We start from the raw sequence: 72,089 nt of genomic DNA on the forward strand, positions 1-72,089 counted from the left end.
GATAAAAGCATGGTACAAAATAGTATAGTCAATCTTGAAGCTGAGTCGCTACAATTTTCTACATTTAAAGATCACAATCCTGTATTTGGATCAATGCATACTATGGTGTAATACAAGAGATATGGGAGGTTGATTATACCATGTTTACTATTTCACTGTACAAATGTAACTGGGTTCACAATAAGAATGATGTCAAAATGGATGAATTATAAATTACTCTAGTTGATTTTTCGAAAGGTGGATTATCAAGACGAGCCATTTATCATGGCACAACAAGCATCTCAGGATTTATATGTTAAAGATCCTGCATTTGAACATTGGTTTGTCACTATTCATGGAAAAGATAACTTGAATGTTAATGAAGAGAATCTGAGTAATCTTAATATTGATGACACCCACCCATTTAAAAGAACGATAAATGTTGATGAAGTCCCTCTAGTTGATGTTGTACATGCAATTTGAGAAGATCATGATGAGGGAATATACATATGACCAATCCATAACTCTATGTATGAATTTCATGTTCTTGTAAAAATTTACGTGTTTTGTTAAATATTGTTTTATATGTTATTTTATATGTTGGTTATTAGTGTTTTTTTATGTTTTCATTTCATAGATATATAGCAGAACATCATAATTCATTGGAGGATAAAATACACACTAAGAGACCCACCAAAGGAGCCACTAGGTTGAAACAGTTCTTAATTAGAAGAGCTAATGGTCATAAAACAGTTGTCAATATTGACGTTAACACTGGTATAGCTACATGTCCTAATGTAGACGTCTTCAAAAGCTATTTAGGAATGTTAGCCCGAGAGAGAATATTAATCCTTACTCCATCTTTCAATCATGTCACTAAAGTTGATCAAAACATGATATGACAGGATTTATTGGTAATGTTAGAAAATAAAAAATATAGGCCCCGCCCTCTGAGGATGAAGATCTAGAGCCTCCTTCACCACCATCTCATCATGAAAAGTTGAAGTTAGCCTGTCTACGCACATCGAGAAACTACACTTCTAAAATTGCATGAGAAATCTCTAAGAAAATTGTAAGATATAAATTCTCTTTAAATAGCTCATTTTTCTTTTATATTGAATGATTTTCTGTAACTTTTCTTTGTTACATTCTAGAAGGTCGTGTGTGTGGTGCTAAATTAGGAGTCGGCATACGCCAATATTTTGGTTTTTCCTCTCGTCAGTCTTCATGCAGACACATTGTTGATTATGAGGAAAGACTGGCAGAAGGAATCACTAGGAAGGTGACTGAAAAGGTTATGCGCCAATTTTAGAGTTATGGCATCCATTCGCACTTGGATCCTCCACGGGAACTAGAACCATTTGTGCCTTCCATGGGTAAAATTAAAAATATTTTTTCTATAAGTTATGAATTGAATAAATTATATTTAATCAAATAATTGAATAACATTAATAAATCATTGACTCTGACATGAAAAAGCAGAAAGGGAAGTTGTCCAACTCCACACGTACTAGGGGATGACATGGATGACATTCATCCATGTCAGCTATATATTTGGGATGGTACAAGGAAGGCACTAATGTTTTCATATAGGGAAAAGAAATATATGTTGTCCCTTATGTTGTTGGGTAAGTCATCTTTGTTAATTTGTGAATATAATCTGTCATTTTAACTTATAACAATGAATTTATTTTCTTCTCAAACGTCATTGGCAACTACTTGTGGTTTCCCTGAGGGAGAACCTTGGTGTGTGATTTTTTTTCTTTGCACCGCCCTCCCCCCAACCATCTTAGATAAGTGATAGATGGTAAGAGCCTCAATGTCAATCTTATGAATATTCTTTGTTATATAAAAGTATTCTAACACATTCCCTTTTATCATAGTTGAATTGTTGGATATAACATGTTGTTAGGGAGATCAACGGCTAAGGCAAAATGTCTTTCATGGTGTTCCCTCCAATTTTGTATTCTTATCCATATATTTATAGTTGTTTGATTTGATTTTCTTCCTTAATTAATTTTAATGTTGTTGATATAATGTAGTGTAATAGACAAACCATCTCTTATGAGTGCAATTACTATGTAATGCAATGGATGACAACCATTGTGTTTGCTCATATTACAACTAATTGAGAAACGATAATATATATTTGAATTGAAACAAATACTTTGCAATATTGTTTTTCTATATACTAACTTAAGTTAATGTCTTATTTTGCGGACATTTAAGAGTCCTGCATCAATTCCCACGAAGTCCATAATGTTTGGTAGGATAGCATATGCCAAATTTATAATTCAGATGTACAATAATATTGATTAGGATATGTATTTGGATTGTGGATGATGTTATGTTTCATAAAATGTTATGTTCTGGATTGTTCTGGTTTGCTGAAAAAATATGCAGGTTAAAAATGTGGGAATAACCAAAAATAGAAAATTGATTTAAAAAAATAACAAGACATATTGTCTCAGTTCTTACCATAACCGAAGCACAAAGGTATGTATGGCCTCAATTCAAACCATAACCGAGGCCAAAAAGCACAACATATGGCTCCGGTTTAAGCTCCAACCGAAGCCAAAACCCCTTCACATTTTAAGATTAAAGCCAGAAATGGGGACTATATGGCTATGGTTCTATGTGGACACCTGAGGCCAAAAGCTGACCCTTTTCGGCCTCGATCTTATATGCCTCGGTTCTGAAACCGGGGCAGAATAGCAAAAACAATCATTGTCAAATCTCCTTTTTGTACTGGTGAGATATGGATAACATATTTACAAAGAGGACAATGTTAACCCACTCTATATTTAAGAAAGATGTGTTCAACAAAATTGACAATATCATTCAACAATTTCAAAACATGAAATCACGTAGGACAACTATAAGGCATTAATCTATTTGGATAGATACATTTGTATTTTGTAGGTGTACATTCTGAACATGACACATGTAATTAAAAAGTAGTTGTTTCTTTTGGCGTTGAAAAGGCATATTTTATGTATTATTAAAAGTATAGGGATGAATTTTATATTAACTTCGAGGGAGACAGACAAATTTCAATTTTGTATGTAAAATACAAAAACTAAAAACATATTTAGTTTTTTAAACTAATTATGTTATTTAAGTGTTAAATCATAACATTGAAATTTCAACATTTTTCTAAAATTAATACAAGTATTTATTGAAATCTTAAGTATTTTGTAAATTTTAAAAAAAAATATTATAAATTAATATTTTATTATATATAATTAATATATTACAAAAATTATGTGATAAATTCATTAATTTTCTATTAGTTTAGATTAAAATAAAAATAATATATATCAAAGTAAAATCATATCATTAAAGTATTTATTAGATAATTTATGATAAAACTGTAAATAAAAGTTAATTAACATGAATCCAAAGACGATATAAATATTTGTCATCTAATCACCCTTCTATTACAAAATAATAAAAAAAACAAAATAATAAATAATGTAGTAATTAAATTTGGGTTAAGTGTTTCTGTACCGTACCTAGCCAAACTCAACCAAGTAAACGATACACACATCAAAACCGTCTAGCATCTAGTGCCCGGCCACCACCGGTACAAGACATCTAGGCAGGTAGCCGGTCAATACCGACTACTTGCCTAGAAAGTTAATTAACATCGATGCCCCTCCTTCAATAGGTCCCCAGGGCCTGTTTTGGGGCACAGGCCCACTCATGGCCCAAGCTAGGGCCCAGGTCAAAACCCAGCCCATGCAATGGTCAAACGTCATTAATGTTCTATAAATACACGTGGACCCCATCATTTAAAGGTACGCATTCATTAATTGCTGATTTGACTCCTTGAGAACTTTGACTTACTTGAGCTTCGGAGATTCTTCTGCAGATAACCCCTCCTGGGTTCAAGCCGACATGTATCGAATGGGAAGAGGCCAACTAAAGAGATAGCGGACTACATGGTAAGGTGATACTCGTGCCTAACTTATCTTATTTGTCCCTCTGCAGGAACAATTGGCGCCCACCGTGGGGCACGAGACGAACACCCTTAGTACCCGCTTTTCTCTGAAGATGGTCTCTACCCGCAGCAAAGCTGGAGCTAGCAAGCAAGCTGACGCTGGTCCCTCTGGACCTTCTGGCGTCACCCCTGACTTGGCCGCCATCCTAGACGGCCAGATGAAGATGCAACAAGAACTCACAGACCTGAAGAAGCGCAACGCTGAAGAGATGGAAGCACTCAAACAAGAGAACTCCCGCCTCAGCAGGAGGATCGAGGCAGATGCCGACCTCAAAGGAAAAGCCAAAGAGACCTCTGAAGCTGTGAAGTCTCCGGCTTTCCAACCTACAGAGGAAGAAAGTGAATACAACCCCACCCCCCACACCTTCACCTCCACCCAACAAACCCCTCTCACTACCACACACCCCAACACTTCCCATCCGGTCACCCAGGACCTACAGCACCCTCAACAACCCACGTTCCCCACAACATACCCACTACGCTTCACACCGCATACGTTCCACCTACAACCCCCCATATCTTCCCACAACCCACATCCCCCCTCATAACATCACCTCCACCTTCCCTACCATGATCAACCACCCACTCCCACCCCACATTCTTCCCCCCCACCAGCCCAGACGCCGCCACCCGTTCACAAACTTTAACGCTAACACCCCTCTCCCAACCCAGTGGGAACCATTCAACCTCGATCGCTACACTGGCGAAACCGACCCCGATGAACACCTGAAAGTTTACATCACACACGTTGCTCTATATACATCCCAGGACGCAGTCTTCTGCAAAGCTTTCCCCACAACACTCAAAGGCCCCGCCCTAGAATGGTTCACCACCCTCCCACCCTACTTCATTGATAATTTCGACACCCTTTCCCACATGTTCTCCACACATTTCGCCGGCAGCCGCCCTCACCAAACCACCACCATGTCCTTACTGGGCATCAGACAGGAGCCCAATGAACCACTCAGAACATTCATCGACCGCTTCAGTAAAGCAGCCCTTCGCACACCACACCTTAACCAGGAAATGATACTCCAATGCATGACTCTCACCCTACAACCCGGACCCTTCGCTAACAACGTCTACCTTCACCCACCCACCTCCATGCACGAACTCAAGCTGCGTGCCGCCGACTACGTTCGCATGGAAGAAATGCAAACCCTTCACACCAAATTCTGCAACGACTACGCCGCCAACACCTCCACCCCCAATCCCAACCCCGTACCCAATCCCACCCCACAGCCTCACCCGTGCCCCGATACCCGTCCACGCGAACCCCGCCAACCACGTTTTACCAGATACGCCCCACTCACAGTAGCTCGCTCCCGCATCCTTGACGAAGCCCTCCAGGCTGACCTCCTCCCCCCACCACGCAAAACAACCACCCCTCTTAACGCTGACATGACCAAGTATTGTCGATACCACCGCAATCACGGTCATACTACAGAAGAGTGCAAAGCGCTACAGGATAAGATTGAAGAACTGGTACGCGCCGGCCACTTTCGCTGCTTCATCCGCAGAGATGACCACACCTCCTCCCGAACCCACCACCCTCCATGACACGACCACAGACGACAACCAAGCGACGCCAACCACAATAACCAACCTGCCCATCCCAATGACCAACACTCACAGCCCGCCCACACCAACATCACCCCTGCCGACCCCCCCTTGCGAGGCACTATTAACACCATCTCTGGTGGCTTCGCAAGCGGAGGCTCCACCTCATCTGCTAGAAAAAAACACCTCCGCCACATACAATCTATCAACCACATCACCCAATCCCATCACAGACGACGTATGCCCCCCATCGTATTCACAGATGATGACTTCCACGGCCTCGACCACCAACCAGACGACCCCATGGTCATCACAGTTGAAATCGAAAACTATGCCGTTAAAAAAGTACTGGTGGATCAAGGCAGCTCAGTTGACATCCTCTACTGGGCCACTTACCAAAAATTGCAACTCTCTGACACCGCTATGATCCCATATGACGAGCCCATATATGGCTTTTCTGGAGAACAAGTCTCTACCCGGGGCTACATAGACCTCCACACCGTCTTTCGGGAAGGAACCCAAACAAAAACAATCCCAATCCGCTTCCTAATAGTCGACGCACCCACATCCTACAACATACTCTTGGGCCGTCCTTCCCTCAACACCCTCGGAGCAGTTGTCTCCACTCCGCATTTGGCCATGAAGTTCCCAGCACCATCCGGTGACATCCTAACCATCCACTGTGACCAACGTTTGGCACGCGAATGCTACATGGCAAGCTTAAGGCCCCAACTCCCAATCCAACAGACAAACCACATCGCGCGACCACCTAATTCACGCATAGCCTTATCCGGCGAATGTAACATCCCGTCAGGATATTACTAATTTATAAATAAATTATTGGAATAAATAAGACAACATAATTAATAATACCTCATTTTCCCAAAACGCAGGAAAATTTAAAGCTTTATTTAATTGCTGATAAAAACTTAGAACGTTCATCACATAAATTAAAACCCAATGTTATTAAGTTACCCATCCGGGTTTACAATTATTTCAAAACAACGTAATACAAGTAAAAAGTTTCCCCAGATCAATCCCCTCTCCGCGCCTAAGCTGCACCTGAGCCACCTGCATCATCAGCATCTGCTCCCGTGTACCGCGTACACGATCATCGCCACACACACGCAGATAGGGTGAGCTTAGCAGATAAAGCACTTATATATAAATACAAAGCTATTACACATATATATAAATCAGTAATCATAAACATATCATCACTTTAAATTAACTGCCCACATTGCCCTATATTTTTTATTCTCTCAATTCAATCTCCAATACGTTTATTCGTGTTCTACTTCGTCTGCTAATTACTTCAAGGTGACTTGCTGCCATACCTATCGGCCACAACCGACAGAGCACGTGCGGGAATACATGCTACGGATCATACACCGCAACGCCAGGTAGAGTTCCCACATACGAACAAAGTTCGTATCGTCCCAAGACTACCAAACTCGTCAGCCAACAACTGAGGAGGGCAATCTATCTGGACCCATCCGTACTGGCCACAACCAGCACACTCATACCGGCCACACTCGCCAACCCGAGCCACAACTCAAGGGTTCCTCGTGTTCGTCCGCCATCCCGAGCCACAACTCAAGAGATGCTATTCCGAGCCACAACTCAAGGAATACCACGTGCTTAACCCCTATCCCGAGCCACAACTCAAGGGATACGTTCCGAGCCACAACTCAAGGAACTCCAGCAACCTTACCTCTGAAGCACTACCAGAAACCTTGTAGAACATCCTACGAAGTCCAACAACTAGGACTTACAGCAGCCAAATCGCCTAGCGGGGGACACGTACCGCTAGGCGCCACAGCTTCCAGACCGCTTGGAAGTTATGATGAGTCGAACCTTGGCTCACATTCAATAATTAACTGTTGGGGAATTTAATATTATTTTTGCGCTTACAAATTTGATATTAGTTGCATAAAATTCGTTATTAGATATCCTTGAGTTTAATAATGCAAGTGTAATTTAATTTAGGTCCTTAAGGGTGTAAATAATGAATCTTTTAATTCATAAATTAAGTCCCAAAATAGGAATTTTTGAGAGAAATAGTCCAAGTACTAAATGTACCCCCAATTCTCATGTTTACACCCTTTTTTTTTCAAATGGAATATCTATTATTAAAATAAAATATTTCTAGAGCTAGCCGCACCCCCTGGTTTCGGGTTTACACCCCCTTCTGTAATTTAACTTTAAATTTCTGCTTTGCACCCTTCCTTTTTACTAAGCAGCACCCCTAATGTCACTTAAGATCTAATCCATCAGATTTCGCCACATGGCAATCCTTCACTTAATAAAATAGCCACTCGCAGTTTGCCACATCATCAATCCTCCACTAACTCATATTACCAATCAAAACATGCCACATCATCACTCTCTCTCTCTCCTTCAAACAACCAAAACCCTAACCCTAACTCTTTCTCTCCTTCCATCTCCAATCCATTCCGCAGCCGCCACCTCCGTTACCGCCACTACCTGTCCGACCACCGTAGCTCACGCCGGAATGCAGCCACCCGTCGCGCTCCCACTGGACTGCTGCCACCACATCACGCTCACGCCGGAACGCCACCACCGTCACGCTCCAACATCTTGAACCTGCTACTCCCGCGCCGCCATGACTCCAGCCGCAGCGTCGTCTTCCTCGTGTCTCCATCGCACCTCCATCTTCTGCAACTCTCGGCCACCATCACGACACCATCGCGCCACCATCGCTGCACTTGTCCATCTCCGTCACGCATCAAGCTCGGACTTGAAACTCCCGTGCCCCCATGAACCAGCCACCATCTCCTTCATCGCGCCTCTGTCTAGTCTCCTTCCTCGTTCATCTCGCTGCCACCACCATGGCAACCCCACCAGAGCTCGCGGCCTGCTTATATCGAGCCCGCAACTCGCCAGGACCGCGGCCACAACCACCGGCAACACCCGCGCCAACTCTCATCCGCACCTGTGATCGCGCCTCACCCTCTTCCTCGCGACGTCAACCATGGAAACCACTATCTATTCCGTTCAGTTTCACCAACACAGATCTGCAGTGGAATCTGCGCCTCCATTAGTTGCGAGAATCAGAAGCACCATCGTGAAGACGAAGGTACCCGCGACAGAAACCACTGTGGAGAAAGGAGGAAGAACCCTAGTTCTGGGAAGAGTAAACGCACTGCCACGTGTCCGCTTCTTAGTGGACAGTCACAGAGTCAACTGGTCAACCAGTCAACTCTGGGCAAGGTTTCATCATCGTTGGTCAAACAGATTATATTTAGCATGTGGTTCCTCTTTAGGAACCCTAAATTGCCTAACAGAGGAAAGAATCATCTGGCGGCAGTCCATCGCCGACCAGACAATTTCTGGAAATATTCCCGAATCACCACTTTAATTGGGATCCAACAATTCATACAAAATCATACCAAATTCAGAATATCAATCATAATTAAATTGATCGACGTATGAAATTACCCTATTTAGCATGCCAATCAAATTAAAATTAAAGTTAACGCGTAAAGCTCCCCTAACCTGGTTCCTTAGCTTAAATTAGAGCAATTGATGAAGCTCTCCCTTGATCACCAATGGCCACTCTTGGTGTCCCTCAATTCTGCCTTCACTCCCTCACGTCAGCCCCTCTCACTCACCCTTGCCTCTGTCTTTTTCTAAGTCTAGGTTCAGCCTTGCCAAAACCTTGCCTAAACTCCAACTTTTTCCTTTTAAACTAGTATTTTAGGTTACTTAAAAATCTTAAAACGAATTTAATTGCATTTACCATTTCATAACCCTCATCTCTCACCATGAATGGAAATGCAGCCCCCCCTTGGTCGTACTGCTTCCCCTTGCCTCTGTTAACCTTTCCCATTTCCCTCCAAAGTCACCATTAGCAAAAATAAAAACACACAAAATTTCCATTTAGCCTTTCCAAGGTTTGAACCCATGACCCCTTTGTTACCACTCAAGTGCATCACCATTTCAACCAATCATGTTTCATGCTACTCATCACAATTCAAGTATCATAACATACAAGAACATATTTTCATAAATTTAAATAACAAAATCTTAACATCAAAAGTTAGCATACATAGGACTCGAACCCAAGTCCTCTCGCACAATCAAAGTGCTCTCAACCATATGAGCTAGCACCTTTCCACGTCATACCAACCAAAATTTAATGTCATAATTATTACCCCTCCCGTATTTATTAATTAATTATTTATTTAATTAATTAAATTCTACGGGTCTTACAATACTCCCCCCTTTTTAAATTTTTCGTCCTCGAAAAAGAGAACTTACCAGTGAAGAGATGAGGATAGGACCGCCTCATGACATCGTCCATCTCCCATGTCATTTCTTGAGTTGCCTCATCCCATAGGACTTTCACGGTTTTGATTTCCTTCCCTCTGAGCTGTTTCGTTTGAGAATCCAAGATTCTCACTGGTCCGGCTCCAATAGTCAAGTCCTCTCGTATCTGCACATCATCGTCCTCCAGAATGTGTGTAGGATCGGCTATATATTTTCTCAACTGTGACACATGGAAAACATTATGCAAGTTTCCCAAGTGTGGTGGCAATGCCATCTCGTACGCTGCAGGACCGATCCTCCTCATGATCTGATATGGTCCGATGAATCGAGGCGTCAGCTTCCTCGATTTAAGTGCCCTGCCAATTCCTACAGTAGGAGTGACTCTGAGAAATACGTGGTCCCCTGCCTCAAACTCAAGCGGCCTCCTCCTCTTGTCCGCGTACGACTTCTGCCTGCTCTGAGTCGCGCGCATCCGATCCTGAATCACCCTCACCTTCTCGGTGGTCTGCTGTAAGAACTCTGGCCCAAGAACCACTGCCTCCCCATCCTGTTGCCAACACAATGGCGTCCTACATCTCCTACCATACAGGGCCTCGTAGGGAGCCATTCCAATACTGGTATGATAACTGTTATTATACGTGAATTCTACCAATGGCAACACATCACTCCATGTACCCAGATGGTCTAAAACGCAGGTTCTCAACAGGTCCTCCAACGACTGTATGGTCCGCTCAGACTGTCCATCTGTCTGAGGATGATAGGCGGAGCTCATCCTGAGCTGAGTACCCAAAGCGTTCTGCAATGACTGCCAGAACCTCGATGTGAACCTCGGGTCTCTATCTGACACGATACTCGCTGGCACTCCATGTAACCTGACCACCTCTCGCACACACAAGTCCGCCAGCCTATCCATATTCATCTTCTGGTTAATCGGCAGAAAATGGGCACACTTCGTCAACCTGTCTATTATCACCCAGATTGAATCGTGTCCTCTCACTGATCTCGGCAGGTGAGTGATGAAATCCATGGAAATGCTGTCCCATTTCCACTGTGGAATGTCCAGAGGTTCTAACATGCCACCCGGTCGCTGGTGTTCTATCTTCGCTTTCTGACATACCAAGCAAGAAGCGACATAATCAGCCACATCCGTCTTCATACCCGTCCACCAGAAAGAGGCTTTCAAATCTTTGTACATCTTAGTCATACCCGGATGTATGCTAAGACGACTCTTATGCCCCTCATCTAGGAGCATCTTCCTCAAAACCTTGCTGTTTGGAACACACACCCTCTCCCTGAACCGTAGTATCCCGTCTCTGCCCATTCGGAAATCCTTCCTCTTCTCAGTGTCCAACTCACCAATTATCGTCTGCAGTTCCTGATCCTTCCCCTGTTCCACCCGGAGCTCATCTAGGAACTCATTCGTGATCCTCAACATGCTACATCGTATCTGTCCAGGCTCCATATCCAACCCCAAATTCATGTCCCTCAACTGTTCTATCAGCTCCCACTCCCTAATCATCATAGCCGATACATGAATTCTCTTCCTACTCAAGGCATCCGCTACGACATTAGCTTTACCAGGATGGTACAATAGCTCAAAATCGTAGTCCTTTAAGTACTCCATCCAACGCCTCTGTCTCATATTCAGCTCTTTCTGATCAAACAAGTATTTCAAGCTTTTATGATCGCTGAATACCTGGAACTACGCTCCGTACAGGTAATGTCTCCATGTTTTGAGGGCAAACACGACTGCCGCTAACTCCAAGTCGTGTGTCGGGTAATTCTTCTCATGCACCTTCAACTGTCTCGATGCATAAGCTACAGGCCGTTTATCCTGCATCAACACACAGCCTAACCCCTGATACGAGGCATCACAGTACACCTCAAATGTTTTATTCGTGTCAGGGATTGCCAATATCGGTGCGGTGGTCAGTCTCCTCTTCATATCCTCGAAGCAAGCTTCACACTCGTCCGTCCACGAGAAAGGCTGGTCCTTTCTCGTAAGCTGTGTAAGAGGACTCACCATCTTGGAGAAACCCTCCACAAACCGTCGGTAATACCCTGCCAAACCCAGAAAACTCCGCACCTCTGAAACTGTTTGAGGCCTCTCCCACTTCACCACAGTCTCTATCTTTGCCGGATCAACGGCTATTCCTTGGGCTGAGATCACATGGCCCAGGAATTGTACCTCTTCCAACCAGAATTCACATTTCGACAATTTCCCATATAGCTGGTGCCCTCTGAGAATCCCCAATACTACTCTCAGATGTTCTGCGTGTTCTTCCCTGCTCTCGGAGTAGATCAGTATATCATCAATAAACACTACTACAAACTGGTCCAGATACGGCCTGAAAATCCTATTCATGTAATCCATGAATATAGCCGGCGCATTGGTTACCCCAAATGGCATCACTACATACTCGTAGTGACCATACCGTGATCGAAAAGCTGTCTTCTGGACATCCTCTGGCCTGACAAGGATCTGATGATACCCCGATCTCAGGTCTATTTTTGAGAACACCGCAGCTCCCCTCAACTGATCCAACAGATCATCAATCCTCGGCAACGGGTACTTATTCTTTATCGTTAGCTTATTCAGCTGCCGATAATCAACACACAACCGGGAGCTACCATCTTTCTTTTTCACTAACAGAACTGGTGCTCCCCACGGTGATGCACTCGGTCGGATGAACTTCTTCTCAAGCAGATCCTCAATCTGTTTCTTTAGTTCAGCCAACTCAGCAGGCGCCATTCTGTACGGTGCCATAGAAACTGGCCCAGCGCCAGGGATGAGATCAATGGAGAAATCTACATCCCTGCTAGGCGGTAGTTCTAGAATCTCATCCGGAAATACATCTGCATATTCATCTACTACCGGAATCCTGCTGATCTTCTCGGCCGTGCTCATCTTCTCTGCCTGAGCCACAATCATGTAACATGTAGCTCCAGCCTCAATCTCCCTCACCGCCTGGTTAGACGAGATAAGTTCTAGCCCCACTGTCTCAGGAAACACTATCTGACGCTGTCCGCAGTCAATGACGACATGATTACTCGACAACCAATCCATGCCCAGAATCACGTCTAGACCCTCCATCGGCAAACAAATGAGGTTCAACCTGAACCTGCGGCCTGCCACCTCCATAGGGCACCTCACGCACATAGAAGTGGTGGATACCTCTCCAGATGCTGGCGTCGCAACTAATAGCTCGCACCCCAGCTCTCGCATCGTAAGCCCGAGCCTCCTCACACATTCATTAGACACAAACGAATGAGTGGCTCCTGAGTCGAACAACACCACCACCTCGTGGTCACACAACAAACATAGAAACTGCAAAAGATTACCTGACTGTTTCGCCTCTGTGGTCGTCAAGGCGAACACACGCCCCGGTGCTCTGGGCCGATCTCCTACTGGCCTCGTAGCTGGCGCACCACCAGCTTGTCTTCTGTTAGGACACTGACGTGCAAAGTGCCCTTTCTGCTGGCATGCGTAGCACCTACCAGTACTACTGCCTCCACCGGTACTGCTAGCAGGTTTAGTACAATCCCTCCTCAAGTGTTCCCCGCCACAGTTAAAACACCGCAATCTTCCTCCGGTAGTCGGCGGTCTGCTGTAAGGTTTCCTCTGAGGTCTGGCATCTGAGGTGGTCCTCTGCTGTTTCCCCCCACTACTCGATCCAGTCTCCAACTGCTCCACGGTTTTGGCCTGCTCGACCAAAATTGGAAACTCTCTAATCCGGAGCGGCACAATGAAGCGGCGTATCTCATGTTTCAATCCGCCCTCGAACCTCCTACACCTCCACTCCTCAGTAACATCTGGAGTGTAGAAACGAGCCAGGTATTCAAACCTCTCTATATATGCCGCCACAGTCATAGTCCCTTGCTGAAGAGTAAGGAACTCTGCCTCCCGTTCATGCCTCGCACTGTCGGGAAAGTATTTCTCCAGGAACCTCGTCCTGAAGGCAGCCCACGTCACCTGCTCCCCACGGGTCTGCATCAACTGCTGCATCCCCTGCCACCAATACTCTGCGTCTGCCACCAGAAGAAACGTGACGAACAGCAACCTCTGCTCATCTGTGCATCCCAGCACTCTACAGATCTTCTCACACTCCCGCATCCAAGCATCTGCCTCGTCAGGAGTGGCCTTGCCAGAGAACTTGGCCGGCCGGTGTTTCATGAAATCCTCCATGGCTACTGGCCGAGTAGGTGCCACTACAGCTCTGGGTGGCGCCGCTATGGGCTGCATCGCGTCCACCATACGATGGATCGCCTGAGCTATGTCATCAGCTCCAGCGGTGTTCCTCCTCCTCCTGTTAGCCATAGCTCGTGCACGCCACATATTATAGCTGAGCCACACACACAGAGCCCATATTAGGATTTCATATCCAAAAATAAACTAATAACACAGAAAAATTAGTCACGCAACGTAACACGGCATGCTCACTCCCCATAGACCCCAAAATCATTTTGAAAACCATTGCTCTGATACCAAATGTAACATCCCGTCAGGATATTACTAATTTATAAATAAATTATTGGAATAAATAAGACAACATAATTAATAATACCTCATTTTCCCAAAACGCAGGAAAATTTAAAGCTTTATTTAATTGCTGATAAAAACTTAGAACGTTCATCACATAAATTAAAACCCAATGTTATTAAGTTACCCATCCGGGTTTACAATTATTTCAAAACAACGTAATACAAGTAAAAAGTTTCCCCAGATCAATCCCCTCTCCGCGCCTAAGCTGCACCTGAGCCACCTGCATCATCAGCATCTGCTCCCGTGTACCGCGTACACGATCATCGCCACACACACGCAGATAGGGTGAGCTTAGCAGATAAAGCACTTATATATAAATACAAAGCTATTACACATATATATAAATCAGTAATCATAAACATATCATCACTTTAAATTAACTGCCCACATTGCCCTATATTTTTTATTCTCTCAATTCAATCTCCAATACGTTTATTCGTGTTCTACTTCGTCTGCTAATTACTTCAAGGTGACTTGCTGCCATACCTATCGGCCACAACCGACAGAGCACGTGCGGGAATACATGCTACGGATCATACACCGCAACGCCAGGTAGAGTTCCCACATACGAACAAAGTTCGTATCGTCCCAAGACTACCAAACTCGTCAGCCAACAACTGAGGAGGGCAATCTATCTGGACCCATCCGTACTGGCCACAACCAGCACACTCATACCGGCCACACTCGCCAACCCGAGCCACAACTCAAGGGTTCCTCGTGTTCGTCCGCCATCCCGAGCCACAACTCAAGAGATGCTATTCCGAGCCACAACTCAAGGAATACCACGTGCTTAACCCCTATCCCGAGCCACAACTCAAGGGATACGTTCCGAGCCACAACTCAAGGAACTCCAGCAACCTTACCTCTGAAGCACTACCAGAAACCTTGTAGAACATCCTACGAAGTCCAACAACTAGGACTTACAGCAGCCAAATCGCCTAGCGGGGGACACGTACCGCTAGGCGCCACAGCTTCCAGACCGCTTGGAAGTTATGATGAGTCGAACCTTGGCTCACATTCAATAATTAACTGTTGGGGAATTTAATATTATTTTTGCGCTTACAAATTTGATATTAGTTGCATAAAATTCGTTATTAGATATCCTTGAGTATAATAATGCAAGTGTAATTTAATTTAGGTCCTTAAGGGTGTAAATAATGAATCTTTTAATTCATAAATTAAGTCCCAAAATAGGAATTTTGGAGAGAAATAGTCCAAGTACTAAATGTACCCCCAATTCTCATGTTTACACCCTTTTTTTTTCAAATGGAATATCTATTATTAAAATAAAATATTTCTAGAGCTAGCCGCACCCCCTGGTTTCGGGTTTACACCCCCTTCTGTAATTTAACTTTAAATTTCTGCTTTGCACCCTTCCTTTTTACTAAGCAGCACCCCTAATGTCACTTAAGATCTAATCCATCAGATTTCGCCACATGGCAATCCTTCACTTAATAAAATAGCCACTCGCAGTTTGCCACATCATCAATCCTCCACTAACTCATATTACCAATCAAAACATGCCACATCATCACTCTCTCTCTCTCCTTCAAACAACCAAAACCCTAACCCTAACTCTTTCTCTCCTTCCATCTCCAATCCATTCCGCAGCCGCCACCTCCGTTACCGCCACTACCTGTCCGACCACCGTAGCTCACGCCGGAATGCAGCCACCCGTCGCGCTCCCACTGGACTGCTGCCACCACATCACGCTCACGCCGGAACGCCACCACCGTCACGCTCCAACATCTTGAACCTGCTACTCCCGCGCCGCCATGACTCCAGCCGCAGCGTCATCTTCCTCGTGTCTCCATCGCACCTCCATCTTCTGCAACTCTCGGCCACCATCACGACACCATCGCGCCACCATCGCTGCACTTGTCCATCTCCGTCACGCATCAAGCTCGGACTTGAAACTCCCGTGCCCCCATGAACCAGCCATCATCTCCTTCATCGCGCCTCTGTCTAGTCTCCTTCCTCGTTCATCTCGCTGCCACCACCATGGCAACCCCACCAGAGCTCGCGGCCTACTTATATCGAGCCCGCAACTCGCCAGGACCGCGGCCACAACCACCGGCAACACCCGCGCCAACTCTCATCCGCACCTGTGATCGCGCCTCACCCTCTTCCTCGCGACGTCAACCATGGAAACCACTATCTATTCCGTTCAGTTTCACCAACACAGATCTGCAGTGGAATCTGCGCCTCCATTAGTTGCGAGAATCAGAAGCACCATCGTGAAGACGAAGGTACCCGCGACAGAAACCACTGTGGAGAAAGGAGGAAGAACCCTAGTTCTGGGAAGAGTAAACGCACTGCCACGTGTCCGCTTCTTAGTGGACAGTCACAGAGTCAACTGGTCAACCAGTCAACTCTGGGCAAGGTTTCATCATCGTTGGTCAAACAGATTATATTTAGCATGTGGTTCCTCTTTAGGAACCCTAAATTGCCTAACAGAGGAAAGAATCATCTGGCGGCAGTCCATCGCCGACCAGACAATTTCTGGAAATATTCCCGAATCACCACTTTAATTGGGATCCAACAATTCATACAAAATCATACCAAATTCAGAATATCAATCATAATTAAATTGATCGACGTATGAAATTACCCTATTTAGCATGCCAATCAAATTAAAATTAAAGTTAACGCGTAAAGCTCCCCTAACCTGGTTCCTTAGCTTAAATTAGAGCAATTGATGAAGCTCTCCCTTGATCACCAATGGCCACTCTTGGTGTCCCTCAATTCTGCCTTCACTCCCTCACGTCAGCCCCTCTCACTCACCCTTGCCTCTGTCTTTTTCTAAGTCTAGGTTCAGCCTTGCCAAAACCTTGCCTAAACTCCAACTTTTTCCTTTTAAACTAGTATTTTAGGTTACTTAAAAATCTTAAAACGAATTTAATTGCATTTACCATTTCATAACCCTCATCTCTCACCATGAATGGAAATGCAGCCCCCCCTTGGCCGTACTGCTTCCCCTTGCCTCTGTTAACCTTTCCCATTTCCCTCCAAAGTCACCATTAGCAAAAATAAAAACACACAAAATTTCCATTTAGCCTTTCCAAGGTTTGAACCCATGACCCCTTTGTTACCACTCAAGTGCATCACCATTTCAACCAATCATGTTTCATGCTACTCATCACAATTCAAGTATCATAACATACAAGAACATATTTTCATAAATTTAAATAACAAAATCTTAACATCAAAAGTTAGCATACATAGGACTCGAACCCAAGTCCTCTCGCACAATCAAAGTGCTCTCAACCATATGAGCTAGCACCTTTCCACGTCATACCAACCAAAATTTAATGTCATAATTATTACCCCTCCCGTATTTATTAATTAATTATTTATTTAATTAATTAAATTCTACGGGTCTTACAGCGAAGACCTTGATCCCAGAATAGGCCGAGATGCCCGCCTCGAACCAGTCGAGGACACAACCCTCCTAAAACTCCCCAACGGCCATTCCATCAACTTGGGCACTGGTTTAAGTCTTGATGAGCGTGCCACAATTACACCCATCCTTACAAACAACACAGATCTCTTCGCTTGGTCAGCCGCCGACCTCCCAGGGGTAGACCCTAACGTCGCATCCCACAAGCTCTCGGTATACAAAGAAGCCCGCTACATATCTCAGAAAAAACGCAAACTTGGTGAAGAACGCCGACAGGCAGCCAAAATAGAGGCCGAGAAGTTGCTGAGTGCAGGATTCATAGATGAAGCGCATTACACCACCTGGCTCTCTAACGTTGTCTTGGTGAAGAAAGCCAATGGTAAATGGCGGATGTGCGTGGACTACACAGATCTAAACAAGGCATGCCCTCGCGACGCCTACCCCCTACCCAACATCGACCGCCTTGTAGACGGTGCGGCAGGAAATAAAGTACTCAGCTTTCTGGACGCATACTCAGGTTATAACCAAATACCCATGGCCACAGCAGACATGCACAAGACCGCCTTCATCACAGATGATGCCAACTACTTCTATAGAGTCATGCCCTTCGGCCTCAAGAACGCTGGGGCAACCTACTAGCGGCTAATGGACAAAGTCTTCAGCCACCTCACGGGACACTGTGTCGAAGTCTACGTTGATGACATGGTCGTCAAATCCCCAAGCCATCATCAACACACTACAGATTTGGAGGCGGTTTTCTCCGCATTGCGCCAGTACAACCTCTGCCTGAACCCTAAGAAGTGCGTATTCGGCGTGGACCGGGGTAAATTCCTCGGTTTCATGTTAACCCAACGCGGCATAGAGGTTAACCCAGAAAAATGCAAGGCTACCATCGAGATGCGTAGCCCCACCACCATCAAAGAAGTACAGCGACTAATTGGCCGCCTCACAGCTATATCTCGTTTCCTACCAAAACTAGCAGAACAAACTCAACCCATAATCCAGCTCCTAAAGAAATCCGCCCGGTTCACGTGGACTGAAGATTGTGAACAAATCTTCCTCAAGCTCAAAGCATCCCTAACTTCACCCCCCATCCTCCGCAAACCTGACACCAGCCAACCACTGCTAGTATACATCACGGTCACCGATCACACCGTCAGCGCCGCCCTTGTCCAAGAAGCAGAAGGCACCCAGCACCCTGTTTACTTTGTAAGCAGGATGCTCCAAGACCCTGAAACCAGATACCAAATGGTAGAAAAACTAGCTATATCCTTGGTCCACGCCGCATGCCGCTTGCGTCCATATTTCCAAAACCACACCATAACCGTCAAGACCGATTATCCAATTCAGAAAATATTGCAAAAACCAGACTTAGTCGGGCGCATGTCGTCATGGGTCGTGAAGCTCTCCGAATTTAACATCCGCTATGAACCACACGGCCCCATCAAAGCCCAATGTCTCTTGGACTTCGTCAACGACCTACAACAAACACCTACCGAGGACCAATGGACGCTTCATGTAGATGGCTCATCGAACCCAAGGGGTGCAGGTGCCGGCATCGTATTGGAAGGCCCCAACGACATCCTCATTGAGAAATCTCTTCATTTCGCTTTCAAAACATCGAATAATCAAGCCGAATACGAAGCTATACTGGCCGGTCTCTCTCTAGCTCGTGAAGTAGGCGTCAAAAAGCTAACATGTAAAACCGACTCCAAACTCACAGTAGGTCATCTGAACGACGAGTTCCAAATCAAAGACCCCGTCCTCCAACAATATTACCATTTGGTCCGCGCAATCATCCAATCCGCCTTCGAACTAGTCCGCATCGAACACATACCCAGAACCGACAATGTCAGAGCCGACATCCTTTCTAAATTAGCCAGCACCAAACTCAAAAGCCGCAACCGGTCCTTGCTACAACAAACACTATCCACCCCCTCCGTCACACACACTTGCCAAACGTTAACCCACACCCCGTCAGACAATCTCACCCCTACCCAAAACCCAAACTGGACCACCCCTTACATCCGTTACCTCAAAACTGGCAACCCCCCGGCCGACGCGGACAAAACTTGGCTGGCCAAGGCCGCCAGGTACACTATGGTAGGCGACGACCTCTACAAACGCGGCTACGGCCAGCCCCTACTTAAATGTGTCACGCCCGAACAAGCCCAGTACGTCATTAAGGAACTACACGAAGGAATCTGCGGTTATCATTCAGGCGCGCGCACCATGGCCACAAGAATTCTCAGAGCCGGGTACTTCTGGCCTATAATAGAGGCGGACTGCCAAGACTACGTCAAAAAGTGCAAACCATGTCAAAAACACGGCAACCTTATACATCAAAAACAAGAACAGCTACACCACATACTGTCCCCCTGGCCATTCGCTAAATGGGGGATGGACATCCTAGGCCCCTTCACACCCGGCAAAGGACAGGTTAAGTTCTTAATCGTAGCCGTTGACTACTTCACCAAGTGGATTGAAGCCAAACCATTGACCACTATCACGGCCCAGCAAGTCCAACAGTTTGTGTGGAAGGACATCATATGCAGATATGGTATACCGCATACCATCATAACAGATAACGGCTGACAATTCATTGACAGAGAACTAGCGAAATTCTACACCAGTTTGGGCATCAAACATATCACAAGCTCTGTAGAACACCCACAGACCAATGGGCAGGCGGAAGCGGCAAACAAAGTTATCCTCGTGGAACTACGCAAAAGATTGGATACCGCTAAAGGCCGATGGCCAGAGGAGTTAATCGAAGTACTATGGGCCTACAGATGCACTCCGCAATCGTCAACTAACGAATCCCCCTTCAGCCTGGTTTACGGCGCAGACGCCATGATACCAGTAGAAATTGGCGAACCATCCCTGCGCCGAGAACTATACGACCCAGCTCATTACCACCAAAACATGGCCTTGCATCTCAACCTCCTTCCCGAACTCAGAGAAAAAGCCCAAATACGCAATCTCGCCGCTAAACAACGAGCCGCCAGGAAATATATCGCAAACCTGTACCCGCGATCGTTTGTCATAGGAGACCTAGTATGGAGAATGGCCAACAGTGCTAGAAAGAAGGATGGCAAGTTCTCCGCCAATTGGGACGGTCCATACCGCATACGAGAAGACACAGGAGGTGGGGCCTATCGCCTAGAACAACTATCCGGGGAAGAAATCCCCAACACATGGAATGTATCCCACCTCAAGTTTTATTTCAGTTGAACATGCACCGTAAGCGGACCCATACTTGTAACCACGGGTGTACTCTTTTTGCTCACTTGGTCTTTTTTCCCTAAGGAGGGTTTTGGCCAAGGAGGTTTTAACGAGGCACCCCCATTTGAATAAATAAAATGAGTGGTTCCCTACTTCATGACTCTATACTACTTTACTCGCGGTTAATTCATTTAAGTTCCCCACCCTTACCACAAGTAAGCGGCCTGGGTCGAACACCCTTTACTCGTGGTTAATTCGTTTAAGTTCCCCACCCTTACCACAAGTAAGCGGCCTGGGTCGAACACCCTTTACTCGTGGTTAATTCGTTTAAGTTCCCCACCCTTACCACAAGTAAGCGGCCTGGGTCGAACACCCTTTACTCGTGGTTAATTCGTTTAAGTTCCCCACCCTTACCACAAGTAAGCGGCCTGGGTCGAACACCCTTTACTCGTGATTAACATGCAGACGCCAACAATTCTCCTTTACGAAAATACGCATACAACATAACATCTCACAGGCATAACATCATTATCCAACAAACACGTGCCTATCACATATGTTATCGTCAGAGAACCACAACATTTATATCCACAATATGGATCACATTAAAAGCAAGAAAAAATATTGTACGAGTTATTACAGACTTAGGATTCATTGCGAAATAAAACATCGTAAAAACTACATCCTAAGCTGCTTTGTCATCCTCCACGGGCGCATCCACATCTTTCTTCGCCTCGGCCGCCTCATTCCCAACCTCCTCCCTACCCTCCTCATCCTCCCCTACCAGCTTTCCACCAACCACATCCTTATCTACATCGAACCTTGAATCCAGGGCATCCACATCCTTATAGAAGAAGGCCGCCTGCCGCAACCCCTTCTCAAAGCCATTTATATGCTCCTGAATAACATTGTTCTTCAAGTCATCCAACTCACCGACAGCCCCGTCATACTTGTCCTTTAGATCCTCATAGTCTTCCTCCAGCTCCGCTATACGCTTATTCAATTTCTCCTCAGAATCTAAACAACGAACCTTCCACGATACCAACCTCTTTCTCTCAGCCTCCCACCCTTCCTTCTCCTTCTCCAACGCTGCCTTCTCCTCCGCCAACTTGTCCACTTTACCCTGCAGCTCTGCCGCCTCCTTCACTTCCCTTCTGTAAAGGGACCCCACACGTCTACCCAACACCAATGCCTTACTCCCAAACTCAACCATGGTTCTCACAATATGATCAACCTCCATATTGTCGATGGAGTTCACAACAATATCTGGCAAGTTGATTGAGATGTCCTTCCTCACGCATATTTCCGGCAACTCAATTAGCCCGGCTTCCGGCAACTTCTCGCCACTGGCCGACCCCGCCCCATCACCTGACCCGAGAATAGCTGCCCTTATTTTCTTCACATCCTTACCCTTCCCAGGTCGAGGCGGAAGTTCAGCCCTCCTCTTCGTGCCACCATGAACGTGTACTTCCACCACGGATTCCTGCAGATTGGGAACACCAGCTTTCCCAGCCTCCTTGGCCTTGGCGGCCATCTCCTTCCTCAGTGCCTGAAAAAGCGCCAAGTTCTTCTTGCCAGATTACGCCATATGCCCTGCAATAACATATCACAACTCGGATCAAAACAACTTAGCATCATTAACACAGCTTAAGTAATAAACAGATACCTTCAATATCTATAATCGGATGCACCGAATTATAAACCCTAACTAAGCCCTTAGTGGGCAACTTATCCACAAATCTTAACAACATCCCAACCACCTCCTTGTCTCCAGACGACAACTCCTCCACTCCCATATCCTTGTAACGCGAGGGGTTATTGGTCCAACTAAAAGGGAATTTTGTACTCCCATCCGCATTCAGAAAATACGGCTCGCCTCCCTCCTTCACTACAACCTTGAAGTATCTGTCCTTGAAGTGCTTGAAAGATTGGGAGAATGCATCCAACCTGCTAATACTAGGACGACTGATCAATGACAACCAGGTAGCCGGCCTCCGGGGTCTGGTATCATAAAAATATAAGAACGCGTAGGGTGACGGCTCCAGGTACAACGACTCGCACAGAATGCAGAAGGCCTGTAAGTAAGCCCAACTATTAGGGTGTAGTTGAGTAGGCGCCACATTCAAAGCCCGCAACACGCCCATAGTAAAGTCATCGAAAGGTAGTCGTATATGAAGCTGAGAAAAATGGCACATGTACATATAAAAGAACTTCTCGGTAGCCCCCTCTTGCCCGTGGCATACCCGGTCGACAGCGCTCACTCTTTCCAGTGAAACAATATCTCCACTGACCCCTCTAGATATGACGGGCGTACAGTTTAACCAAGAATTAAGCAGACGAGACCACCTAAAGAGTGATGACTGGTCACGAACATCGGAAGCAACCCACGCATAACCGCCCTTAGCCGGCCAGTTACTTTCCTCTAACTCTTCAGGAGGATCTTCTCGGACCTCCCTCACCACCTCCATTGGCATCCCGCTTGTGCCAACTCCAGCACTCACACCTTCTCCACGAAGCCGGTCATCTCTACTCCTATTCGACTCAGTACTCTGACTACTACTAGACGTAGATAACGATGAGCTATCGCTACTAGACATACCTGTTTGAGTTTTTACGGAAAGATGTCGGCGGAATTTGGGAACTAGTCGGACAATATGATGCGCACAGGATCTCTGATTTCAAAACTCGCAAATGAACCAAGTAAACCCTCAGCTGCATTCAAGCCCATATTTATAGTCCACGATCCCAAACGACTAAAACTCTTCCCGCCAAAATGAAACCCCAGACCAATCGACACCATTATGAAGGATATGACACATAAAAAACGACGGCGCCAAAGTTTTAACGATGTGACCACCTGACGCCTTTTCACCTACCTTCTGACACCTCCAAGCCTTAACACTGTTCACCACACTTAAAGGCTGGGGGACTGGTGTATCACACCTAGCCGGTTTTGCTAGTTCACCAACACGTATCATCCTTGATCAAACACATATCATCCTTGACCGACAACCCATATCGGACAAGGCTGGGGGACTGGTGTACCGTACCTAGCCAAACTCAACCAAGTAAACGATATACACATCAAAACCGTCTAGCATCTAGTGCCCGGCCACCACCAGTATAAGACATCTAGGCAGGTAGCCGGTCAATACCGACTACTTGCCTAGAAAGTTAATTAACATCGATGCCCCTCCTTCAATAGGTCCCCAGGGCCTGTTTTGGGGCCCAGGCCCACTCATGGCCCAAGCTAGGGCCCAGGTCAAAACCCAGCCCATGCAATGGTTAAACGTCATTAATGTTCTATAAATACACGTGGACCTCATCATTTAAAGGTACGCATTCATTAATTGCTGATTTGACTCCTTGAGAACTTTGACTTACTTGAGCTTCGGAGATTCTTCTGCAGGTAACCCCTCCTGGGTTCAAGCCGACATGTATCGAATGGGAAGAGGCCAACTAAAGAGATAGCGGACTACATGGTAAGGTGATACTCGTGCCTAACTTATCTTATTTGTCCCTCTGCAGGAACAGTTTCAATTTAGAACTAAATTTAAATTACTATAAAATTAAATTAAATTAAATTTTAAAATAATAAATAGTTCAAACAATTATTTCTACTAAGTATAATTTCAGTTCTTGTAATTACATGTGATATTATAATTTGTTCCTCCTCAAAGTTCAATATAATTTGTTTGTATACTTTAGCGATGCATGGAAGTTGAAATTACGTGTGGTAGCCATGTGATAGCCATGTGTTCTAACATGTTAGTCCAATCAGCATGGTCGTTAGACATGATAACTAAAAATTATCGTTGTTTTTTTTGAAAGATGAATTTCCTATATTACTAAAATATAAAAACAAATTTTATATGAATTTTGACATAGAAACGAATTCAAATTTCACATATAATTTTATAAAGTAACGCATACTTAATCCTATATTTTTCAGTCAAATCCTTTTTTGTTCTCTCAATTCAAATAAAGTTTGTCTTTTATCAATTTTTCTATACGAACATTCACATAGAAACGAATTCCAATGTATAATTTTATAATGTAAAACATACTTAATCCTATATTTTTCAGTCAAATCCTTTTATTTTCTCTCAAATCAAATAAACTTTTTTTTTTATTAATTTTTTTCTCCTCCCTTTACTTTCCGGCCCCTTCAATTCAATCCGATTTTTTTACCCACACAACACAATTTCCCTTTAATTTGACCCACATAACACATTGTACACAAATAGCACAGTTTGCGTTTGACATTGGGAATTTGGTCCCTAGGGACCTGAATTACAGGTAGCCATTTTGCATTTTTTTTAATTCCTAGTCAAAATTTGGTCTCTAGAGACCTAAATTCTGAACTGACACAACAAGTAAAATAGACATTTGTGACAATTAAAATGACAAGTTTTAGTGGTTAAAAGCCGTCACAAAAGAAATTTCGAACGGTTTAAAAAACCATCAGAATTACATATGTGAAAAATAGTTTGTGACAAAAAAAAATTTAACCACTAGTATTGCTGTCAAAAAAGAAAAAAAAATACCAGCGATTAAAAATCGTTACAAAATTTACTTGTATTTTATGATATTTTATCATATTTTGACAATCAAAAACCGTCATAAAATAGATCACATTTTGACGGTTAAAAATTGCCACAAAGTATATAATCTTTTAATGATTAAAAACCGCTACAAATTATATAATATTTTAATAATTAAAAATCGTCAAAAAATATTTTAAATAAATTTTAAATTTTTTAAAATTCTAAAAATATTTATTAGTTATTTTTCAATAACCAATATTTCATTTATTTATTTTATTTAAAATTATTTTTTATTTACTTATTTATTAAAGAGAGTTTTCTACTTTTCAAGCCTATTATTGATTAACCTCTTTGTAATAAGCTCTCTAGAATATTTATAGACTAAAAGAATCAACTTTATACAGAATTGAATTTTAACTTGTGACCTAGTGCCATAAACGAAGTCCTTCATAATTGTATGGTATAAATCTCACATTTTTTATTGAGAATGTAACATCCTGGTCGGATATTACTACTTTAAATAAAATAAAATGAAGCTAAAATAAAATGCATTAAGTAATCAAAGTTCTTTCCAAAATGCGGGATATTTTCAAACTTTATTAAAAGCACTAAAAGATAAAATCCATAAATACGTTCAATGCTTACAAATGTAAAACAATTTATAGTAACTGATTACAAAAATAATGCATAAAATAATTCCATGTAAAAATTCCCATGTTGACCCCACTCCGGCTCTAAGAATCTACGTGCTCACTTGCATCAACATTTGCTCCCATGTAACGAGTTACATGATCATCGCCAAACACACATAGATAGAGTGAGCTCAAAATAAAAAACGCATTACAAGGTACATTATAATAACAATTAAAAACCCCTAACACTTTTGCTACACTCAAACCTCAGACCCAAACATTCATATCTTCCTCTAGACGCCTCTTGATTCTATACTCTTTGATGATTATATTGATCGATGCTTGCTGCCACGAGTGTCTACTCACCCTTCCGACTACAGGCTACCACCTATAGTCCACACGCGGGAATAATCTTGTCATGACCACAATCCACAACAATAAGTGGAGTTCCCCAATACGAATCGCAGTCCATATTTGTCCCAAGACTACCAAACTTGTCGGATAACATAGAGGAGGGCAATCTTTCAAAACCCATTTGTACGAACCACAATCTCACACACTCTACGGGACTTCCAAAACCACCAGGCTACAACCTCGAGTGGCCACATGTTAATCCAATACAAGTTGCACTCATAACTGGCCCCCCAGCAAAGCATTGCATCAAGACCTCCATCCAAAGTCGTGTAGAATTCTCCTTGTAGTCATATTCAGCCCTTGAACCGCTTGACGCCATACACCGTGTTGTTAGGCGCGCTCCAGGCCACCTGGCAGAACGCTTGGTGCTGCCAAACGCCTGGCGGAACGCTTGATGGGACCCCTTACATCGCCAGGTGCCAACTCTCGAGTTTTGTTCCAGAGTTCTCTTTGTGGCCTATCGCCTAACGGGTCCACCTACACCGCCAGGCGCCACACCAGTATCATGACAACTACTAATTTTTTTGTGTTACGTCTCAGGTTTTCCCATATCACACATCACATGCACAAATTTAGATCACCAATTTTCATGTCTACACATCTCAACAAGACTCAAAATTTTACTATCACCCACCATATACAACCATCGTATATACTCATGTGTTCTCACCAATTTTAAATCATGCAAACAAAATATTTCAACATTATTCAAAAAATCACTCCACAATTACATTAAACCCTACTATTAACATCCAAAACCACGACATTTATTTTAATGTCTCTACTTTTATCTCAAACTTTGATAAATTAAAATATAATGATGAAGGATTATCTTGTTTTCTTTTAGAGTTATGAATATGGTGAAGTTGTTAAAGAAAGCTTTAAGAAAATTCCCACTGGACATTAAGATACCAAGCTATCTAGATGTGAAGGTTCATTTCTCAAGCTCATGAAAGGAAGAAGAGAGTTGGATTCAAGTAACACACACACACGGATTCAACAACACTAACGAATAAATGAAAGAAGAAACATTAAAAATGGAAAGCATAGAAGATGGAGTATGGAAAAAGCACGCCACTCATAGGGGGGATCTAAGCCAACCAAGCCCTAGAGATGAGTGATGGTGCCGCCACTTGCAAGCAAGATAAGGCAAAGGTGAGTTCACTTCTAGGAAGGAGAGCTCACGGAAAATGAATGGTTGAAACACAATACTTTAGCAACAAAATGATCAACCCTTTTACAAGACAAGGAGCACCCATTAAATAGGAGTTCATAGGGGTCCTTTAGTAAATACACAAACATGGAATGAACTAACAAGCAAACCCTAGAAACTTTAAAGCATGAGAAGTCTCGGCCAAGTGAGTGCATATGATTGGTGGATGCATTCCCATGAGGATTCTAGGCCAAAAGAGGAAGGAGACCAAGTAGCCTTCAAAGGAATAAACCAAAAAAGCAAAAGGAGACAAGGTACATGTTTACTTTTGCTTTTGCTTTATGCTTTTTGCTTTCCTCTCTCTTCCACATCATCCAAGTGCTCCAATCATCATGTGCCACCTAGCCATGCTCTACTTCTTCTTAATTACCTACAAAAACAAGACAAACAAGGATTAGCATGTTGGTTTAAGTTAATCTAATCTTGGTCAAAAGGTCAACTTGGGTCAAAGTCAACAAGTCAACCAAAATAAGTCAACTCTAAACCAACTTAGGGAATTCAAACTAAAGAAATGCAAAACAAAAATAAAGATGATGGAATAGAAGACTCCCCTCTAGACATGCTTCTAGTGATCCTTCTTGAGGGAGCTTCTAAGGTGGTGTTGGTGGTGGTCACACCTTCATCATATAATATTTAATATTTCTAATAATAAATACATATATTTATTTACATTCCAGCCAATTACAGTAGCCAAATTCATTACCACTTATACTTTAGGACACCAACCCAAAGTTTTCTAAGAATGTATACTAAAATTCCCAAATTCCTATACAAGATAAATATTATATTATCTTGATATAAAATTGAGAATGAAATTAGATTTAAATAATTGCATCTTCTATTTCTTAGGTTTTCACGGATGGTTAATATATAATATACCCCACTGCCATCTAATCTTAAACCTTATATTGAATCCTTTATATAATATTATACTATCATTATATATATATATATATATATATATATATATATATATATATATAGATAGATATAGATATATACGCGTATCAAACATTCCACACCTAATATAGCTTAAGATATAGATATATAATATATTATATCCCTCCCTTAAAATGAACAAGGAAGAATCCAAAACTAACTAAACCCTTTCTCACTTTCATGATCCCATTAGATACAAAGATGTCATAAATTCTAGGCTCAAACCCATTCACTTACGTGTACTGCAACCACACAATTATAAAAGAAAGGAATCTAAAAGTGATATAAACCAATGGAAGAGACAAAACAGCCCCATACCCATAAATGTGTTTCCTTTGTTTTCAATAGTGGGCCCCTTGATCAAATAATCTACCATGGAATTAAACTAAGTTTGAAGCAAAAGAGCTGCACTGAAAACTAACCAAAACGTAACCCATTTTCGAAAACATTTGGTTATGCATTTGATTTGCAATAAACGCACCCCTGCAATACCAACAATACGTACGTCCCCACCTAATGAATGCACTCTTCCTTGCTTAAATTGTGATAACAATTTTGATGTGCAATGAGTGTGAATAACTAACCAAAGGTCGACACTGCATCATGCTCCTAACCAAGGTTATTAGGTTTTAACCAAAGAATAAAAAGTACAAAGGTTGCTCACCAAGTGATTCCATCCCACCCACACAAAACTCTGATAAATAGGGTTTTTAATCGAAACTGCACCTAACATACACACTCTAACACTGGCGATCGATTGACGTGGAAAGACCCACTCCAAACCTTCATAGTTGTATCACTTACTACACCAAATCAACCCAACAATTGCTATACCAAGCCAACGAATAAAAAAAATCATGCACACATAAAAAAAAAAAGAAATCAAAACCTATAATGCATGTCCATACATAGGTTCAAGAAGAAACCACCGGTCAACTTACAGGTTCACACACCCGAAAGTCACAAAATAACCAACAAAAAAAGAACAAAGACATTCAACATTTTGACGTGTTCATACATCGGAGCAAGTAACAAGAACCAAACATCAAACTGCAAAAGAGAAAAGAAACAAGTTCAGAGAGAAAAGAAACAAGTTCAGCTTCCCCTAACCTGAAAATCCTGCTAAAATTTGATTCACTGAAGTTCCTCTTTGCTCCAACTTTAATCTCCATCCTCAAGACCTTCTCCCAGCCCTCTAACACTCTCACAACTCAACTTTTTAGGGTTTTATACTACCTTGTTTTCAGCCACACGAAATTGTGTTGTCCTCTTCCCTTTTCTACCTCTAAAACTAATATAATTAAATTGAAACGAAATAAATTTGAATCATTGATTTAATTGGGTCCTTAATGTCTAATTAAATCCCATTAACCTCTTTTTCTATATCTATGATTTTATCTTACTGCTCTAATCTCAAAGATACACTCAAAACAATAAAATAATTAAATTAACAAATAATTGACATATCCAAGACTCAAACCCAAATTCTTTTATAACAATTAAATACTCTCAACCAATTAAACTAATACTATTTCACATCATAAATTCCCATATTAAATACCATAAAAGTACCCACTACCCACATTTAAATTGGGTGATGATAATTGTTATTAACTTGAAAACTAAATTGCTGACACTAACTTGAGTTCTTAAATTCGCCATTGCGCATTTTCAAGCTCTACATTAGAAGGTAGTTGTCTTTCCCATATTCCTACCCATGTATACCTTTAAGTTACTCCTTTATGCTGCATGAGCTCCGTTATTGGCATTCTAGAACCACAAGATATATGCCATAATCGGAAATACATTTTTCAATAATTTTGTTACATCATCTGAGTCTATGATTATCATAAAATAATCTTAATTTTAAACTGATACTCATGTCACTTAGAAAAAATAGACTAAATTGTAAAACATTGAGTTCAACTGACATATGAATGAACATATAAAAAAAAAGTATGATAATGAAAAAATGTTTTGCAAATGCAATACCAAAACATATCCTAATAATAATTTCATTTCAGAAAACTTTGGCAGCCCTTCACCTTTCTACCACTGAACGAATAAAAGTCATCGACTACTGAAAGTGAAACCATTGACCATCCACCTATATAGAAATATGGCACCACTCACTAACAAGTCAACAACCATAATTTTAGTGGCAAGTTGCTTCTATAGTTTAAAGGTTGAAAGTCATCGTTAGAATAAAATCTTAACGACTAAATCAACGTTATGAGAATATACCACTGGCAACTGTACGAATGAAGGGATAAATTTGAGGCTCAAAAGGTTTAATTTGGGACTCAAGCAAGATTGAATTGCTTTTAGTAAAATACTATTAATATTTAAATGAATGATAATATAATAAATAGATTAATTTTACTAAAAAGATAAAAAAAACACATAAATTTATAAAGTAAAAAACAAATTTCATTAGAAACATAAATTAGAACATATAGCGTACGTACCCAACCTGAGAAATTCAGATTTTGATATATTATGAAAGAATTCCATTGCCGAATTGATTATGTTACTAAAGATATTTCTAAATGGTTACCTTCAAAAGGATTAAAGGCAACAAAATATATAAAGATAATTAAATATGTTGTATATTCTTTATAAAGGAGTCTAAAAAATCTATAAATACAGGCTATTGAAGATTTATATTTCATTAACAAATTTCCATAATTTAGAAAATATTCTAATAAAATACAAGGAAATTATATCTTATAGTTATTATATTTTTGGGTAGTTATTATAATTTTGGGATTAGAAATATATGATGTAAAATTTATTATTAAGAAAGTAGCTCCAAGACTTATTAACATGAATTTTCTGACTTGAAGGATTGCTAATTTTGAGTTACATTATTAATCTCTATATTTATTCTCTGATTTAGGATACTTAACTTTTTACAGGAACAAAACTCATGAAATATTCTCTACTAAATAAAGCATCTACAAAGTGTTTTTATCACTTTGATGTTCTTACTAACTTAGATATCAGAAAGAATTTTGCTGGTAGACAATCATTTAAGACTCAAATATCATCTTTTAGAGTTCATCTCCTAATAATCCATAGTTATACACAAAGATTTCTATCCTCCAAACAATTCATCCAAAAATGTTTTGTTTTTATAAGACCTCCATAACAATTAAAAAATAAATGCGAATTTAATTAAGTGTTTTGAGGTTATAAACTCAAATTCAAAAAAGAAAACATTCATAATTTACTTTGTATGTTTCAAACCGTAACATCCCATTTAATAGATAAATCTAATTAAATTAAACACCACATACTTTATAATATCCAAAGAGCACGAGGCTTAAAGTATAAAGAATTTTACAGTCATCCAAATATACCAAAAAGGAAACAAAAGCACTACACAATGCCAAGAACCAAATTTTAAAGTTCACAATTATCCAAAAGAGCTTGCTCATAAGCAAGGGATTAAAAAACTACAAAGGTCCTCCAAACATGAGCTCAACAGTGAGCTCAACATCAACGCATGACCACTACGCTGCAGCATTAACTCCATCATCACTACTGCGATCACCAGGGGTTTTCATATCTACTCACACCAGGGAATTGGTGATAATTGCAAAAAGGAAAACCCACACAAGAAGGCAGACACAAACAAAAGGGTAAGCTAGAGTAAAAGATCTTTATCATACAATTTAGCATGAAATTTAAAAGCAAGTAAACATCATTCATCCAAGCAAGACTCTAAGACTCAATTTATCCAGATACATATAATCGGTCAGATTCACCGGATGCTTGCATTTGTGGTGGCCTCTATTGCTTTGTAGAGCCATTGCCAATGAGTTTCACCATACCATGCACAAGATTAGCCTTCAAACATCTAAGGCCATTATCCTGCCAAAGACTAGGGTCTCCTGCTACTCTCACCACTTGAGTAAGTTAGTCTCACATAAGTCTGCTCTATGTGAGACTAACTGACTCCTTAGAGTTTCTTACTTGAATCCTTACCTAATTATATACACTACGGCACCACCATGAAATCTCACCAAGAGATTCATGAAATTACGTTCATCACATCTAACACTACCATGAAATCTCACCAAGAGTTTCATGGAATTACGTCAAATCTCATACCACAACCATGTCTCTCCAACCAACCACAAATTTATCAAGCATAACAATGTCATGCCAATATCCAACCAACCAACAATTCATGTTTTCCACTTCATACTCAACATAACAAAATCTCATTCTCATTTAATCTCATACAACATACATGGCATCATACTTCATGCCTTTACGGTAAAACACTCCATCAGGCAGGCAAACAACCACATCAAAGAACAAATCAAAACTAGAACACAAAACCTGTCCTAGTCTCGCTCAGGTTAGCAGTCCTCGCTTAGGCAAGAGAGGTTCTCTCGCTCAGGCAAGCCCTTTTCTCCTAGGCTTGAGCTCGAGCAGTGGAACAGTGGTTTCTACGATTTTTTCCTTAGGCGAGACCTCCCCACCTAAGCGAGATAACTTATCGCTCAAAACGGAGCCTTATCACCTGAGCGACAGTTCGAACATAAACTTGGGCGAGCTTCTACTAATCTTGCCTAGGCAAGATATGCTCGCTTGGGCGAGAATATCAATTCTCACCACTATTCACGCGTGCAATTGTCAGGCATTCGAAACCAAACAACATTTACCATTATTCCAAGCAACCACAACAACACACAAGCATCATAAACACGAAACAAAGCTAAAAATAGGCAGATACGAAGAAAACACGAAAACTTTAGCTTTCCTTACCTTAACAAAAGCTACTATGAGGGGGTTACAAGCACTAGCAGAAGGCACCGCAGCTCCAAGAACACCAAAGAATTGGAGGGAAACACACTACAAGCTTTGAGGAAAGGAGGAGCTCATTGAAACTCTAAGAGAGCTCTTTGCTTCAGCAATGGAAGGAGGAAGGGTTCCTGTTTTCTGATAATGGGACAGAGTGAGGGGGTTAGAGCTGGAAAAGGGTTTTAGGCACCCTAGAGGCTGGCTTTAGGCCCAAGAGAATAGGTTAGGCCCTTAAACATTTAGGACAGAAAAAAAAAATGGCCTTACACAAACTATTTATTTTATAAATTTAACTTTATGAAAAATATTTGCAGATTTCAATGCATAATCAAAGTTCCTAATTATCAGCTATACTTTAAGAGTGAAATCACAATGTGAAAATGTGATTAGGCGGACGTGAAGAACGCACCTGCTTACTCGGTATTTCCACGATTTCGCAAAAGACAGTTGTCAGTGATATCTCATGACAAAGTCAAAAATTTGTAATTTCAAAAACATGAATGATGGTTTTTGTTTTTCAACGAATGCAAGATAATACAAGGAAAAGAAAATGATAAATTCCTTTTCCATGTCTATATTGAAAGTATAATTCATATTTATTTTTTCATAATGTTTGAGTGTGTATATTATACATTTCTTTTTTGACTTAGTTTCATTTATCCGTCAATTTCATTCTAAAATTCCAAAGCTTTTTATTTTATAATATTTTTTGTTGATATGAAGCCCCGTAAAGATAAATTTGAGTCAAATGAAAAATATAAAGGATGGAATTATACAATTTATAAAATAAAAAATAGATTTAACGAAAGTAGCGTGAGTAAAGTCACCAAAGTTTTAGTTTTGAAAATTTGAAATAAAATTCTCAAGAACTAAGTCATCTGATATCTTTTTTACAATTCTCTTTTTCAATATATCTTTTTAATAATATATTTAAATTCCTTTTAACAAATTATAAAAAAGAAACAACAAAATATTAAAATTTAAGAAAGGTCGTTAAACTACAAAGTTTTTATTTTTATAATATAATTTTTATATTAAAAGTATTTTTTTTAATTTTATAAGAAAGTTAATTTATTTTGTTCAATAAGATAAATAATCAAAATATTAATCTAAAATTATATTACTTTCAAAAATTGGTCTTAAAATATTACAAGTTGGTCGAAGTTACTTTTACTTCCAAAGTGATTTAAATGCGTGATAGACTCGCGGGAGACTACAAATAGTACATCTTTTTGTAGTCTATAAAAGAGAAATAGATTTTTCAAATGAGAAATATCTCTCATCATACACTTCTCATAATAAACTATGAGAGGAAACACACTCCTGTGCTTTTTTCTTTTACCATTTCTCTGCATAAACCACAATGCCAACGTCTTTCCAACCAATGGCTATTTGCTTGGCAACGAATGTTCCATGTTGCTCCTTTTGAAAAATAACCTAATATTCAACCCTACAATTTCCAAAAAACTCACTCTTTGGAATCAAAATGAAGATTGTTGTCAATGGAATGGAGTGACATGCAAAGAAGGTCGTGTTGTAGCCCTTGATCTCAGTGAGGAGTCTATCTCAGGAAGACTTCTTAATTCAACCGTTCTTTTTGGCCTTCAATATCTTCAAAGCTTGAATTTGGCTTTCAACAACTTCAGTTCGGTGATTCCTTCTGAACTCTGCAAACTCAATAATTTGAGGTATTTGAACTTTTCAAATGCTGGCTTTGAGGGGCAGATTCCTAATGAAATGTTTCATCTCAGAAGGTTAGTTATTCTTGACTTGTCTTCTTCAATCTCCTCACCTCACAGCCTGAAACTCGACAAGCCAAATATAGCAATGCTTTTGCAAAACCTTACAGAAATCACAGAATTATATCTAGATGGTATAACAATATCTGCAAAAGGACAAGAATGGTTTCATGCTTTATCTTCATTGCACAACTTACGTGTTCTAAGCATGTCATCATGCAATATGTCTGGACCTATTCATGCTTCCCTGGCTAAGCTTCTGTCACTCACTGTTCTGAATTTAAGCAACAACAGCATGTCCAGCTCAGTGCCAGATTCCTTAACAAACTTGTCCAATCTAGTCATACTGCAACTCAGAAGTTGTGGCTTGAATGGCTCTTTTCCGAAAGATATCTTCCTCATGCCATCATTAGAGGTGCTTGACATCTCAGACAATCAAGATCTTATGGGTTCTTTGCCAAACTTCCAACCACGTGGTTCTCTTCGTGACTTGAATCTCAGCGAGACAAGTTTCACAGGAAAGCTTCCGGGTGCAATTTCTAACTTGAAACATATTGATATATCTTATTGCCAATTTAATGGAACACTTCCTAGTTCAATGTCAGAACTCACCCAGCTAGTTTATCTGGACTTGTCTTCCAATAACTTTTCAGGTACACTCCCTTCTTTTAATATGTCCAAGAATCTCACATATTTGTCCCTATCACATAATAGTTTAATGGGGGTGTTACCATCTAATCATTTTGAGGGCCTTAAAAATCTCGTCAACATTGATCTGGGGTTTAACTTTTTCAAAGGGACTCTTCCCTCATCTCTGCTTAAACTTCCATATTTGCGAGAACTTAAACTTCCCTTTAATCAACTCACTGGTCTGTTGGATGAATCTGTGATGACCTCACCTACACTGGAGATGCTTGATTTGGGTAGTAATAATTTGGAAGGACCTATTCCTTTGTCTATATTTAACCTTAGAACACTTCGTGTCATTCAACTTAATTTAAACAAGTTTAATGGCACATTACAGTTAGACATGATTCGCAGGTTGAGTAACCTGACTACATTATGCCTTTCGCATAACAATTTGTCAGTTGATATATACTCTAGAAATGATCATGATCCGTCACCCTTTCCTGCTCTAAGAAATATCATGTTGGCATCTTGCAAGTTGAGAGGAATCCCTAGTTTTGTGAAAAATCAATCAACATTACTGTATCTTGACCTTGCTGACAACGAGATTCAAGGAACAATACCTTATTGGATTTGGCAACTTGAATATCTTCTTCACTTGGACCTTTCCAAAAATTTCCTAACAAAATTGGAAGGAAATGTCTGGAACTTGAGTTCAAACCTTATGCTTCTTGATCTTAGTTCCAACCAACTACAAGGGCCATTGCCATTCCTTCCAAGGTTAGTAAATTATATGGACTACTCAAACAATAGATTTAACTCGGTCATTCCAGCGGACATTGGAAATCGTCTCCCTTTCATATCAGTGTTGTCTCTTTCAAACAACAGTTTTCAGGGACAAATCCCCGAATCCTTTGTCCATGCTTCAAATCTTAGTCTGATGGATCTTTCTCACAATAACTTTGATGGAACGATACCTAAGTGTTTTGCTAAGTTGAGTAGCACTCTTCGGGTGTTGAACTTTGGTGGAAACAAACTTCAAGGATATATTCCTGATACTCTGTCAACTTCATGTTCTTTACAGTTATTGGACCTAAATGACAATCTCTTGGAGGGTACCATCCCAACATCTTTAGCATATTGCCAGAAACTACAAGTCGTGAACCTTCGAAGAAATTTATTAACCGACAAATTTCCTTGTTTCTTAAGTAAGATTTCCACCTTACGAATCATGGATTTACCGCTAAACAAACTTCATGGGTCAATTGGGTGCTCAAAAAGCAGAGGTGAATGGGAAATGCTCCATATGGTTGATGTAGCATTCAATAATTTCAGTGGTGCAATACCAGGAGCACTATTGAACAATTGGAAAGCAATGATGCGAGACAATGATAATGTCGGACCAGAACTTGGCCACTTATTCATTGATATCATTGATAACTATGATCCCAAGAATTTTAAGGATTTATTGTCACACTTAGACAAAACTATTGTAGCAAAGTTGGCTAAAATTGTTGCAAACGTACCTCGCTCTATTCTTGACCAGGGGTCCTCAGATACCTATCAAATAGATCTTTCTCAGTATCAAAATTCAATTCTTATTACAAATAAAGGTCACCAAATAAAACTGGACAAAATCCAGAGAGCCTTCACTTACGTGGATATGTCAAGCAACAACTTTCAGGGTCCAATACCAATTGAGATAATGCAGTTCAAGGCAATGATGGCTCTTAACTTGTCAAATAATGCCCTCTCTGGTCATATCCCATCATCTATTGAAAATTTGAAGAATCTTGAATCCTTAGACTTGTCAAACAATTCTTTATGTGGAGAAATCCCTAGAGAGCTTGCTAGTCTAAATTTTCTTGCATATCTGAATCTCTCAAACAATGACTTGGTGGGTGAAATTCCAAAGGGCACACAAATTCAGACATTTGATGGAGATTCCTTTGAAGGAAATGAAAAGTTATGTGGGCCTCCACTGACCCGTAATTGCAGCAATATTGGAATGCCAACTCCTGAAACACATCAATCTCATTCTAAGAGCTCAATTGATTGGAGTTTATTAAGCGCAGAATTGGGATTTATTTTTGGCTTTGGAGTTTTCATTCTCCCTCTGCTTTTCTGGAAGAGATGGAGCTTTTGGTATTCCAAACATGTGGATGAGATGCTTCACAAGATCATTCCCCAGCTTGATTTTTCTTATGAACACCGACGAGGTCAGACATGTAGAACTCTAAGGAGGAGGTACTGAAATCCTAGGTAAAATACTTTTTTGATTTAGTTTCTACAATGAGGAACTTTTCATATTTTACATAAAATCTCAATTTTATATTTCTGAATGATTTTTTATTATGAGCAGTTTTCAAATAAGGATGTTGTCTGTTATCCATGGTGGACCCAATGACGAAGTAGTAAGTAATTTTAATATGAATTTAGTAGATGTTTCATAGTTCCTTCTGTACAACTTGCTGCTGTAAAATGGATAAGATAGTTGGGTGATGTACGTGTTTCTTTAGATGTGAGACCCCAGATACTATTAGAATCTTTATATACATTGGCGTACACACACCCTTATCGCGTATATGTAGATGTATTCTTTAAATATTAATGATAATATATTAATGACCCAGATACTATTAGAATCTTTATGTACATTGGCGTACACACACCCTTATGGCGTATATGTAGATGTATTTGTTAAATATTAATGATAATATATTAATGAATCATAATAGTATGATGTTATTAAATAAATAAATAAAATAAATTAATATTTATTAAAAGTAAAGTGAAATGAACAGAGAAACTAATTATTGATAAATATAGAAAAAACAATTCAACAATTTTATAGAAAATAGATAAAAATAACTATTAATTTTAAAAAATTTAATAAATAATTATATTATATAGGGTAGAATTGGTATTATGAAATATGGACACAAAAGAGAAAATCATCTTTATATATTATTATAGATTATATACAACATATTTAAATATATATTATTACTTCAATTTAGTCTCCATATTTTTTGTTGGCTCAATTTAGTACCCTCATTATTTATAAGGGTTCAATTTGGTCATCTCTGTTAAGTTGAAGTTAACACCGTGTTCGTACAAGACACATGTCAAGCCAACAAATATTTTAATCTTTTAATTTTTAACTTTTTTTCTAAAAATTTATAATCTGCCACGTGTCAGGTTACCGTTGTGCCACGTGATAGTTTACTGTCATGACACGTGACAGTGGTAAAACTTATTTCCAATTTAGTCCTCTATTTCAAATTTTTGGTTCAATTTAGCATGCCTATTTTTTAAAACGATTTGAGATTGTCCTTTCCAATTTGAAACCAAATTAGTAAATAAACTTAATTACAACTTATATATACATGTTACAATAATTTTTTTACTATATACATTAAATCACTTCACCTAAATACTAAAATTATTTTATTTTTTTCATTTTTACCTTTAAAATTTTTTACACTTGTAAAAAATCAAATAATATTACAATTTTATAATTTTATAATTTTATAATTTTATAATTTTATAATTTTATAATTTTATAATTTTATAATTTTATAATTTTATAATTTTATAATTTTATAATTTTATAATTTTATAATTTTATAATTTTATAATTTTATAATTTTATAAATTTTGTAATTTTATAATTTTATAATTTTATAATTTTATAATTTTATAATTTTATAATTTTATAATTTTGTAATTTTATAATTTTATAATTTTATAATTTTATAATTTTATAATTTTATAATTTTATAATTTTGTAATTTTGTAATTTTATAATTTTATAATTTTATAATTTTATAATTTTATAATTTTATAATTTTATAATTTTATAATTTTATAATTTTATAATTTTATAATTTTATAATTTTATAATTTTATAATTTTATAATTTTATAATTTTATAATTTTATAATTTTATAATTTTATAATTTTATAATTTTATAATTTTATAATTTTATAATTTTATAATTTTATAATTTTATAATTTTATAATTTTATAATTTTATAATTTTATAATTTATAATTTTATAATTTTATAATTTTATAATTTTATAATTTTATAATTTTATAATTTTATAATTTTATAATTTTATAATTTTATAATTTTATAATTTTATAATTTTATAATTTTATAATTTTATAATTTTATAATTTTATAATTTTATAATTTTATAATTTTATAATTTTATAATTTTATAATTTTATAATTTTATAATTTTATAATTTTATAATTTTATAATTTTATAATTTTATAATTTTATAATTTTATAATTTTATAACTTTATAATTTTATAATTTTATAATTTTATAATTTTATAATTTTATAATTTTATAATTTTATAATTTTATAATTTTATAATTTTATAATTTTATAATTTTATAATTTTATAATTTTATAATTTTATAATTTTATAATTTTATAATTTTATAATTTTATAATTTTATAATTTTATAATTTTATAATTTTATAATTTTATAATTTTATAATTTTATAATTTTATAATTTTATAATTTTATAATTTTATAATTTTATAATTTTATAATTTTATAATTTTATAATTTTATAATTTTATAATTTTATAATTTTATAATTTTATAATTTTATAATTTTATAATTTTATAATTTTATAATTTTATAATTTTATAATTTTATAATTTTATAATTTTATAATTTTATAATTTTATAATTTTATAATTTTATAATTTTATAATTTTATAATTTTATAATCATCTTAATAAAAGAAGTTGTCATATGTTCTGCATCAACATAGAAATTTAAGATATTAATATCTAATTGTTTACTCACACAATGGCATTAGGAATCTAATATCTTCTTAGATTGTGTAAATGGGGTTGAAAACCTTACATTAATCATTTTCACGTGACATATGTCTCATTCAAGGTTGCACAACGAATAATACAAGAACAATTATAGGTTTTCCTCTCCAAAATTCTCGTTACCAATTTATATTCGTAATAACAATAATCACCAACACTTTAATTTTGCACAACTTGTAAAAATGTAAACAAGGCCAATATACACAATAACAAATATTAACATGGACTTTCATAGACCCAAAAACATAATAACGAAGATTAACATAGATTAGTGGTGATTAATACAATAAAGGTAATAATATAGATTTCCACACATAATTGTTATCAATGCAAGTCTAAAATCAATGTAACAGTAGCAAGTCTAAAATTAATGTAACTAATGTATACACACATAAGGAAGTCATTGTTAATCGGAAAAGATTTGGAATGGTAATTGGAGTGTCCTCAAGATAGGAACTGCCCAAATTGATGAAGTACGTCCAACAAAATATAAGTACCGGAAAATCCTAACCACAACGCTTGTGAGAGTGATATAGTTGGGAGAGTGACCACAATGTCTTCAACAACGAGAGAGGCCACAAGAGTGAGAGCGTCAACACCACCAGAACGAATGTGATAGTAGCAATCACAATAGAGGGATCGCTTGAGAAGAGGAAAACGAAACCTCAAGGAGACGAGAACGAAAGCCACCAGTGAAAGGTAGAGCAACAAGGAGATGGGACCAGAGAGGGTGCTTTAAGTTGTAGAATGGTGAAGTGCAACGAGAGGGAGAAGGGGGGAGAAGAAAACTGAAAATTCTATGTCAGTTATTGTGAAGAACAAACATAATATCTATTTTTAAAGCATGATAAATAAATAATGAAATTGAAATCAAACAATTGCAATGTGATAACTAATGAAACTAACTCATTCAAAATACGCAAAATTTACTCATTCAATTTAAACAAATAGACACAACTCAAGGTTATGAATTAATATAGCAAACTAAGCTAGACTAGTATGACCGAGTGGTAACCACCTATACTAATTATGCAAACCTTAAAAGTAAGCAATCCAAGGCTATCAAGGAATATGTACGACAACAAATAGGACTTAAAATAGAAAAATAGCCCAACTAGTGATTGAAAACTCAGCAAAATTATGATCATTAGCAAACTGAAAGTTTAATAACATTTTTTTTAATAGAAATAAATTGCACTAGCTGAGGCTTTTTTATTGAAAACATGTTTGACAAACAAGCAATGGAAATGGAACCAATACTACAATCCTAAACACATAAATTCTACGGAGAAGTCAAACATAATATTACACTAAGCTGTGAAATTCAAAAGATAATACAAATAAAGCAAAAGAGATCACTGACATAACAAGTTGGCATCAATGAAATAGTAAACTAAATGAGATAATATTGAACTTGGTTGGATAAATTTTATAGCAAATTGAAGTGGCAACTCATGTTGATAGTAGAAGTAGAAACAACACATTAACTAAAACATTCACCATGGTTTTCAAACTACACAGTCTTAGAACCAAAATGAAAACTGAACCATGAACTAAAATAAAACACACAATCCAACTTACAATTCAAAGTTGTTCAACACTTAGTCTCAAAGGACCTTGAAAAGAAAAACTAAGGAACTCCTAACAGTACGAAGACCTTATTTTCTTTTTCTTTTTCTACCACGCAAATTAAATCTCTTTGAGTTTAGAATCCAACGCAAAAAAGAATCAACTCAATTGAACTCATGTAGTGAAAGTTACGAACAAAACAATAAGCAAAGGTGAGAGTTTAAAATCCTACATTTTTGGGTTGCTAGATTATGTGCATTGGGCACCACATTATGCACACTGAGTGATAACGTAACATAGGCTAATCCTTTCGGTTGTGTTGGGCACCAATCAAATGGTGCGAGACGATACCAATAATGGGTATGGTTTTAAAATGCACCCAACTTGAGTAAAATGGCATTGGGCAGTGTTTTAGCTCTTAAAAGTCCTAAAAGTTGATAAACCAAACTAAAACTGAAAGATACAAGAAATAAAGATCCCAATTGAGTGTAATAAGTTTTAATAAAAGAGTATAGAAATTGAGTTATCAACCTTGTACTCTTTTGCACCAATTTTTCTAGTTGGACTATTCCTTTTCTTCTTCCTATCCCTAACTTCTACCACCAGGACCGCGTCCACTACCTCTTCGGTCTCATCCTTTTCCTTGAGTGTTTGGATCCTCTCCCTTCATTAAGAGTAATTGATTAAGTGGCTCCTTCTCCTCCTCCTCCTCCTCCTCCTTTTTTTAATATTTTAGTACAGAAATTGAGTTATCAACCTTGTACTCTTCTAATCCAATTTTGCTAGTCAGACTATTCTTTCTCTTCTTCATGTTTTCGGCTTCTACCACCAATGCCACTTCCAATACCTCCTCGGTCTCTTCCTTTTCCTTTAGTGTTCTGAGTCTCTCCCTTCATTAAGAGTAGCTCATCATGTTCTTTCTCCTTCTCCTTCCCTTTTCTTGCTTGCGCACCTCAAGATATCGGGTAAGCTCTTCAAGCGAGAGTGTTGATAGGTCATTGGACTCCTTAATCATGCATACCAAGTTCTCAAAGTTGTCCGATAACAATCTTAATATTTTTTCCACAACTTGGGAAGTGGGTAGCGTTTCTCACTTTTTGTGAAGTTGGTTCACCAAGGTTTCTATCTAAGTTATCTACTCGGACACTCCTTCAATCTTCTTCATCTTCATGCTCTCCAACTTGCCTTTGACTATTTGAAGGTGGATTTACTTCACTTTATTATCCCATTGTACACTTTCTCTAAAATGTCTCTCTTTTTTTGAATATTTTGCACTTGCAATCTTCTTAAAGCTAGACTCATCAACATATCAATACAATATGTATAAGACTACCTTGTCCTTCGTGCACATTGCTTTTAACACATTATTAGGGGCATTGGTAAAACAAACTATGTTTTTTGGTTTTATAAAACCATCTTGAACCACCTCGTAATTATCTTAGGCACCAAGAAAAGTCTTCATCTGGAGACTCCAATTGTTATAGTTGACAAATTTTGTCAACTTGGGCAACAATATATGGTTTGTAAGACTGACCATCTCACTGAAACTTCTCAAAGAACACTTACACTTAAGGTCTTTAGCTTTGATGTAAATTTGTTGACAACAAATTTACTTTGGAATAACCTGATTCACCTCTATTGTTGTTCTGTTATTTATGCAAGCAATAATACATTATAGACTCACATATTCCTGATCGTTGTACTCAAAACAGACAAAAACAACTAAAAATGGCTAAATGTTAAGTACGACTCCAATGACTAATACATGAACTATTTGTAACAAATTTACTTTGTGAATAACTTAATTCACCTTTGTTGTTGTTGTTGTGTTATTTATGCATTCAACAATATATTATAGACTCACATATTCCTGACCATTCTACTCAAAACAAACAAAAACGACTAAAAATGACCAACATATTAAATACAACTACAGTGACTAATACATTTGAATTTATCCTAACCCTAACATAAAGTTTAGCTCAAATAACACACATTTTTCTTTTTATTTTTTCAAAATAGTTAATGTGGCTTTCAATGATAGAGATAGATGGTTACTATTTTAGTTTAAAATCCAATTTTTGAAAAGCAGAATTCTGGACTACCATCAGATTCATCTGATGGAAAAGTACTCGAAATTCGATTCCTAAAAATTTAAATTCGAAATATTTTTCTTCTGCTTATAATTAACAAAGGAAAAATTGGTGGAAAAATATAATAAAAAAGAATGGTTTGAAATTTTTCCTATAGAAAAATAACAAATTATCATGAAACATAAATATTGCCTTACCCAATCTTCAAACCTCAAAAATTGATACTACGCAATCTTGCAGGGTATGTCTTCGTATTCAGCTGCCGGATGGGACATTTGGAGGTTACCTGCAGAAAGGACTCCAACGATCAAGTCAGTGAGAAAGCTCTTAAAGTAAAATCTCAATTTTAAGTTTTAATGAATTGTGTACCTTTAATTGTTGGGGTCCTCCTGTATTTATAGAATATTAATCACAAATTACCTGGCTTATGGGTTAGGCCAATATTAGGCTTGCTTGATTTTCTTTGGGCTTGTGTGGGCCTAATTAGAGCCTAAGTTCTAGGCTTATGAAGCAATGACTATTATTTTAAAAGTTTAGGATAAGTGGCCTTTACCAATATGTAACCTTAGCTGACATGTATGTAATATTTTTTTCATATAACTGACCAATGATTTGTACTAAGCAGGACTATAAGTTGGCGATAGGGTCATGTACTTGATCTTATCGGTCTTATCTGCCTAGTATAGTACATCAATCCTTCAAGCTTTGGTGGGATATCTTTTGAAGGAAAAAAATCCTCTTTTCTTGGTATTCTTGGTATGTCCTTATGGTAGTAACCTAGCCTCAGGGAGTGGAAACGATGTTGAGGCTATGTCAAAGAAAAGACCAGGAATGTCAGGGGTCGTGTTAGGAGATGTTGAATAGTCATCCTAATTATGTAGGTTTCACTCTTCATTTAGGATTATTCAAGCGGGAAAATTGTTTTGGTTTTTACCTTATAAACAAAAACTAGGGTAGAAGTTGTGCATATGCTATCTTATTTGCTTGCTATAAGACAATTGTATCATTTGTGGTATTGTGGTAGAGTGTGTCTGATATATATTCCCCTTCTCTTTGTGTCATTTTCTTTTCACATAAGGTATGTCTAGTGATAGTGATAGCTCTTCCACATCAGGTTCGGGTAGTAGGGATAACGATTCGGTTAGCGGATCTAGCTGTTCTATGTTTGGTGAAGGAGGGGTCCAAATGGAGGTTATTCCTGACATAAAGGAGGATCCTACTGAGGAAGTGGCAGAGAATAGTATGTTGGCAAAGGCCGGGTACAAGTGGGTGGCTTAAGATGTAAGTACGCAATACTCCTTGCTCAAATGGTCCTGGTTACTTAACTCGTTACTAGGTTGTGTACCTGTTTTTGAGAAGGGTACTTCCCCAAACATCGGTTCTTTGGAGCGGGTTAATGTTGTCGAATGTGTATGCAATGATCAAGGAGAGGCTGAAGAGGGGTTCTTTTATATGTACGTATGCCACTTTTCTCAATTGCATATGAGAATTCCCTTTGATGATTTCACCATGGGTGTATTTTGGCTACTGAACGTTGCACCAACCTAGTTACATCCCAATAGCTGGGGATACTTGCAAGCGTTCAGGATGTTATGCCGATCATTATACTTGCACCTTTCCTCTGAATGCGTTTTATATTTTTATGACACAAGTAAAAAAAATCTGGTTACTTAGTTATCCTTGGTCAACCGACCAGGCATAAGTATTTGGATGCTTTTTCTCAATCTTTTAAGCATTTTAAGGACGACATTTTTAAAGTTTTTGTGAAGGAATTAGGTCGTTTACTGTTTTATAACGAGTATGGGAGTACTAAGTTCCCATTCAGCTGGACAGATAATCCTCGTTCATTATAAGGGGATGAAAAAGGAGCTGTCTGTGGATGACAAACGAGTAATAGAAGTTTTGGGGAGATTTAGCGATAAATTGCCCACTGAGGGCTTAGTTAGAGTTAATTTATCAGTGCATCCGCTTGCTGATTTAGAAGGTATTCTTTTTTATTTTTTCCGTTATGTTGGGTAGTGTGTTTATTTTGCAGGACATGTGGCCTAGTTGGGGAAAAAGAACCTGAACCTTTTTAGGACCCTACGCAAAGAGCAGGCTAAGAAATCCAAAAACTCATGAAGTATTGAAGTTCCGAATATGCAAGAGCCGCTGGTGGAAGTTCACGTTCATGGCGGCTCGAAGAGGAAGGCGTTAGTTTCCGTTCAGAAGGGAGTTAGGAAAGATATGAAGAAGGTAAGGGTCAAATTGATGGGATCGACATCGACGTCAGGGATTATAAAACCTGAAGCTTGCTTAATAGAGTTGCCAGAGACATTTGTCCGCTATGATATTGACATCAATTTGGCGGAGGCTGTGATATCCTCTATAGATAATATGGAGCCTAATGCGATGATAAAGACTATGCTGGAATTTAACAATAAGGCCTTGATTTTAGGCTGGAGGGTAGGCAACCTTCTTCAGAAGGAGATTAAGGAAGCGGAGGAGAGCAAAGGTAGAGGAAGTTCGAGAAGAATTGAAGACTTTGGAGGCCAAGCATGAGGAGGAGAGGGCGGTTTGGGATAAAGAGAGGGAGGAGTGGGCGGTTGAAAGAAAACAACTAGTTTCGTGGAAAGTTAGGTGCCTGGACTCAGAAAAGAAAATGAAAGAAAAAATTAAGGATCTGGAGGAAGACAATGATGAGCCAAAAGAAAAATATACCGGTATCGACAGCGAATTGGAGGATTTAAAGGAATATATAATTCAAGAGCATATCAACGGTTTTAACAAAGGCTTAAGGTAGGCGACCTTCTTTTGTTGCATCTTAGCATGTCCTTCAAGGATGGTGGGTAAGTCGACTTGGTTTACAATGACATCCTTAGATACTACTTCAGCCTATTTTGAGACGCCAACTTTGTTATGGGTGGAAACCATATTCAAAGATTCTTTGGTTTGTAAGGTACTATTCGTGCCCCACGTTGGGCGCCAATTGTTCCTGTAGAACAATAGCAGATTATCATGAGACATAAATATTGCTTTACCCAATCTTCGAACCTCTCAAACAAATACTTTGCGATCTTGCGGGGTATGTCTTCGTATCCAGGTGTCGGATGGGACATTTGGGAGGTTACCTGTAGAAAGGACTCCAACGAATAAGTCAACGAGAGCTTTCAAAGTCAAATCTTAATTTTTAGTATTAATGAATTCCGTACCTTTAATTGCCGAGGTCCACATGTATTTATAGAATATTAATCACAAATTACTTAGCTTATGGGCTGGGCCTATATTGGGCTTGCTGGATCTTCTTTGGGCTTGTGTGTGCCTAATTAGAGCCCAAGTGTCGGACTTATGAAGCGATGACTATTATTTCCTAAGTTTAAGGTAAGCAGCCTTTACCAGTATGTAACCTTAGCTGACATGTATGTATTATATTTCCATATAACTGACCAATGATATGTACTAAGGAGGACTATAAGTTGGCGAATAGGGTTGTGTACTCGATCTTACCGGTCTTATCCATCTAGTATAGTACAAAAATAAAATAATTTGAGAAATAAAATTTTGGAATATATATATATTTTTTTAAAATTAAAAATGAGAAAGGAAATTATATTAAGTAATAATATTTAAGAGAGAAAAAGAAAGTATAGAATAATAATTTATAAAATTAAATTTAGTAAACAATAACTTATAAATAAGGTAAAACACATAAATTTAAAATGTAAAATAAATTTGAAGTAATTAAACTTTAGAAAACTAAATAGAGTTAGAATTAATTATGTAGGTTTATTGAATTAAAAATGATAATATGAATATGTCTTTGTTTATAAATATATTACATATTGAGTAAAAGTAAGAAGTGTAAAATATGATTGATTTGTTAAAATTTATTAAGTTTTGGACACCATAAATGACTGAAATAGTTAAATGAATATTGTGTTAGAATTGATGAGCCAATATTTTACAATCAAGAGGAGGTGAATTGGTTTTACAAAAGTTTGGTTTGTTCTTACTCTTTAAAGACAGTTTTGAGAAGATCTTTAATCAATTGACATGGTGTATACAATAATGCATAGTTTTAAACATTTACATTTAACAAGATATAAAAATATGATGAAAGAAGAGCACAATATACACAAATATTTATACTGGTTCGATTCAACCGAATCTACTTCCAGTCTCTAGCTATCCACACTAGAAATTACACTAAAACATCAAGAGTTAGGACAATACAAGATCCACCTATGTACTTTCTACACTCTAGATACCCACTCTTGAAACAATGCTTCAAGAAATGCAAGGCAGTAATGCTACATGCAATTATTAACATTTATCACAATAAGTGGCAAATCTTAAACATAAGTTTTAGAGGGGTCAAAATAATATATTCAAAATTTAGATACGTTTCAAAGAGGTAATTTGAAACCCTCACCTACACTATGCTTATTTGAATCTTAAAAAAAAATCTCAATAATTCAACAATTTAATTTTAGTATCATCCTTCAAAATAGGCGAAGAATTCAAAATATGTAAAAATGTAAATATGTCTTATTTTCGTCTTCATGGGTATCTTCCCTTTTATCATCTTTAAAAAAATGAATATTTTTTTATTCTTTATCCATATACCAATTTTTTTTAAACTAATATTTAACATATAGATAGAGAGTTATTCCTTCTATCTTCAATAATGGAATAGAACATATGACAAACAAGAATAGAAATAATGAGTTTGTGTCAAAGTTCATATTTTTCTTTAGAAACAAAAGAAAACATGTGAGAGTGAGAATATGTGAGAAACTCAAAGAGAATAAAGAGAATGAAAGAGAATATAAAAAATATTTCAATAAATTTATTTATTATTTATTATATTTAATTTTATGTTTTATTATTTCTTTTATGTCCACAATTACTTATTCTTAATTTACCATTTACAATATAATTATTTAATTATTTATTTTTAAAAACTAAGTATTATTATTACATGTTTTCTATACAACTATTCTAACAACTATTTTCTTCTTCTTTTATATTCATTAAGAGTTTTTTTTTTCTTTTCTGCCTTTCTTCCCCTTTGTTTTTAATAAATGTTGATTTACTTTGTATATTAACATAATGATATTACCATATCATTACCTACTAATATAATATCGTATATATTTAGAAAACAAAGTTTCAAAACCAAGAAACCAGACAATGCAGTAAACAATAATAATAGTGATACGTAGAAGATGAACTTGTGATGGAACAACAACACCTGAATCAATGTAGAGCTTGGTATCACTATTACACTATCTGCATGAATTCTTGATCATCACTTTTGATAAGCAATGAAGCACAACTGCAAAATGCTCCAAGAACCCTTCATCAATCTTTTTCTCAAATTTTTGGTGCTTAATTAAAAATGTAAAATAATATTCTTAACTATTAAAATAGAATTAAATTAAGTAACAAATAAAAGCTGGATAGAAGTAAATTGATAAGAATTTAATTAAACGAACATGCATAAGCAAATAATTTATTGATGATAATGACATATTCTTGAAATACAACATATTTTAGAAATACAACATATGATTCGTTATGTTAAATTGAGTTTCGAAGGTTAGGATTATTGAGAAAATGTTTTTGTTATGTATGTTAGAGTTGGACAATTCGACCATTTCTATGAGCTACTTTTTTCTCAAATATTTCTTTCAATCTTAATTTTTTTTTGGTTCACTAAAAAAATAATTGTATTTAGTGGGGTTATATTTGACATTTTTGGAGGTTTTAACCCCCACTAATGATTTTACCAGGGGTTTGCAATTTTCCTGGAAGAGCAAGCGTGACTAACGAATTACCGGTTTTTAGCAACTCCAGAAACTATCGAAACTTATTGGGGGTTTCAAAAAGCTCCGTTAATACCCGGGGTTCCGAAAACCCCTGTTAATGTCCAGGGTTTTGAAAGTCCCCGCTAATGCCTAGGGTTTTGAAAACCCCCGTTAATGTTTGGGGTTTTGAAACCCCCGTTAATGCTTGGGGTTCTAAAAACCCCGTTAATTCCTCAAAAACCCTGTTAATACCAAAAAGTTAATGCGTATATTATTATGGCATTGCTATAATGCTAAAGTTGTACTTTCCTGATAATTAGTTTGTTTAGTTAATTCTTTGAATATGAAAATAACCTTATTCTATGGAATTTCTTATTTGATGACTTAACATTTTGGTTTTCATTATTATTTTGGAGGATGATTACATTTGACAATACAACAAAAACAAAAAGTGAAGTAACTTAACCATTTTGTATGACCCTACCCTAATATAAATAAATTGAATACTCTTAGAGGCTAAGTTTCAATAAAAACATTCATTTTCATAACACATTTCAATAACTAAAAAGCAAAAACTCCAAGGCCACTTCAAAATAAGAAATCAATACAAATATTCATTCAAATGGTACTAGTAGTGGACTAGCAGTCATAATGCTCTTAATATAATAAGTGTTGGAGAGGTAACATTTGAATGATAATGACATAATAAGCAAGTGCACCAATGAACCAAAATGTAAAAGAAAATTAGAGTTGTTCCCCGTTAGCATAATTAACCAAAAGTTTCCTAGAGGCATATTTGTTGACAAATTCTAAAAGTAAATGAATAATATCATCTAATGCGAGGCTTGATGTTGATCATTTGTTTCTTCCTTAGGAACACTTCCTTGATCAGATACCTAACATATAAAAAATAATTATAATTAATAACTTTCCAAATAATAATATCAAACATATATTAATTTAATGAAGATTTAGATATTACCGTTGGTGCATGATGCATAGTAAAATCACGAGGCAACTCTCCTTGGTAATTTTGTACCAAAAAATTAACGATTGCCTGGGTCTTGAATTATATAGATGCTCTTATAATTCTTGCAACTCTATTGATTTAGTGGAATCCTCCTAAGTGGGTTACTTAGGAGAAGACTGAACGTAGATTCATCTTGAATCGAACTAGTATAAAAATTATTGTGTTCTTTTATTCTCTCTTCTTTTATGCCTTTCCTAATTGCTTTAATCAGTCCATTAATACAGAACTGGAAAAAAGGATTCAAAGCCTATGAAAGATTAAAGAAACTTTCAAGATTCATTTAAAATCAGTAAAAGATTGAATAACCAATTCACCCCCCCTCTTGGTTGGGTTATATTAGACATATTTGTTTCAACAATTGGCACAAGAACTGGTTAATCGCATGTTAATCGATTAGAAAGATCATGATATGTCTAATGCATCTCAAACCTTTGCTAAAGGGGCATCCATCAACAGACCTCTTTTGTTTGCTGGTGAAAACTATCCCTTTTGGAAAATTAGAATGAAAATTTTTCTTGAATCAGTGGACAAAGGGGTATGGGATGCTGTGGTAAATGGACCTTTTCAACCTATTAAAGTTGTGTAAGGCAAAATTGTTCCTAAAGAGTTCTCACAGTGGACTCTTGATGAGAATAAGAGAGTACACTATGATGTTAGAGCCAAAAATATTATATCTTTTGCACTAACTTTGGATGAATTTTACATGGTATCTGTGTGTGAATCAGCCAAAGAAATATGCGATGTCTTGAAAGTAACACATGAAGGCACATATGAAGTCAAAAGGGCAAGGAAGAACACTCTCATTTAGGAGTATGAGATGTTCAGAATGAAGACTGAAGAAAGCATATGTGATGTACAGAAAAGATTTACACATATAGTAAATCATCTCCTAGCTCTTGGTAAGACCTTTGACAAGGAAGAACTCAATATCAAAATTTTGAAGAGCTTAAATAAGACATGGTAGCCTAAAGTTATAGCAATATCTGAATCTAGAGATCTCACTAGTATGGACATAGCCACTCTCTTTGGAAAACTGAGGGAACATGAACTAGAGCTTGGAAGACTCAAGGAAGAAGAGGATGGAGAAAAGAGGCACACTATAGCCTTGAAGAGTGTTGTGAAGTCTGTAGTAAAACTAAAAAAAACAAATCTGGAGATGACTCAAATGATGGAAATTCTGACAGTGAAGCCTTGAGCTTAATGGTAAAAAGGTTCTCTAAATTTTTGAAGTTTAAAAATAAGACTAATAACAATTATGCAGGTAATAAGAGACAGTCCAGAAAGCAAGAACATTTTGGCACTCCAACCTGCTATGAGTTTGACAAAACAGAACACATTAAACCAGACTGCCCTGTACTCAAGATGAAGCAAAAGCTAGAAGAAAAGAATGAGGCAGAGAAGCACATGAAGAAAACGAAAGCTTATATTGCTTGGGAAGACAATGATTCCAGCACATCTAGTGAATCTGATGAAAGCACTGAGGAAGAAAATAATTTGTGTTTGATGGCTAGAATAGGATCATCTAAGAGCAATGTGAGTAGTTTCAACTCCAATGATGATGAAAATAACTACTATGAATTACTTAATGCTTTTAATGAATTGTATAAGGAAGCCACGAAATTGCAAAAGTCAAATAATAAGCGTAGAGGAGTAATTAAATGGCTTGAAGGTAGAGTAAAGCAACTAGAAGAGGAAAATGAAAATCTGATAACAAGTCTTGAAAAACTAGAAAAATCTGAGAAACACTCTAGGTCCAAAGATGGCACAAGCTCTCCCCAATGTGAACAATGCCCAGGACAGCTAAAAAAGATAGATTATTTAATGAAAACTCTCTCAAAATTCACCTTGGGAAGATCAAACCTTGATGTTGTGTTAGGATCTCAAAGGAGTGTGCTTAATAAGGAAGGAATAGGTTACAATGGCAAATCTAATGCATTAGGCACTAGAAATTTTCTAAATGAGCAAACCAACATCTGTTATTTGCTCATATTGTTCTGAACTTGGTCATGCATCTAATTCTTGCTATTTTAAGAATTGTGGGGTTCCTAAAGGAAAGTACAAATAGGTACCTAAAGGAACACCTCAAGCCACTAATATAAAAGGACCCAAGTTCAATTGGGTACCTGTATCTTCTCTTTAATCTATGTTTCAATTGTGTCTTGATGCAAGGAAAACAATGTAGCTTCTATATAATGGATGCTCAAGACACATGAAAGGAGATGTGAAGAACTTTTGTAGGATATCCTACAAATCCAATTAATGGTCATGTTACAAGAGGTGATAATAACAAAGTTCAAACTTTAGGCATTGCCACGGTGAAAAGTGTAAGACCTGTGAAAATTAATTAATTAAATAATGAATTAATTAATAAATGCAGGTAGTGGGAGCCTTTATGGCATTAAATATTGATTAGTGTGATGTAAAAAAGTACTAGCTCAAATGGTTGAGAGTACTTTGATTATGTGAGAGGACTTGGGTTTGAGTCCTATGTATGCCATTTTGTGTTGTTTGATTATTATTAATTTTAATAATAAGCATAATCGGGTCGAGTGATAACATGCTTATAAGATTATGTAATTTTTCACAAAACATAAATTTCTTGAGTGGTTGTGCATTGAATTGATGATAAGCATGGTATGGGTTTGAACCTTGGTGAACCTAAAATTGACTCTTTTTTTGCTAACCATTAGTTATGGCTTGAATGTGAAAAGGCAAGGAAACCCTAGCTAAAGGACCCCTAATAAGGGTTGAAAAACCACCAAATGATGGCCTTGAATAGCAATTAAAATATCATTAAGGCTATTTTAGTTTTGCACTTAAAACCACTATTAAGGCACCTATAAAAGGTCAAAATTATGTGAAAAGAGGGTTTCTGCAGTTCTGGTTTTGTACCTTTTGAGTGTGGAGCGAATTGGAGAGGATTGAGAGACTACCTAAGGCAAATTGTGGGAGCACTAAGGGATTTTGTATTGTGCAAGTAGAAGAGCTGTAGCATTACACTTTTGCAAGAGGGAAATCCCAGGTTAGAGGAGCTTCCGCGTTTGATTTCTTTTAGTTTATGAACTGATTGTATATGTATGCTTATAAGCCATGGAATTTCGTGCTACGCATATATGGTATGACTTGAAGGTTGATTGATTGTTTTTGGGATGTTGTATGAGTGAAATTCAGTATGCAATTGTATAGAATTAATGAGGGTTTGGGTACTGAAATTGCGACTTATGCGTTAAACTTAGTTTTTGGGGATTATTTTGGGTCTGAATTATGTGTACATGTTTGGTGCATTATTCTGGATTGCTTGGCATGAATTGGATGTGGTTTGGTATGTGGTGTTGGTGTTTGCGTGCGTGAAACAATGCCAAAGTCTGCAATTCCTGCCCAAGCGAGTCGGACTCGCCTAGGCGAGATTAGTAGGGACTCGAGTACTGTTGTTGATTGAGCTTTTCGCTCAGGCGAAGAACTCTGGTTCTGGGCGACAAACCATCTTGCTTAGGCGAGTGGTTCTCGCTCAAGCGAGAATCCATGAGTGTCAGGTTTGAACTAGGGGTCTCTCTCGCCCAGGCGCGAAGTTAAAGTGTTGGGCGATGGAGTATCTCGCTCAGGCGAGAGTCTCTCGCCTAGGTGAGAAATGGAGGAAGGCCTTGCTCTTAAGTTTAACTCGTCGCCTAGACAAGAGATTTTTGCCTGTGGCGAAAGGTGGTCTCACCCAAGCGAGCAAGGCTCGCTCAAGCGAGAGTGCGAGGTTTGTTTTACGCGTGATGCTCGCTCAAGCGTCGAAGTTTAAGCAAAGGATGGATGGATGATGGGTTTAAAGGCAATCCATTTTGCGGTATTGGATTGGATGGTGTTTGAATGGTAATGCCTGGTCTATAAGGCTTCTAAAGATATCTCAATGGTGGGCTTGTTGGTGTTCCTTGGGTTGTGGCCCGAAACGTATCCTTGAGGTGTGGCTATGGATAGGGGTTAAGCATGTGGCATTCTATGGGTTATGGCCCGGAATGACTTCCCTTAAGTTATGGCTCGGGATAGCGGATGAACACGAGTAACTCTTGAGTTATGGCTCGGGTTGGCGAGTGTTGACGGTGTGAGTGTGTTGGTTGTGGCCAGTACGGATGGGTCCAGATGGATTGCCCTCCTCAGTATTTAGCTGACGAGTTTGGTAGTCTTGGGACGTTACGGACTATGTTCGTATTTGGGAACTCCACCTGGCATTACGGTGTGTGATCTGTAGCATGGTTTTTGCACGTGCTCTATCGGTTGTGGCCGATAGGTGTGGCAGCAAGGCGCCTTGAGATACTGACTAGAAAATGTAGAACACTACTAGCATGGTTGTGGCCATGCGGAAGGAATGGAACGAGTTTCCTTTATATGCATTGGTATTACATGGTTGTGGCCATGTGGTAGGAAGGGAACAAGTTTCCTTAATGTGCATGGATATTACATGGTTGTGGCCATGTGAAAAAGGAGGAGGAGGTTCCTTTGTGGTGAAATAACATCATACATGGTTATGGCCATGTGGAATAAAAGAAAGGATTTTCTTTTAATGTATTGTTTTCTATATATATATATATGATTGATTTATATATATACATGTGTTATCTTTTTAGCTCACCCTATCTGCTTGTGTTTGGCGATGATCGTGTACGCGATACACGTGAGCAGATGATATTGCAGGTGGAGCTGGTGAGGCTTAGCCGCAGAATGGGGGAAAGCCTAGGAGTTTTGTATCATTTTGATTTGAAATATTTTGTAAACTCTTGTGAGAGGCTTTATTATTATGTTCAGTTATAAACTATGGTTTTTTGTTTTAATTGGAATTAATAAAATGTTTTAAATTTTCTGCGTCTTTGGGAAATGAGGTTTTATTAATTGCGGCTTAATTACTTTTTATTTATTTTATTATATAAATCCGTAATATCCAGTCAGGATGTTACAAAAAGTTCCTTGTCTATTGTAATCAAGAATAATTGTTGATTAAAGTACTCTCATATTTTGAATTTATTGTATGTTTGTTCACTAAAAACGAAGTAAAATATGCATTTTTCATATTTCTGCATAAATTAATCCATTAGAATAGATTCAAATTGATTAAAATGGATTGTTGTTATGATTCTGTGTTTTGAGTGCTTGATTAAAATTGTGGCCTTGATTGGTACTAAATCACCTTCTGTTGAGATGCATGTGTTGTTGTTATATTGTGTTTTGATAATGGGATTGAAATTGCGGGATTGAAATTGCGTACTTTGATTGTTATTAAACCACATTTTGCTGATTTGTATTATGTGTTTTACTTGCTAGCTAATCCATTAGGTAATTCTCTAATCGATTATCGTTTTCCTATTATGGCTCATTTACTTCTGAACACTACATAATTCATTAGATTAGTCATATGCTAGTACTGTAATCCTTAACTGATATGCACTTTGATGTCTTCATACTTTGCACCCTGATACTGCACTACTTAATTGCTCATATGATTTATGCCTATATGCACTTTGATGTTAACATGTGCTACTGATTCCACCTGCTGCATTGTTAATACTGTCATACTTTATATTGTTATTTTGTGATGTTCCATGCATGTGCATGTTTGGTTATGTCACACCTCTCTGCTCTTTTTGCTAATGTCCAAAGGGGGAGAAAGGTTGTTTATCTTTTTTCTATGTTACAGGACACAATTGGCCATCATAAAAAAGGGGGAGATTGTTGAGAGGGGGAGCCTGCTCAATTCAATGAAGATGATTTTGATGATGTCCAAAGTTATACAAACACTTTGTATCATTGTTTTAAGCTTAGTCCTAAACTTATCTTTTGCGTAGGTGTTGTATATCTAGGATTACATGTAAACCAATCTTGAACTGAATCAGATCAGCTATCAAACTCTTGAATGTGTCAAATGCAGAACTCGTTAACGGATTATATGAGGGCACTACACTGATGCAGTGAAAATACCTTTCCTAATTGTTGTGTTCTTTGTTTCTCTCATCTTTTATGCCTTTCCTAATTGCTTTAATCAGTCCATTAATACAGAACTAGAAAATTGGTTATTTTGTGTTATAAAGATTGAAGAATCTTTCAAGATTCATTTAAAATTTGTACCACACCTAGCCGGTTTAACCCGCCTATATAGCCCCCAAAGACGCAAGTAATCACCATGTATGAACGGTTAATAGTACCTGGCCTAAGCCGTTAAAGGGTAACCGGCTTAAGCCGCTAACTTAGGATAATTAAGCAAGAACTTGACAAATTCAGAGCACTGCCGCAAGGCCCCTAAGGGCCCACGATAATCGCTCTAAAAGCCCTAGCCCAAGACCTAGGCCCACCTACGACCCAAACAAGGGCCCAACCTATGACGTGGCTAAGCATAATTAATAATCTATAAATATGTATGGACCCAAAAATTAAAGGTACGCATTCATTACTCCCTTAATTACGAGATTTGACTTTTTGAGAGTTTTTGCTGACTTGAGCATTGGAGTCTCTTCCGTAGGTAACCCCTCTCGAGTCCAAGCTGGTCTACACCGAGATATCCACAGATTGTAACATCCCGACTGGATATTACGAATTTAAATAATAAAATAAATAAATAAATAATAAAACTTCATTTATTAACTGATATTCCCAAAACGCGAAAAATTTAAACTTTATTAAATAAATAAAGTGTACTAAAATCCAAAATTTCTCAAACCAGAATGTTCTAAAACAAACACCCGTACAGGTTTACAATTTATTTCAAAACCAATAAAAATAAAAGATTCCCGAGCTATCCCTTCTCCGCAGCTAAGCTCCACCAGAACCACCTGCATCAACATCATCTGCTCACGTGTACCGTGTACAAGATCATCGCCAATCACAAGCAAATAGGGTGAGCTTAACAAATAAAGCATATAAAATGGCATACACATAACACACACACACACACACACACACACACACACACACACACACACACACACACACACACACATATATATATATATATATATATATATATATATATATATATATATATATATATATATATCGGCAACACATTCATCCCAAATGAATTCCATCTTTTAAATTCATACTACCTGGCCACAACCATGTTATTCGTGTTCTACATCTTCTAGTGAATACTTCAAGATGACTTGCTGCCATACCTATTGACCACAATCGATAGAGCACGTGCGAGAACCATTGCTACGCATCATACATTGTAACGCTAGGTGGAGTTCCCAAATGCGAATATAGTTCGCAATGTCCCAAGACTACCAAACTCGTCAGCCAACTACTAAGGAGGGCAATCTATCTGGACCCATCCGTACTGGCCACAACCAGCACACTCACGCCGGCAACACTCGCCAACCCGAGACACAACTCAAGGGTTCCTCTTGTTCATCCGCCATCTCAAGAGATGCTATTCCAAGCCACAACTCAAGGAATACCACGTGCTTAACCCCTATCCCGAGCCACAACTCAAGGGATACGTTCTAAGCCACAATTCAAGAAACACCAGCAATCCCACCTTTGAAGCATCACCAAAAGCCTCGTAGATCACACCTACAGAATCCACATCACCAATACTACTGCAGTAACAATTGTTTGGCGGGGGACACGTACCGCCAGGCTCTGCCGCTTCCAAACCGCCTGGAAGGTATGATGAGTCGAACCTTGACTCACATTCAATAATTAACTTTTGGTAATTTAATATTGTATCACACTTAGCCGGTTTTGCTAGCTTACCAACACATGTCATCCTTGACCGACAACCCATATCGGACAAGGCTGGGGGACTGGTGTACCGTACCTAGCCAAACTCAACCAAGTAAACAGTATATACATCGAAACCACCTAGCATCTAGTACCCGAACACCACCAGCACAAGTCATCTAGGCAGGTAGCCGGTCGAAACCGACTACTTGCCTAGAACGTTAACTGACATCGGTCCCCGCCTTCAATGGCCCTCTAGGACCTGTCTTGGGCCCAGGCCCACTCATGGCCCAAGCTGGGACCCAAGTCAAAGCCCAGCCCATGCGATGGTCAAACGTCATTAATGTTCTATAAATACACGTGGACCCCATCATTTAAAGGTACGCATTCATTAATCACTGATTTGACTCGGAGAGCTTTGACTAACTTGAGCTTCGGAGACCCTTCTGCAGGTAACCCCTCCTGGGTCCAAGCCGATACGTATTGACCGGGAAGAGGCCAACTGAAGAGATAGCGGACTACATGGTAAGGTGACGCTTGTGTCTAATCTCTTGTTTGTTCTCTACAGGAACAAATATTATTTTTGCACTTAAAAATTGTATTTAGTTGCATATTATATTACTGGATATTCTTGAGTTTAATAATGCAACAATAATTTAATTTAGGTCCTTAAGAGTGTAAATAATGAATATTTTAATTCATAAATTAAGTCCCAAAATAGGAATTTTGGAGAGAAATAGTTCAGGTACTAAATGCACCCCTAATTCTCATGTTTACACCCTTTTTTTTTCCAATTGGAATATCTATTTCTAAAAAAACATTTCTGAAGTTAACTGCACCCCCTGTTTTCAGATTTACACCCCGTTTTTTAATAGTAATTCAATTTCTGTTCTGCACCCCTCCTTTTTACTAAGTTGCACCCCTAATGTCACTTAAACTCTAGTCCACCAAGTTTCGCCACGTGACAATCCTCCACTTACTTAATTAACCAATGACAGTTTGCCACATCATCAATCCTCCACTAACTCATATCACTAATCAATGTTTGCCACGTCATCATCTCCTTTCCAACACAAACCCTAACCCTAATCTCTCTTTCTCTCTCTTCCGTACCAACCCACTCTGTAGTCGTCGCACTTCGCAGTCGCCGCACTCCGTAACTGTCGTCTTCCATGGCCACCGATCCACGTCCGACTACTGCTGCAGCTCGTCGGACCTAGCCCCCGTCACACCATCGCCAGAAAACACCGCCACCCGTCGCGCTGCCAGTGGCTCGAACCTGCATCTCCCGCATCACCGTGAACCAGCCACCACGTCTCCTTCATCGCGCCTCAGTCGTGCTTCCTTCTTCTCCACTCGTCCCGCTCACGAAACCTCCATAGTCGCACCATTTGAGCTCGCCGGAACAGTCTACAATCTTCGACAACACTCGCACCACCATTTCTCCATTCTCGCGCATAAGCCACCAAACTTGACGCCGTCCAACATACGAAACCACTGCAATCGCGCCTGCACCTGCGTCATTGTCGCGCTCACGACAGAACCACCATGGCTGCACTGGCGTCGCACCAGCGGCCAACGCAGAGAACTGTTGCGTCGTCTTCGTGCTCCATCTTCTCCGTTCAGTTCGCTACCTAAACCACCATTCTCGAACCAGCCTCGTCGTCATTCACTACGTTGACCACGCTCACTCCCGCGTCGTCGTCGACTTACATCGCATTAGCAATAAACGAGACGCCGAACGGGTCCTCTATCGGAGAACTAGTGGCCCCAAACGGAATATGCGAAACGCCCCTTACAGCAACCCTCACGGCAGCCAAACCCTAATTGCGGGAAGAGAACTCTGGCTTGAGAGGGAGACTGCTCTGACACGTGGCAGTCTCTCACTAGTAAGTCAACACTGGTCAACTTTGGCAAAGATTTGGTCAACAGTGGTCCAATAGGCTATTTTACCCTATTTCTGGCCGGTAGTTCCTCTATAGGAACCCTAAATTACCTAAAAGAGGAAAGAATCGTCTGGCGGCAGTTCATCGCCGACCAGACAATTTCTGGAAATTTCCCAGAAACAATAAATTAAAAGGGAAATAAAATATCAATCATGATCACACCAAATTCATACATCATCATACCATTCTTAGCATGCCAATCAGACTTAAAATAACGCATGAAATTACTTTATTTAGCATGCCAATCGAATTTAAAAATAAAGGTAACACGTAAGGTTACTCTATTTAGCATGGCAATCAGAACTAAACATACAATTAACGCGTAAAACTCCCCTAACCTGGTCTCCTTTGCTTAGAACTTTGAAAATTCTCCTTTGATCACCATTGGCTCTCTTTGGTTCTTCTCTACACTCTCAATCCTCAAACACTCAATTTTCGTTCTCCCTTCTGCAACCACGATAACAGCCCACCAAAACCTTTACTCATAATAATAATAATAATAATAATAATAATAATAATAATAATAATAATAATATATAATAACAATGTTAATATGATATATTAATTAATATTACAATCATCACTATTAATTTTATTACTACTAATAATATTATTAAATTTAATAAGAACAATAATTATAATAATAATAATATGTTTTCTAGTTATTTGTTTTACAATATTAATAATATATATATATATATAATAATAATAATAATATAAAATTTTACTACTAATAATAATAATAATTTTTACAACTACTAATGATATTAATTAATTTAATAAGAATAATAATAATAATAAATTTTACTAATAATTTTAACAATGATCAATAAAAACACATAATAACAATACCATAATAAAACTAATATATTATATATTAATATTACTAATAATTCTAACAATGATAATAATACTCAAAAAATTTAAATACTAATAGTATTAATATATTAATAATAACAATAACAATAACATATATTATACAATAGTAATATATGATAGCAATAATACTAATAGTAATATTAATAATTTTATCACTAATAATACATATAACAATAATATTTATATAAATAGTAATAATTATAAATAATATTATTTATAGTAATATTAATAATTTTACTATTCATCTACGTATTGATTTTAATAATAATATTTATATAAATACTAATAATTATAAATAATAATATTTATAGTGATATTAATAATTTTACTATTCATCTAAAGTATTAATTCTCATATATTATAATTAATAATAATAATAAAAAACAATTTCTAACTTTATTTCTATTCCTTTTCTGCCCTAAGTTTTAAGGGCTTATCCTAAGCAGATGGGCCTGATGGCTGGTCCATAGGGTGCCAAAGCCCCTAAAGCAGCCAAGACCCCCATCCTGCCATCACTTTGCCAAAAACAGTGTTTGACTCATTTCTCTTTTCCAAAACAGAAGCTCTACTAGGGTTTAGAGCTTTGTCATCTTCAAGCTAGCTAAACCTCGTTTCTTCTTCACGTAAGTCGTATCTCACTCACCTTCTTACATTCCCAACTTATTTTCGTGATTCCAACTAAGGGTCATCCTTATAACCTTGTTCCCTATTTGTCCATCATCTTTCCAACTCTAAAATCTGCTCTGGGAGCTGCTGCGTTCGTGGGCTTAAAGTCGAAATAGTTTGCTAGCTCTTTCTAGGTAAGGGAAGCTAGGGCTACTGAGTTTAAAACGATTCTTTACCATTTTTGGGCTTATTTCGTGTTTGTGATGTATGTATGGTGTATGTGATTTCTTGAATGAAATATGTGTTTTGCTCCGATAATATATTGTTGTTGGCCTACGTGAAACAGCAGAGGGTTCTAGTTTTCTTGCCCAAGCGAGTGTATCTCTCCTAGGCGAGATTAGCAGCAACTCGCCCATGTTGGTTGCGCGAGCTGTCGCTCAGGCGACGAGCTCCCGTTTTGAGCGAGAGTCTATCTCGCTCAGGCGAGGAGGTCTCGCTTAAGCGAGAGAATGCATAAGTCACTATTTCACTCTGCTCGAGCTCTCGCCTAGGCGAAAGGAGCTCGCCTGAGCGAGACCTTTCAGCCTGGGCGAGGAGCTGGCAAGGGTGCTTGACCATTTTGTTGTTTCTATGTTCTTGGATAGTTGATACTTGCTTGAATTGAATTGTTATGTTAAAAGCATGAGATGAATGATTATGCATGATTAATATGGTTCATGGGTTGTGAATGATAGGTTTGGTATGATCTTGGCATGTGTTTTAAATGGGATGGTTGGTTATTAAAGTGGCATGGTGTCGATATGAAATACACTTCTATATACATGGATTGGGAAGGATGAGTTGGAATGGATTCAACATGGAATATGAATGAGGATTGATTATAAAGGTTGGCATGAGATTTATGTGCATGATAAATATTACTTGGTTGGTTGAATATCATTGGTATGTGGTTAGGACGTAATTCCATGAGCTTCAATGGTCGGGACGTAATTCCATGACCCCTGTTAGTGGGAGTTCATGGTGGTGCCCCATCTATATAATTTGGTAAGAATTCAAGGTAAGGTTGACACTCTGAGGAGTCAGTTAGTCTCAAATAGAGCGGACTGACTCTTGTGGTGAGAGTAGTAGGAGGCCTAAAATCCATTAAGGGCTAACCTTGTGTGTGGGGGGTTGAGACAATGTAACACTTAGCTCGGGGGTGAGCAGCTCGGTAGAGCAGGGAAGTCCACCACAAGTGCAAGCATTCGTTGAATCCGACTAGATTATATATATATCTGGATGAGTCGAGTCTAAGTCTTAGTGTATTGATTGAAAGGTCATAACATGTTTGGATGACATATACTGCTTGGACTGTGAAATAGCATGTAACTATATGATAAATTGTTTTCCACTCTAGCTTACCCTTTTGTTGTTTGTTGTATGTCATGTATGTATGAGTTTTCTCTTTTGCGATGATCATCAATTTATTGATGTGAGCATATGAGAGGAACACCCGTGGTTCCGCTGCGTAGCCCACCTGGGTTGGATTCTTCTGTCTTGGGCTTTCTCATAGAGCTAAGGCCCATGTACTGTTTTGTATTTTAGTACATTATTAACTCCTGTCAAGTTCTTGTATTTTTGTTCGGTTTTGGCATCTTGGTGTGTCTTAGATTCCTCGGAGAACTTTTGGTTAATTATGTGGGGTGAAGTCATACTTCGAATCTTCGCTCTTTATACTATATTGTGTGATGTTTTGATTTAATTGAGTTTAATTGTTAAATGGGACGTACATTATACATTAATATTACAAATAACACTATCAATAATAATATTTGCCAATAATATTATGAATTTAATAATAACAATAATCATATACATTATATATTAATATTGCTAATAATAAAAATAATAATTTTACAACTTTTAATAATATTAAAAAATTGAGTAATAACAATAATAATATTAATAAACTCTATTAATAATTGTAACAATAATTAGTAAACTCACGTAATAACAATAACCATAATAATACTAATATATTATATATTAGTTTTTCTAATAATTTAATTATAATAATATTAATAAATTTAATAATGATAATATATATTATATAATAGTTAAATATAATAATAATAATAATAATAATAACAATAATAATAATAATTAATAATAATGATAACAATTGATAAAGTTGATAATAATAACTATAATAATAATTTTAATTAATAACAATAATAATTATAATTATAGATAGAGTTAATATAAATAATAATAATTATAATTATAATTGATAATAATAATAATTATTATATTTATAATAATAATAATTATAATATTTATAAGCATAAATAGTATTTAATCATAAATCCGAGGTATCAATCTTTTAAGCATAAATCAGTAATCATCACATAGGTCATAACAATTCTAGCTCACAAAATTCCATATATTTAATTATAAGTAGGGTTGGGCAAAGTCACTGTAACTGTACTAAACTACAGTTAACTGTACTGTAAAAAATTAAAAATAACTAAACTACTTATATAGTTAACTGAACTCAATCATAAATCAGTTCAGTTTTAAAAAACTGCACTGTTATTAGTTAATTAGACACTGAACTAAACTGAATTCCATCTATAATTTTTTCAAGTTTTCTTCGTTCGTGTTTGTGTTCTGTTTCTAGCTAGGTAACGAAACACTCCATTCCTGCACTTCTTTCACCACCACTGTTGAGACAGAGCTTTTCATTGCCTTCCTTGTTGTTTGTTGTCGTCGAGACATACTTCTATTAGGTTTTCTTCCTAACCTTGCCATCTTTAATTTCACTATTGCTGAGCATCAATTGGTATTTTTCAAACCCTAACCTTAACATTCGATAATTCTCTTATCCATTTCATATATGTGTATTTATTTTGTCATGGGAATTGTTTAAGAGGGAATGGGTAGTATTTAGTTTTGTAATATATGTGTATTTATTTTGTCATGAATTTGGTAGATTCGGATAAATGTAACTGCAACTCCAAAAAACTATTTGGTTCTGTTATTGTATGATGGCTATTTTTTTGTGTTTGGGTTTGGGCTTTTGTTCATGGTTGAGTAATTTTCATTTCAGGCTTTTATGTTTGGTGTCTCGAAAGGTATATTGTTGACATATTTCTTGTTTATTGTTTGATCAAGATTTTCTAGAATGCTCTTGCAGGGATATTGGTTGTAGTGTTTGTCATGTTCTGTTGCTCCCATTCCCTCTACATTCAGCATTTCATTTGCTGTTAATTGTATCATAGATTTTGTGCTATGTTGAAAGTTTCTGTAATATTGAAAACTAAGACACAAGTAGTACTTACATGTAGTTAACTTAAATTCTTAGTAGGACGGATTTGTGAAGAAGCATTAGAAATTCAAATCTTTAGCTTAGGATTAGATGCAAGGCAAAATTTATATAATTCAATGTTTAATAGTTGTTTAGGCTATTGTAACTTTTAGTACTGTTTATTAGTGTGCAATAGGATTAATAGTAAGGACTTAATTTGTCAAAGACTAACTACTCTGTAAACTTAACTATTAGTGTACGTGTGGCATATAGAATACATATACATATGAGAAATTCTTTCATTCAATTTATAATAGGTTTATGATTTTTCTAGTTATATATTATTCCTTCATTCAGATGTGAGAAATTCTAACAGTAAACAATTTAATATAAAATCATAAGATCACTTTTTAGTCAAACCTTAAAAGTTAAAACCATCATTATCCAAAACCTTTAAACAATTCTTTTCACTTACACATTAATCATATTCATTTTTGTTCAATATAAAACTTTTAACTCATTAAATTTCTAACACCACATCTAAAAATCATCCAAAACCGTAAAACCTTTTACTTTTGCTCTTGTATGTAGAATCTAACTATTTGTAAAGCTTTCATGGATATCATATTTATAAGCTATTGTGTTGAATTGATTGAGATGATTTTTTTAATATTTTGTCTGCGTATTGTTGTCAGAAGCTTACAATTAAATATTCTATGCATATTGTAGGCATTGATTGAGAATATAAGAACTCAGCATGATGATGGAACTGCTACTGTCTTAAGTGTAGTATTGGAGGCAACAAAAATTGTAGAGATAAAAGCGAAATTGGAGAATTCAGGTGAACCAAATTCCTTGCTTTATGATTGGGTTTTTTTCCCTTGTAGATATGTTGGATCATGTAGCTTGTTCCATTGATTCTCTCTCCCTTGTTCTTTGTCTTATTCTTTTGTTAAGAAGGATTCCATACTTTTGCTCTTGCTTAATGCAAACCAATAATTTTTTTTCATTCAACCATAAATCAAAAAGGTCCTGATACTTTTAAACCCCAGAATTTACAACATACAACTTCTACTAGAATCAAAGTCTTTAAATTAATTCTTTTAATCATAGTAGCATTGTTTTTTATTTGTAGCAGGGTAAGACTATCCTCTTCTAGCTTTAGAGGTTCCCAAACCCTCATTAATTATCACACGGATCAGATGGATTTTACATTGCCAGAAACTGTCGAAACTCTCACACCAGCTACTTCTAGGATTGATCCTTTACCTCCTTGTATGGCTACATCGTCAACTAAGCATAGTAAAGGTCGGTCAGATGTGTGGGGGCATTTTACCAAACAAAAACCTTATTCTGAGAAGAAGGCTAAGTGCAATTACTGTGGTGATTTGATTAAATATTTGGCTGGAACAAGTGGGATGAGGAATCATTTGATAAGATGCAAGGAAAATCCTAATAGAGAAGCATTCAAAAGGCAAAAACTGTCATCATCAACTACAGAAGGGGCTAGTGTTGGCCCTTCACCAACTATTTCTAAGTTTGACCAGAATGCATCTCGAATGAAGTTGGTGAAGATGTTTGTGAAATCTGAGCTTCCTTTTCGATTTGTGGAAGATGAAGACTTCCGTGACTTTGTACGGTCCTTGCAACCACGATTTGAGGTCCCATCCCGCACTACATTAAGGCGTGAAATGTGGCAATTATATGAAGAGGAAAAAACAAAGTTGAAAATTTTTCTATCAAAGCAGTGTGGGAGGGTTTGCTTAACTACAGACACATGGACTTCAATCCAAAACCTAAACTACATGAGTTTAACAGCTCACTTTATTGATGATGATTGGAAGCTTCATAAGAAAATTTTGAATTTTTCTCAAACAACAGGTCATTCAGGGGAGCTCATTGCTAAACATGTTGAGGCTTGTTTGAATAATTGGGAGTTGAAGCGAGTCCTTAGTGTCACTGTGGATAATGCTACAGCAAATGATGTTAGGGTCCAATACCTCAAAAGAAGGATGTTATCATGGAATTGTCTTGTCTTAAAGGGAGAATATGTTCATATGCGTTGTTGTGCACATATATTAAGTTTGATTGTGAAGGATGGGTTAAAAGAGATAAAGGATTCAATTTCAAAAATTCGAAGTGCAGTTAAATATGTGAAATCTTCTCCAGCTAGATTTGCTAGATTCAAGGCTTGTGTTGAACAAGAGGGAATTTCTTATAAAGGTCTTGTTTGCCTTGATGTTGAAACCAGGTGGAATTCAACTTATCTAATGTTAGAGGCAAGCTTGAAGTACAAAGATGCATTTGTCTTGCTAGATATGCAAGATAAGAAATTTGGTGTTGAAATGGCCAAAAGTAGTGGTGTGCCATTAGAAGAGGATTGGGAATATGCGAGGTCTGTTCTACCATTCTTAAAGATGTTTTATGACTCTACCATGCGCATTTCTGGTTCTTCTTATGTCACTAGTCATATGTATATGAAGGAGGTGTTTGGAATTGGTAAAAAGATTCGACAATATTTTGAGAGTAGTGATGTGAGCATAAGATCGATGGCAATGAGGATGAAGGGTAAGTATGACAAATATTGGGGAAATCCCAATGGAATTAATATACTATTATTGATTGCTGTTGTGCTTGACCCTAGGAGTAAGTTGGATTTTGTTAATTACTTCATTGACTATATATTTGAATCTAGCATGGCCAGTGGATTGAAATCAAAATTATTGTCATCTTTAAAAGCATTTTATGATCAATATCAAGGGATTGAGGAGGGTTCTCAAAGTAGCCAACAAGAATCCCAACTAGATGATGAAGATGATGATCCTCATGGCATGAGTTTCTACCTAAGAGCTACAGGACGTAGATTTGATTATATATAAGAGCTTGATAAGTATTTGAGAGAGGATCCTGAACCTTATACAAAATCAGTTGAGCTTGATGTTTTACATTGGTGGAAGGTCAACTCAACTAGATTTCCTATCCTTGCAAACATGGCTCGAGAGGTGTTAGCCATTCCTATCTCTACCGTAGCATCAGAGTGTGCATTCAGTACAGGAGGAAGGGTGGTTAGTCCTTATCGGTGTTGCCTAACGCCTAAAATAGTGGAAGTACTTGTTTGCACACAAGATTGGTTAAGAGGAACACCTTTCTCTATACTTTTTGATGAGGATCCTAAAGAGCTTGATGAATTTGAGCAAAGTGAGTTTATATGAAAACTTTATATATTTTTTGGTTGATACTTTATATGAAAGCCTAAAATATATATTTTTTTTGTAGATATAACTTCTCAAGACGAAGTGGGACCTTCAAGTGCAATTAATTTAGATGATTGAAGATGTATTAAGATGTATTAACATTTTGATGTTGTTTATGGGAGAACCTACTGAAGAACCTATGTATTAAGATGTATAAATATTTTGATTTTGGTGTATTGAAGTATGAGGCTTATTTCAAGTATTATTTCCTAAGCACTTTCAAATTATAAACTTTATATTATTATTGCGTATTACAATCATATATAATTAGTGCAATTCGGTTCAAAATAATGTAATTCAGTTCAAAAACAGTGCAATTCAGTTCAAAAATAATGCAATTCAGTTTAAAATCAATGCAATTCGGTTCAAAAATAGTACAATTCGGTTCAAAAATAGTGAAGTTTATTCAAAATCAGTGCAATTCGATTCAAAAACGGTTCAAAAATAGTGTAGTTAAGTTAAAAATTAGTGCAGTTCAATTCAAGAATAGTGCAGTTCAGTAAAAAATTGTGCAGTTCAGTTAAAAAATAGTGCAGTTCAGTTAAAAAATAGTGCAGTTCAGTTCTGATATAGTGCAGTTCATAAAACAGTTCAGTTTATAACAGTTCAGTACAGTTCATATTATAGTGCAGTACAGTTCATATTATAGTGTAGTGCAGTTCAGTACAGTGCAGTTCAGTCCAGTTTATTTTTCAGAAAAACAGTTCAGTTCAGTTCGTCTGAAGTGTTTTTCAGTTCAGTGCAGTTCATACGAACTGTTTTTTAGTTCAGTGCAGTTTGTGGTAGTTCAGTACAGTGCAGTTATTTTTGCCCAGCCCTAATCATAAGTAATAGAGAGCAAGTAGTGTGAGAATTGAGGTATGCATTCCCCAAGCGAATTGCAGTTCCTCGCTGACAATCTTCAGTCAATATTTTAATAGCACTCAAGCTTCTTCTGTGCTAGTTCCTGAAGCAATCATAAGACACACTATTACTCAAACAACAGAACTAGCTAACGACATCATTTCCTGCACTAGCATCACAAAACTCTCTCACATTATACACACAATAATACATTGATCCAATATAGGTTGTAGTTGGATTTGACAACTTACTTGTGATCTGACAAAATTCCAGGTCTAGGTGCACGTCGTATTTCTCACTATAAATCCATATTTAGCCTTGATTAGGGTTTTAGTAGCAAAATTTCTCACCTAAACTCATGCTTATTCGTGATTAGATTTTTTGTTGCAAAATGAAAAAAATCAATAGAATTGAAAGTGACAAACAATGGCACTAAATAAGAAAAAAATTGTAGAGTAGAAAATTACTATTGTTTTACAAAGACAATAACAAACAGGTCACGTTGTTTCAGAGGAAGATGAGAAATTTCACATACCTCTTTGTATGGTTGCAGAAATTTCAAAAGTTTCTGAAAATTTTAAACAACAAATTGAATAAATATGCGAGAGGCTCTTACTTACGAGCTCAAGAAGTAAAACTAGGCAAGAAGACAAAGAAGACGATACACAAGACAAAGAACCGATCGTGAAATATTCAAATTACATCTTAATAAAAAAGTTAAAAATATTTAAATGATATAAATTTGTTGAGGTTAGAATAAAATGACAGAAATAACATTCTCTTTTAACGGTTTAGTATAACCTAAAAAATACACGCTAATAATTTATTTTTTAGTCAATCATGACGGTTAATAATATAACATTTTCGGAATGTCAATATTTTAAATTAAATATAATAGTAATTATAATAATATAATAATTATAAGTCTTAATTATAATTCTTAATAATAATAATAATTAATAGTGATAATAATAATACTAATTGTAACATCCAAAACTTTTACAATGTAATATTTTTTTTAATATAAAATATGTCACAATTATATTATTTATAAATATTTTATTGTTTAATATATATAAAATTATTATTATTATTATTAGAAATAATAGTGATCATAATAAATAAAAAAAATTATAAATGGTAAAAATAATAGTAATACTAATAATAAATGATAAGTATTAGTGCAATAATGATAACAAATGTTTAAATAGAAAATAGAATAATGTAAATATTTTAACAAAATAATATAAATATTTAGAACATTACGTAAGTCATTTATTATAATAAAATATGAATATATAAATACAAAAATAAAAATATACATAAATATTAAAACTAATTAATTAATAACAATATAATAATATAATAATGTTATTACAAAACTATATGCACGTTTATTTATGAAATATATGTGTATTATAAATATATAAGTTATAAATAAATCAATATAAATATATAAATATATTATAATTACATTGTCATTAAATAAAATAAGATAAATAAAATATTGCAACAATAAGATAAGACTTTAAATATCACGACAAAATAACATATCTATATTAATAAAGATTAAAATAAACAACCTAAGTTATAATTCTACTGTAAAAGAAAACCGATAATTACCAACCTTATCTTATCTCATCTTAACGTATGAATAGATAAAAAGTAGTTAATGCATTTGTACTTGATTATAGAAACCTAACACTATAAAAGGGGAGAGGGAAGATATAGGTATTTTAGAGAAAGTGAATTGCTTTTTTATGGATAGAAGAAGAATGAGTAAGTAATAAAAGGGAATAAGAGACACGAGGAGAAAGGAAGAAATGAAAACTTATACTGCAAGTTTACGATATATCTCTTATGGTTGAGGTAAGGGAAGCATGGAATCGTTTTATCTTTTCATTATTTATAATATATTCATAATTATTTTTATTTATATATTTATATTATTTCTATATTTATATTAAATGAAGTGTTATTAACCTCATTCTCATCCATATTTATTTACGCACATCTATTATTCAATTTATATTTATTTTATTGGTCCTCTTAACTTTTTTTATTTTTAAATTCAGTTACACACTGATCTTATTTATTTTTATTTATCATTATAAAAATAATTATTTTTAACTGGAGTTATTTTTGGCATTTCTGGGAGTTTTAACCCCCACTAATGGCTTTACCAAGGGTTCTTTTTTCCCCTAGAATAACCAGCGTAGCTAAAAAATTACTAGGAGTTTTCAACAACCCCTGGTATTTAACACAACTTAGTAGGGGTTTACAAAACTCCTAGTAATGGCT

At 37.2% G+C, this 72,089-nt stretch overlaps 2 protein-coding genes and 1 long non-coding RNA gene across 3 annotated transcripts; 1 reads left to right on the forward strand and 2 right to left on the reverse strand.

Moving 5' to 3' along the window:
- Positions 1-13,089: 13,089 nt before the first annotated feature.
- On the reverse strand, positions 13,090-17,681 carry LOC114172701 (uncharacterized). The gene is made up of 3 exons (XM_085667273.1): positions 17,047-17,681; positions 13,178-14,613; positions 13,090-13,136 (listed from the first exon to the last, which is right to left on the reverse strand). Exons 2-3 carry the CDS (start codon positions 14,169-14,171, stop codon positions 13,090-13,092), a joined length of 1,041 nt encoding a protein of 346 aa, XP_085523399.1. The 5' UTR covers positions 14,172-14,613; positions 17,047-17,681.
- A 9,928-nt stretch (positions 17,682-27,609) lies between these two features.
- Positions 27,610-30,205, reverse strand: LOC146882099 (uncharacterized). The gene is made up of 2 exons (XR_014985313.1): positions 29,859-30,205; positions 27,610-28,426 (listed from the first exon to the last, which is right to left on the reverse strand). It is a non-coding gene; the product is annotated as an uncharacterized LOC146882099 (long non-coding RNA).
- Positions 30,206-34,868: 4,663 nt separating this feature from the next.
- On the forward strand, positions 34,869-38,454 carry LOC114166521 (receptor-like protein 6). The gene is made up of 2 exons (XM_028051269.2): positions 34,869-38,191; positions 38,292-38,454. The coding sequence occupies exon 1, from the start codon at positions 34,869-34,871 to the stop codon at positions 38,181-38,183; it is 3,315 nt and encodes a 1,104-aa protein (XP_027907070.2). The 3' UTR covers positions 38,184-38,191; positions 38,292-38,454.
- Positions 38,455-72,089: the final 33,635 nt, after the last annotated feature.

Source organism: Vigna unguiculata, chromosome 10 (assembly GCF_037176805.1).
Source record: "Vigna unguiculata cultivar grain cowpea cultivar isolate G323 ecotype 2 chromosome 10, ASM3717680v1, whole genome shotgun sequence".
NCBI classification, from domain to species: Eukaryota; Viridiplantae; Streptophyta; class Magnoliopsida; order Fabales; family Fabaceae; genus Vigna; species Vigna unguiculata.

Coding starts and splice junctions, on each gene's coding strand:
- LOC114166521 (XM_028051269.2), top strand. CDS start 34,869: ATGAGAGGAAACACACTCCTGTGCTTTTTTCTTTTACCATTTCTCTGC.
- LOC114172701 (XM_085667273.1), bottom strand. CDS start 14,171: ATGTGGCGTGCACGAGCTATGGCTAACAGGAGGAGGAGGAACACCGCT. Junction 13,137..13,177: donor CACAGAGGCGAAACAGTCAG/GTAATCTTTTGC, acceptor TGTGACCACGAG/GTGGTGGTGTTGTTCGACTC.